General features: G+C 44.0%; 1 long non-coding RNA gene across 1 annotated transcript; it reads right to left on the reverse strand.

Moving 5' to 3' along the window:
* Positions 1–43,675: 43,675 nt before the first annotated feature.
* Positions 43,676–54,473, reverse strand: LOC132398781 (uncharacterized). Its single transcript, XR_009513793.1, has 3 exons — positions 54,363–54,473; positions 53,742–53,920; positions 43,676–43,836 (listed from the first exon to the last, which is right to left on the reverse strand). It is a non-coding gene; the product is annotated as an uncharacterized LOC132398781 (long non-coding RNA).
* Between the last annotated feature and the right edge of the window lie 17,616 nt (positions 54,474–72,089).

Raw genomic sequence — 72,089 nt, forward strand, 5'->3', positions numbered from 1 at the left:
AACATCCAAACCCCAGCGTCTGTTCCATTGATTGAAATCTGTTTTACTTCTGACAGTGTTAAGCTGGGAAGGTTTGAACGTTGGCGCACTCACTTAGCACAAGGCTCGGGTATTGAGACTGGAATGAGTGCTTCTTCTTCCGATGTCTGTAAATCGCTTGAATAATTAGCACCATAGGGAAACTTCCATTCCATTTCTCAGTATCGTCGAAACAGTATGGTTACTTTTTTGGACCCTAAGGAATTCAGGGAATTCTGGAAAATGGATGGAAGAGTGGATGAGGTTCAGTGTGCAAGTAGTAAGATATCTGACAGTGAGACCCTGCAATAGATTGAGAGGACTGTTGAGAGAATCATTGTGGTTTCTCACTCCCCCCCCCCCCAATTCAGGTCATATACCAGAGCCCTCAGCACTGTCAATTACCCCTCCCATCCATGCCCACAATCTCTTTGGCCTCTTTCTATCAGGCAGGAGGTATCACAGTCAGTCTGGGTAATAGTTTCTTCCCCAGACTGTGAGACTTCTGAACACCCTGTTACCACCCAGTACACATTATTTTTCACAGCACCAGTAGCAGTAATCCTGATGTATATTTAATTATGCTGTATATACACTTTATGTCAACTTGTACATTGACAGAATATTATTATTATCTGTTAATATTATTGTGTTAATATTATTTTATGTGCTGTATGATACATGCACTACGTTTTACATCTTTTAGTCCCTGAAGAACGTTGTTTCATGTTTGCTGTATAACTGTGTATGATTAAATGACAAAAAACTTAAACTTGAAGTTGAAAACAGCAGGTCTTTGGACATCCGACACCAAAGCAGAAATTGACTGAGTTGCTCGCCTGTGGAAAGAGAAGGCAAAGGAAAGAGCTCAGGTTGAAGATCCTTCGTACTTTGACTGGAAACATTGGCTCTGTTTCTTCCTCCTTAGATGCTGCCAGAACTGCTCACGTTCTCGAACATCTTCTATTTGGATTAATTCTGACTTTATCAAATTGTGCAGCAGGCTTGAACACCCACATAGTCCACTCTGTTTTCTATATCTGACATTCAGAATCGGGCTTATTATTGAAGTCTCACATAGACCACTCTGATTTCTATATCTGACATTCAGAATCAGGTTTATTATCACTGACATGCAGAATGTCATGAAATATGTTTTGTGGCAGCAGTACAGTGCAAAACATGAAATTTTCTGTGAGTTACAAACTAAATAAATTGAGTAAAAGAGGAATAATGAAGTAGAGTCTGTGGATCGTTCAGAAATCTGATGGCAGAGAAGAAGCTGTTCCTAAAACCTTGGGTCTTCGGGCTCCTGTACCTCTTCCTTGATGGTAGTAATGAGAACCAGAATCAGGTTTAATATCACAGGAATATGTCATGCAATTTGTTGTCTTTGTGCAATGCATAATAATAGAGCAAAACTGAATTACTGAAATATACATACTGTAGTAGTTAAATTAAATAAGTAGTCTAAAGATAGAAATAAAACAATAGTGAGGTCGTGTTCATGAGTTCAATGCCCATTCAGAAATTGGACAGCAGAGGGGAAGAAGCTGTTCCTGAATGACTGAGTGTGTGTGTTTAGGCTCCTGTACCTCCTTCCTGATGGTAACAATGAGAACAAGGCATGACCTGGGTGATGGGGGTCCTTAATGATGGACACCACCTTTTTGGGTTACCGCTCCTTGAAGATGTCCTGGGTACTGTAAATGCCAGTGCTCTTGATGGAGCTGACAGAGTTTACAACTCTCTGCAGCTTACTTCAATCTTGTGCTGTCCCTGGCACCCAGCTGCCTCCTCTGAACCAAGCAGAGATGCAGCCAGTTAGAATGTCCTGTAGAGATTTTTGAGTGCTTTTGGAGACATATAAATCTTCTCAAGCTCCTAATGAAATATAGCTGCTGTCATGCCTTCTTTGCAGATGCATCAATGCGTTAGGCCCAGGTTAGATCCTCAGAGATATTGACACCCTGAAACTTGAAGCTGCTCACTCTTTCCACTTCTGATCCCTCAATGAGGACCTGTGTGTGTTTCCTCGCCTTACCCTTTGTGAAGACCACAATCAGTTCTTTGGTCTTACTGACATTGAGTGCAAGGTTGTTGCTACAACACCACTCAACTAGTTGATATAACTTACCCCTGTACTCCCTCTCGTCACCTTCTGAAATTCTGCCACCAGTGGTTGTGACAGCAAATTTATAGATGGCACTTGAGCTGTGCCTAGCCACACAGTCATAGGTGTAGAGAGAATAGAGCAGTGGGCTAAGCACACACCCCTGAGGTGTGCCAGTGTTAATTATCAGTGAGGTGGAGATGTCGTTTCCGATCTGTACAGAGTGTGGTCCACTAGTTAGAAAGTCAAGTATCCAGTTCCCCTGACTTGGCACGAGACGATGCTTCACAGTTATTTTAAAACCACCCTGGCATTACCTACTTTTAACGTGCACACTGGAATTTGTGCTGGGATTGGGGCTGGTGAAGGCTCTTGGCCTGAAACGTCTACTGTACTCATTTTCATAGATGCTGTCTGGCCTGCTCAGTTCCTCCAGCATTTTGTGGACATTATTTGTGCTGTATGCTGTGTGTGGCTCTATGTACTGTGATTTGCACCTTGGCCACAGAGGAACGATATTTTGTTTAGCTGCATATGACCATGACTACATCTGTTCTCGGTAAATTTTTCTACAGAAGTGGTTTTCCATTGCCTTATTCTGGGGTGACCCCAGCCATTATCAATACTCTTCAGAGATTGTCTGCCGAGCATCAGTGTTTACATAACCAGGACTCATGATATGCACCGGCTGCACATACGACCATCCACCTCCTGCTCCCAGGGGCCAAGCAGGTGCTACACCTTGCCCAAGGGTGACCAGCAGGCTAGTGGAGAGAAGGAGTGCCTTGCTCCTCCTTCGGTAGAAACATATCTCCACCACGTCACTCTAACTTGTACTCCCCTGATTCTGGTCTGACTACTTTGCTAGATCACGACAAACATTCCCTTTCAGTTCGGCTTCAAAAGCCAGCATTGTCATGCTCTCTGCACAAGCTTATTCTGTCGGGAGCATCATGCCTCCCTGCCCAGGTACCTCTCATGTGCCTGACCTCCCCTGCTGGATCCGGCCCAGCAAGACTCCAGTTACCTCCCGCATTGACAAAGAGCCTTTCTGCCACTGGGAGCTCACCAATGACCTACAAAGAGGCATCTCTGAAGAGCAGAATTTTATCTGGTAATTAAAACAAAGCCGAACGAGAGCGAGTGACATTTTCATTGGTGTTGCTGGGTCTGAACAGCTGACAGTTGATTAATGATGAGGATTGTTGGTTAGTGGAGGTTCAGATCTATTAAATATGAAGTGCATCTCCACCCCTGCTGACTACACCGACCACCTGAAGTGATGGTGAAGCTCTTGCTACAAAACGGCAGGCTGACATTTCCAGCTGTTTGTTGTTTAAAGGCCACTTGCCATCCTAATTTGTTACTGCATTCTAAAGAAGCCCTACTTCTCTTCAGCTGACATACACAAAATGCTGGAGGAACTCAGCAGGCCAGACAGCCCCAGCAGGACTGGTGAAGAGTCTCGGCCCGAAACGGCAACTGTACTGTTTTCCATAGATGTTGCCTGACCTGCTGAGTCCCTCCAGCATCTTGTGTGTGTTGCTTGGATTTCCAACATCTGCAGATTTTCTCTTGTTCGTGACTTTTCTCTTCAGCTACACCGTTCACTTACAAAGCACATGAAATACCGGAGGAACTCAGCATATCAGGCTGCATCTATGGAGGGAAATAATCAATTTTTGGTGGGCATACACTGTAAATCCAAGAACCATGATAGAATCAATGAAAGACCACACCCAACAGGAACGACAAGCAACCAGTGTGCAAAAGACATCAAACTGTAGAAATACAAAAGAAAGAATAATAGCAATAAATTAATAATAATTAAGTATTGAGAACATGAGATGCAGAGTCCTTGAAAGTGAGTCAATAGGTTGTTGGTATTTCAGTGATGGGACAAGTGAAATTGAGTAAAGTTATCCCCTTTGGTTCAAAAGCTTGATGGTCGTGGGATGGTAACTGTTCCTGAACCTGGTGGTGTAGGTCCTGAAGCTCCTGATAGCTTGCGTGGTGGGGTCCCTGAGGTTGGATGTTGCTTTCCTGTCCCCTGTATTGATGCTACTGGACCTGTTGAGTTCCTCCAGCATTTTGTGAGTGTTGCTCAAGATTTCCAGCATCTGCAAAATCTCTTGTGTTTATAACAGTGGGATAGAGGATGATTTTTAACATCATCTGTTATAACATCCTCTGGTGGCTTCTAATATTTTCCCCATTGACAGCTGTTAACATAAATGGCCGGCAGTTTCCACCTTCTGATCACTCCCTTTGGAATTAAAAAACTGCAGAAAGAGATCGGGGGGGCACAGAGGTTTAGTAAGGAATTCCAGAGAATGGGCCAAACGTAGCTGAGGACAGGGCTGCCGATAGCACAGAGGTTAAACATAAGCAAAACATGTAGGTCAGAATTGGAGGATGGTAAGGTTGGAATTTGGGTGGTGGGGTGGAGATACGTCTCCACCAAAGGAGGTATAAAGTTCTCCTTCCCTCCGCTAGCCTGCAGGCCACCCTTGGGCAAGATGTAGCACCTGCTTAGCCCCTGATCAGGGTCACATGAAGCCATGGGAGCAGGTGGTGGATGGTCGTATGAGCAGCCGGTGCAGATCACAAGTCCTGGTTATGTAACCATGGATGCCAGGCAGACAATCTCTGAAGAGTATTGATAATGGCTGGGGTCACCCGTCTCATAAAGGCATTGGCCAGAAGAAGGCAATGGCAAACCACTTCTGTAGAATTTGCCAAGAACAATAATGGTGATGGAAAGACTATGATTGCCCACATTATATGACACGGCACATAACGATGATGATGATGGATGGAGGTAATTCCAGATCATGCAGATCAGGAGCTGGTTTAGACAGGGTCCATAGAGAGGAGCTGATTTAGACAGGGACCATAGAGAGGAGCTGGTTTAGACAGGGGCCATAGAGAGGAGCTGGTTACAGTAGACAGGGTCCATAGAGAGGAGCTGGTTACAGTAGACAAGGTCCATAGAGAGGAGCTGGTTACAGTAGACAGAGCCCATAGAGAGGAGCTGGTTACAATAGACAGAGCCCATAGAGGGGAGCTGGTTACAGTAGACAGGGTCCATAGAGAGGAGCTGGTTACAGTAGACAGAGCCCATAGAGAGGAGCTGGTTACAGTAGACAGGGTCCACAGAGAGAAGCTGGTTACAATAGACAGAGCCCATAGAGAGGAGCTGGTTACAGTAGACAGAGCCCATAGAGAGGAGCTGGTTACAGTAGACAGGGTCCACAGAGAGAAGCTGGTTACAATAGACAGAGCCCATAGAGAGGAGCTGGTTACAGTAGACAGAGCCCATAGAGAGGAGCTGGTTACAATAGACAGAGCCCATAGAGGGGAGCTGGTTACAGTAGACAGGGTCCATAGAGAGGAGCTGGTTACAGTAGACAGAGCCCATAGAGAGGAGCTGGTTACAGTAGACAGGGTCCACAGAGAGAAGCTGGTTACAATAGACAGAGCCCATAGAGAGGAGCTGGTTACAGTAGACAGAGCCCATAGAGAGGAGCTGGTTACAGTAGACAGGGTCCACAGAGAGAAGCTGGTTACAATAGACAGAGCCCATAGAGAGGAGCTGGTTACAGTAGACAGAGCCCATAGAGAGGAGCTGGTTACAGTAGACAGAGCCCATAGAGAGGAGCTGGTTACAGTAGACAGAGCCCATAGAGAGGAGCTGGTTACAGTAGACAGAGCCCATAGAGAGGAGCTGGTTACAATAGACAGAGCCCATAGAGAGGAGCTGGTTACAATAGACAGAGCCCATAGAGAGGAGCTGGTTACAGTAGACAGGGTCCATAGAGAGGAGCTGGTTACAGTAGACAGAGCCCATAGAGAGGAGCTGGTTACAGTAGACAGAGCCCATAGAGAGGAGCTGGTTACAGTAGACAGAGCCCATAGAGAGGAGCTGGTTACAGTAGACAGAGCCCATAGAGAGGAGCTGGTTACAATAGACAGAGCCCATAGAGAGGAGCTGGTTACAGTAGACAGAGCCCATAGAGAGGAGCTGGTTACAATAGACAAAGCCCATAGAGAGGAGCTGGTTACAGTAGACAGAGCCCATAGAGAGGAGCTGGTTACAATAGACAGAGCCCATAGAGAGGAGCTGGTTACAATAGACAGAGCCCATAGAGAGGAGCTGGTTACAATAGACAGAGCCCATAGAGAGGAGCTGGTTACAATAGACAGAGCCCATAGAGAGGAGCTGGTTACAATAGGCAGAGCCCATAGAGAGGAGCTGGTTACAGTAGACAGAGCCCATAGAGAGGAGCTGGTTACAATAGACAAAGCCCATAGAGAGGAGCTGGTTACAGTAGACAGAGCCCATAGAGAGGAGCTGGTTACTGTAGACAGGGTCCATAGAGAGGAGCTGGTTACAGTAGACAGGGTCCATAGAGAGGAGCTAGTTTAGACAGGGGCCATAGAGAGGAGCTGGTTACAGTAGACAGAGTCCACAGGGGGAGGCTGGTTTCTGAGAAGTGCTGATAAGAGTCCACAACTCTGCAGGTTCATGCGGAGCAGTTGCTGTACCAGGCCATTATATTTCCAGACAGAATACCTTCCAATGCGCAAAGATAAATATTGACATGGGCTCAAGGGTGACAAAACAAATTTATTCAGCCTCCTGAGGAAGTAGAGGTATTGTGGTGAGCTTTCTTGGCTAAGATGCAGGACTCCAGAAAGAGTCTCATTCTGTTGCCTTATGGCCTTGTACTGAAGGAGACATGGGACTCAAACAGTGGAAATAATTGGAAAAGACTACAGTTGAATGGTTTGGAAGAAGAATTATTATAGACATCCATTCATGAAGTTACAATACTGAGCCTGGTCTAGAAGAATTCATTAAACCTCTCTTCAGACAATAACTGATGAATTGAGTTGCACAATGGCCCTTCAAGTGAATGAGAATATTCAAACTTACTTCATTAATATTTAAAAATCTATGCTTTTATGATAAATAATGAAAGGCAAGATCTTAAAAATGAGACAGGAGAAAATAGACAGATTGAATATTTAGTTTGAAAGAGAAGGTTAAATGTGGGTACAACTTTGATTGAAATGTTCTAACTGGTTGTATCACTGTCCGGTACGGAGGGATCACTGCACAAGATTGTAAAATGCTGCAGAGGGTTGTAAACTCAGCCAGCTCCATCATTGGCACCAGCCTCCCCACCCTCGAGGGTACAAGCCTCTCCAGAATCCTGGATGTCTTCAAGGAGCGATGCCTCAAAAAAGAGGGCATCATTAAGGACCTCCATCACTCAGAACATGCCTTCGTGTCATTGCTACCATCAGGGAGGAGGTACAGGAGCCTGATGACACACACACAACATTTTAGGAACAGCTTCTTCCCCTCCGCCATCAGATTTCTGAATGAACAATGAACCACCTCATGAACACTACCTCACTATTTTGGCTCTCTTTTTGGACCATAAAATATAGGAGCAGAATTGGGCCATTTGGCCCATTGAGTCTGCTCCACCATTTCGTCATGGCTTATCCAATTTTCCTCTCAGCCGCAGTCTCCTGCCTGCTCCCCGTATGCCTCATGCCCAGACCAATCAAGAATCTATGACCTCAGCCTTAAATATACCCAATAACTTGGCCTCCACAGCTACCTGTGGCAAAGAATTCCATAGATCCACCACTCTCTGGTTAAAGAAATTCCTCCTCACCTCCATTCTAAAAAGAAACTCCTCTATTCTGAGACTGTGTCCTCTGGTCTTAGACTCTCCCACCACAGAAAACATCCTCTCCACATCAAGGCCTTTCACCATTCGATAGGTTTCAATGAGGTCACCCCTCATTCTTCTGAATACTAGTGAACATCAGCCCAGGACCATCAAACCCTCTTCATATGACAAGCCGTCAATCCTGGAATCATTTCCATGAACCTCCTTTGAACTCTCTCCAGTGTCAGCACGTCCTTCCTATGTTAAGGGGCCCAAAACTGCTCACAGTTCTCCAAGCGAGGTCTCAACAGTGCTTAATAAAGTCTCAACATTACGTCCTTGTTTTTATATTCTAGTCCTCTTGAAATGAATGCTAACATTGCATTTGCCTTCCTCATCACCAACTCAACCTGTAAATTAACCTTTAGGGAATCCTAGACAAAGACTCGCAAGTCCCTTTGCACCTCAGTTTTTTTTTTGTATTTTCTCTCCATTTAGAAAATAGTCAACCCTTTCATTTCTTTTACCAAAGTACATGACCATACACTTCACAACACTGTATTCTGTCTGCCACTTCCTTGTCCATTCTCCTAATCTGTCTACATCCTTCTGTAGCCTCTCTGCTTCCTCAAATCTATGTGCCCATCCACCTATCCCCATATCCTCTGCAAACTTTGCAACAAAGTCATTAATTCCATCATCCAAATCATTGACATATAATGTAAAAAGAATCATTCCCAACATAGACTCCTATGGAACACCAGGGTCAAATTTGTGCACTACTTATTTAATTTATTTTATAGTATATATAAAATACTTTAATATTATAAATTCCATATACTATGTATTTCTCATTGCAATTTATAGATTTTCTTATGTGTTGCATGCCACAAAAGAACAAATTTTACAAGATATGTCTGATAATAACACTCAAAAGAACGCTGGAGGAACTCAGCAGCTCAGGCAGCATCCGTGGAAAGGAATAAATAGTTCACATTTCGGATCAAGACCATTCTTCAGGCCTGGAAAGGAAGGGGGAAGGATCCATAATAAAAAGGTGGGAGGAAAGGAAAGAGGATAGCTAGAAGGTGATAGATGAAGCCAGAGGGTGGGAAAGGTAAAGGGCTGGAGAAGAAGGAATTTGATAGGAGAGGAGAGTGGACCATAAGAGAAAGGGAAGGAGGAAGGGTCACAGAGAGAGGTGATAGGCAGGTAGGAAGAGGTAAGAGGTCAGAGTGGGGAACAGCAGAAGAGGGGAAGAGGGGAGGGGGAGGAAATTTCTTTAAGCAGAAGGATAAATTGATATTCATACCAACAGGTTGGAGGATACCCAAACTGAATATAATGTGCTCCTCTACCCCTGAGGATGGCCTCATCGTGGCAGTAGAGGAGGCCACGGACTGATGGAATGGAAAACTAAACACATTTTCATTTTCACTTTCTTTGGAGATCAAATGCTGCCCACAGAAACAATGCTTTTTCTGATTTAAGGGACAAAGTTCATTGATGAAAAGTTCGACATATAGATCACTGTGGTGCAAATGGTTAGGAGGCAGGTGTGAAGTAAACAGAAGGAGATGTGAATTGAAACAATGTTAAGCACCAAGAGGTTGGAAAATTTGGAATTAAAAAAAACTGCTGAAATTAAGGATCTTTAATTTTTGATGCATTCTTTCTTTTGATGAGATTTGGTATAGTGTATCACCAAAGTTTCTTGTACATTTCTGCAGATGTACCATGGAGAGCATTCTAACTGGTTTCATCACAGCTGGGACGGAGGAGGCAGAAGATTGTGGACTTAGCCAGATTAGTCACTGGCACAGCACTCCTCACCACTGAAGGCATCTTCAAAAGGTGGTGAGTTAAGAAGCCCACATCCATCCTCACCATCCAGGACGTGCCCTCTTCTGATTACTACCATCACGGAGAAAGTACAGGAGCCTGAAGGCCTACACTCAACGTTATAGGAATACCTTCTTCCCCTCTGCCATCAGATTTCTGAATGGTCCATGAACATGAACCCATGATTCCTTTTTTTTGCTCCATTTATCTATCTATTTGCTTATTAATTGATTAATTAACATGCTTATTTTTATCTGCTTATTTATTTATTATTGTACTGTGGTAAATTTTATGCACCGTGTTGCTGCTACTGACCAACAATTTCACGATATACATCACTGACGATTACAGTGGAGCAGGCGAGGAGTTTCTCTAACCAGAGGGTGGTGGATCTGTGGAATTCGTTGCCACAGATGGTTGTGGAGGCCAAGTCATTGAGTATATTTAAAGTGGAGGTTGATACTTCTTGAAGATTAGTAAGGGTGCCAAAGATTAGGCAAGAGAATAGGGTTGAGAGGGATAATAAATCAGCCATAGTGAAATGATGGAGCAGACTCAATGGGCTGAATGGCCTAATTCTGCTCCTAGGTCTAATGGTCTTATGGTTGTGTAAATGGACTTCAACAAGGATCTGGACATTATCCCTCATGGTAGCATGGCCCAGAAGGTTAAGAATACTTGGGAGTATTCTTGGGAGTGAGCCAACTAACTGGATACAACATTAGTTTGTCGGTAGGAGTTAAGAGGGTAGTGGTGGGGGATTGTCTGTCAGATTGTGGCATTGACTAGAGGTGTGCCACAGAAATCAATGTTGGGTCCTCTATTGTTTGTGAAATGCAGGTGATGTAGTACCTTGCTGCCTCAGTAAAGCAGCCAGCAATATTCAAAGACCCATCCCACCCCGAGAAGGAGAAGGTGGGAGGGAGACAGAGGGTGAAAGGTGGTGGGTAACAAAGGAGCACGAGAGAGAGAGAGACAGACCGACAGACAAAGGCACAGACGGAGGGAACATGAAGAAGTGAGGGATGGGGTGGAGAGCTGGGAAAGAATGACAAGGAGTGGATTCCAAGAAAAGTTAATTTTAAATACTTTCATATACTTGATTCAAGAAGATGCACAGTGAGATTTTGAGGTGCCAGATATGTAATGAATGTCAGTGAGTGTTTCCACTGACATATCTGTAGATACAAACCCTCTGTAGACAAAACAGTTGCAGTTTGTGTCCCCTCAGGAGATAACATCTTGCTCTGCAGAAAACAACTCATTCTGGCCTTTATGAATCACTGGCAATGCTACTTATTAAAAAGTAAGTGATTAATTATTGCATCAGTTTACTAATCAATAAGACTGATGATAGTCTGGCTACATATCCACATGCCTAATGGCACTGGAATTGGTATTGTAAGCTGGACAGGAATCTTGCTAAGGTGGAAATCCTTACAGGAGCCAAATGCCCGCATCTCTTTGTAACTGTGTTTTAAAGCTTAACTAAAGATAGCAATCAGTAAAAGGAAAGGAATTTCATGGCTTGAGATTCTTGAACATTGAGCCTCGATCCCTGAGACACTCTGCATTAAAAACAGCTTGAACTTCAACAGCAACAAACACAAACCACAATACACACAGGGTGGCATGGTAGCAACATGGTTTACTTAATGAGATATTCATTCATTTAATGAGCATCACTTAATGAGATACAGCATGGTACATGCCCTTCCAGCCCCTCAAGCCTCACTGCCCAGCAATCCCCTGATTTAACCCTAGCCTAACCACGGGACGATTTACAATGACCAATTAACCAAGCAATCCGTAGGTCTTTGGAATGTGGGAGGAAACTGGAGCACCTGGAAGAAACCCAGGCAGTCATGGGAAATGTGCAAATTATGTACAAAATTCCTGACAGGCAATGGCAGGAATTGAACCTGGTTTGCTGGTACTGTAAAGCATTGCACTAACCACTATACTACAGTGACTGCCAACCTTTAGCACACTTGCTTTACAGCACCAGTGATCAATAATTGGAGTTTAATATCCACCACTGCTTGTATAAGGAATTTGCATGTTCTCCCCATGATTGTGTGGCTTTCCTCAAGGTGCTCTAGTTTCCTCCCATGTTCCAAAAGTCCTTAAGATAAAGGAGCGGAATTAGGCCATTTGGCCCATCTAATCTTCTCTTCCATTCCATCACTCATTCATTATGTACTGTATCGAATGATGTGGGTGACCATGGTCTTCCCATGACCATGATTGTTCTTGGCAAATTTTTCTACAGAGTTGTTTTGCCATTGCCTTCTTCTGGGCAGTGTCTTTACGAGGCGGGTGACCCCAGTCATTATCAATACTCTTCAGAGATTGTCTGCCTGGTGTCACATAACTAGAACTTGTGATCTGCACCAGCTGCTCATACGACCATCCACCACCTGATCCCATGGCTTCACCTGACCCTGATCGGGGGGCTAAGCAGGTTCTGCACTTTGCCCAAGGGTGACCTGCAGGTTAGCGAAGGGAAGGATCACCTTACATCCACATCCCACCACACAACCATTCCATCATGGTTGATATATTTAGTCCACTTCCCTTTAAACCTTCTCTGTCCATATACCTGTCCAATCATCTTTTAAGCATTGTTATTTTACCTGCCTCAACTACTTCCTCTGGCAGCTCATTCCATATACAGGCCAAACTCTGGATGAAAAATTTCCCCCTCAAGTTTCTATTCAGTCTTTCCCCTCTCACTGTTAACCAATGCCCTCTCGTTCTTGATGCCCAGCCCTGGGAAAAGGGCTGTGCACATTGAGCCTATCAAAATAGGAAGAGACCAGAGCATCTGGTGGACTGTGCACATAGACCCTATCGATAAGGGAGGAGACTGTGCACATAGACTCTATCAATAATGGAGTAGACAGAGCATCTGGTAGACTGTGCACATTGACCCTATGGATATGGGAGGAGACAGGGCATTTGGTGGACTGTGCATTGACCCTGTCAATAAGGGAGGAGACAGGGCATTTGCTGGACTGTGCATTGACCCTATTGATATGGGAGGAGACAGGGCATCTGGTGGACTGTGCACATAGACCCTATCGATATGGGAGGAGACAGGGCATTTGGTGGACTGTGCATTGACCCTATCGATAAGGGAGGAGACAGGGCATTTGGTGAACTGTGCATTGACCCTGTCGATAAGGGAGGAGACAGAGCATTTGGTGAACTGTGCATTGACCCTATCGATATGGGAGGAGACAGGGCATTTGGTGGACTGTGCATTGACCCTGTCGATAAGGGAGGAGACAGGGCATTTGGTGAACTGTGCATTGACCCTGTCGATAAGGGAGGAGACAGAGCATTTGGTGAACTGTGCATTGACCCTATTGATATGGGAGGAGACAGGGCATCTGGTGGACTGTGCACATAGACCCTATCGATAAGGGAGGAGACAGGGCATTTGGTGGACTGTGCATTGACCCTATTGATATGGGAGGAGACAGGGCATCTGGTGGACTGTGCACATAGACCCTATCGATAAGGGAGGAGACAGGGCATTTGGTGGACTGTGCATTGACTCTATCGATAAGGGAGGAGACAAGGCATCTGGTGGACTGTGCATTGACCCTGTCGATAAGGGAGGAGACAGGGCATTTGGTGGACTGTGCATTGACCCTGTCGATAAGGGAGGAGACAGGGCATTTGGTGAACTGTGCATTGACCCTGTCGATAAGGGAGGAGACAGAGCATTTGGTGAACTGTGCATTGACCCTATTGATATGGGAGGAGACAGGGCATCTGGTGGACTGTGCACATAGACCCTATCGATAAGGGAGGAGACAGGGCATTTGGTGGACTGTGCATTGACCCAGTCGATAAGGGAGGAGACAGGGCATTTGGTGAACTGTGCATTGACCCTGTCGATAAGGGAGGAGACAGAGCATTTGGTGGACTGTGCACATAGACCCTATCGATAAGGGAGGAGACAGGGCATTTGGTGGACTGTGCATTGACTCTATCGATAAGGGAGGAGACAAGGCATCTGGTGGACTGTGCATTGACCCTGTCGATAAGGGAGGAGACAGGGCATTTGGTGGACTGTGCATTGACCCTGTCGATAAGGGAGGAGACAGGGCATTTGGTGAACTGTGCATTGACCCTGTCGATAAGGGAGGAGACAGAGCATTTGGTGAACTGTGCATTGACTCTATCGATAAGGGAGGAGACAAGGCATCTGGTGGACTGTGCATTGACCCTGTCGATAAGGGAGGAGACAGGGCATTTGGTGGACTGTGCATTGACCCTGTCGATAAGGGAGGAGACAGGGCATTTGGTGAACTGTGCATTGACCCTGTCGATAAGGGAGGAGACAGAGCATTTGGTGAACTGTGCATTGACCCTATTGATATGGGAGGAGACAGGGCATTTGGTGGACTGTGCATTGACTCTATCGGTATGGGAGGAGACAAGGCATCTGGTGGAAAACCCAAGGAGTCACAGGAGACAACTTGCAGACTTCACACACACAGCACCAAAGAACAGTTTTGAACCTGGGTGTCTGGCACTGTGCATAATGGATCTACCAAATGAACCACTTTGAAACTCTCAGTGAATCACTACAGTATAGGCCTTTCAGCCCACAACGTTGTGCCAACCTTTTAAGCTACTGCAAGGGCCACTGCACAGGATTGGAAAAAGCTGCAGAAAGTTGCTAACTCATCCAGCTCCATCATGGAACTAGCCTCCACAGCATCTAGAACACCATCAAAAGGTGGCATCCATCATTAAGGACCCCCATCACCCAGGACATGCCCTCTTCTCATTGCTGCCATCAAGGAGGAGGTACAAGAGCCTGAAGACACACACTCAGTCTGTTAGGAACAGCTTCTTCCCCGCCATCATCAGCTTTCTGAACAGACAAGGAACCTGTTGTGTATTTAATATTTCACTGATATTGTAAATATATTATTTGATTAAGCAATCTTTGTTTTTTATATAATTCATTATGGCTTATATGTAAAACTACGGGAATGGCATATGTTATTACGCCACCATGTCATATGTGCACATCTTGCAGAAGTAAAACTAACATACACAAATTATCCTGCCTCCACGTTTTTCTCTTGATTACTTTCTGGAATTGCTAAAAATATAACCGTGGCAACGAGGAAGTTTTTAATGAAAGCAATGGACCAGTTACCGCAAGGCTGCCCAGACACTTAGTGTTACGTGGATGATATCATTGTTACCAATGAGGGTGACAAGGAATAGCTCCAGAATCACAAGACAGTGTTAAAAATAGATTATGGGCTCAAGGCAAGACACAACAAGTGTGAATTCTTTAAACTAAATACCACTTAATCTTTGTCACATTATTGACACAGAGGAGTTACACAAGTGTGCTGAGAAAATTCAAGCAGTGGTGGATGCCCCAAGGACAAAGGATGTGTCACAGTTGAAGTCTTTTTTAAGATTTGTTATGGACAGGTTCCTGCCAAACCTAGCCATGGTGCTCCACCCCTTGAATTTGTTGCTGTAGATCAGGAAGAAATGGCAATCTACAAAGCAGTGACTTTCTGAAAGACAAAGGAAATGAACTCACACATTGGTTCCATGCCATCCAGTGAAGTTTGCCGGTGAAGCCTCACCTTTTAATAAAGGTGCAGTCATGTCACATGTTATGAGTGAAAGAACTGAGTAAAACCCATGGTCAGGAACGATGCTATGTCAAAGGAGTACAAAGGAGCAATGAAATCTTTAGGCTTGAGTGGGACAATTTAAAATTTACTATACTGTGGATGACTATGTAGTAATCATATTATATACTATTCCTCTCTCTCTCTCTCTCTATATATATATATATATATATATATATATATAGATAGATAGTTGAGAGCATTCTATTTTGAGTTTTAGTTAAATAGAGAGGATTGTTGTGTATTTAATATTGTAAATATGTTGTTTGGTTAAGAATTCTTTGTTGTTTATATAATTTAATACAAGCTATATGTAAAACTATGTGAATAGCGTATGTCATTATGTTACAAAGTCAAGCGCATGCATCTTGCTAAAGTAAAATTAAGCTAACATACATGAGTTATACTGGCTCCATATTTTTCTCTTGATTAATTTCTGGAGTTACCAAAGCATGACGAACCCATGAACTCAGATTTTCCCCACTCTTTCTGCACTACTTATTTAATTTATTTTTATATATAATTCTTATTACAATATACAGCATAATTACATTGTATTGCAATGTACTGCGATTGCAAGGCAACAGATTTCACAACAATGATAATAAATTAATTCTGATTTTGAATCTGATCAGTCAAATCCTTCCCTCCCAAAACCATCAATTTTTCTATCATCCGTGTGCCTATGCAAGAGTTTTTTAAATGACCCTAATCTATCTATCTCACCTCTGGCAGGGCATTCCATAAAACTAACACTCTGTGTAAAAGCCTACCTCTGACATCCCCTCACCTATACTTTTCTCCAATCACCTTAAAGTTATGCCCTCTCCTATTAGACATTTCTACTCTGGGAAACAAAGCCATTTGCTGTCTATCTACGCCTCTTGCTATCTTATACATCTGCATCAAGTCACAAATCTACCTCTTATCATCTTGTACATCTCTATCGTCACCTCTCGTCCTTCTTCAGTCCAAAGGGAAAATTCCTAGCTGGCTGAATCTGTCCTGTAAGACAAGCAGGACACAACATTCCCACAGCAACCCCCCCACGTTATAACATATATAACCCTACCCCCTCACTCAGAGTTAGAACACATTCCCACAGCAACCCCCCCACGGTATAACATATATAACCCTACCCCCTCACTCAGAGTTAGTCCACAACATTCCCACAGCAACCCCCCCACGGTATAATATATATAACCCTACCCCCTCACTCAGAGTTAGTCCACAAAATTCCCACAGCAACCCCCCCACGGTATAATATATATAACCCTACCCCCTCACTCAGAGTTAGTCCACAAAATTCCCACAGCAACCCCCCCACGGTATAATATATATAACCCTACCCCCTCGCTCAGTTAGAATACATTCCCACAGCAACCCCCCCACGGTATAACATATATAACCCTACCCCCTCACTCAGAGTTAGAACACATTCCCACAGCAACCCCCCCACGTTATAACATATATAACCCTACCCCCTCACTCCGTTAGTCCACAACATTCCCACAGCAACCCCCCCACACTATAACATATATAACCCTACCCCCTCACTCAGAGTTAGAACACATTCCCACAGCAACCCCCCAAAGCTATAACATATATAACCCTACCCCCTCACTCAGAGTTAGAATACATTCCCACAGCTACCCCCCAAAGCTTTAACATATATAACCCTACCCCCTCACTCAGAGTTAGAACACATTCCCACAGCAACCCCCCACACTATAACATATATAACCCTACCCCCTCACTCAGAGTTAGTCCACAACATTCCCACAGCAACCCCCCACACTATAACATATATAACCCTACCCCCTCACTCAGAGTTAGTCCACAACCCCCCTTCCCACAGCAACCCACCCACGGTATAACATATATAACCCTACCCCCTCGCTCAGAGTTAGTCCACAACCCCCCTTCCCACGCTATAGCAGTGCAAAATTCTTTCCAATCTGATTCTCTTGAGGACTGGTTTATTTGAAATGAGGGACAAATAGAGTAAAAGGTTCCATAAATGGCAGAAAATCCTCCTTCACACCGAGACCACAAAAACCTGGCTCACACTCAACATCCTTGAGAGAGCAACAGTCTCTAAATGCTACGATTATGCTCAAGATGTACGCTCAGTGGCTACTTTATTAGTTACCTCCTACACCTAATAAACTGCCCACTGAGTGTACGTTTGTTGTCTTCTGCTGCTCTAGCCCGTTTGTTCAGAGATGCTCCTCACTGCACTACTGTTGTAACGCGTGGTTAGTTGTGTTAGTCACCTTCCTGTCAGCTTGAACCAGTCTGGCCATTCTCCTCTGATCTCTCTCATTAACAAGACATTTTCATCTACAGAACTGCTGCTCACTGGGTGCTCTTTGTTTTTTGCACCATTCTCTGCAGACTCTGTTGTGTGTGAAAATCCCATGAGATCCCCAGTTTCTGAGATACTCAAACTACCCCATCTGGCACCAACAATCACTCCACGGTCAAAGTCAATTAGGTCACATTTATTCCCCATTCTGACATTTGGTTTGAACAACTGATCCTCTTGACCATGTCTGCATGCTTTTATGCATTGAGTTGCTGCCGCATGATTGGCTGATTAGATATCTGCATTAACGAGCAGGAGCACAGGTGTACCTAATAAAGTGGCCACTGGGTGTAGTTTGTATGCAGTGTAATCACACTAGAATGTTAATATTATTTTACAGTACACAGACCGTATCAAAGAAGAAAAGCATTGCTTTAATATTTAATCAAGAGCAAAACAGCGACCGGCTGAAAGTATTTTTTAACTACAGCATCCCTGTCTACCCCATGGCAGATGTTGCCAGAAACTCAGAGCAAAGGAGGGATGGCTGCTGAATATTAATGTTCATTTGCTTCAAGTTCTTCAAATTCAAGATTATTTAATGTCATTTCCAGTCCACAAGTGGAAAGGCAAATAGAATAATTGTCACTCCAGACCCTCAGCAGCACAGAAAAATGCAATCATTTAAATAAAAAACACAATCGATATAAATATGTAAGATAGTTTATATACATACAGTATTTTGATCCATTCATTCGCTGTGTGCCGTGTCATATGAGGTGGGCGATCAGGGTCTTTCCGTGCCCATGATTATTCTTGGCAAATTTTTCTACAGAAGTGGTTTGCCATTGCCTTCTTCTGGGCAGTGCCTTTACAAAATGGGTCACCCAGCCGTTATCAATGCTCTGCCTGGCATCAGTAGTTGTTTAACTAGGGCTGGTGATGTGCACCCGCTGCTCAGATGACCATCTACCTCCTCCTCCCCTGGCTTCCTGTGACGCTGCTGGAGTGAGTGTGGGAGAGGCGGGTAAGGAGGTGCCGAACCCTGTCCAAGGGTGAACGTCCGGCTAATGGTGAGAAGGAGCGCTTTACACCTCCTTTGGTAGAAACCTTTCTCCACTCTTCCACCCATATACAGGGATTGCATGTCCATAAAGTGACTCTGGGCACAGGAGTGTCTTATATAAGGTGACTGACATGAAGTGATAAAGCAGTAGTGGTTAGGAGTTTGGAGTGGTGGAGTTGGTGGGTGGAGATGTTGATCAGCCTTACTGCTTGGGGAAAGTGACTGTTTTTGAGTCCGGTGATCCTGGTGTGGATGCTACGTAGCCTCCTCCCTGATGGGAGTGGGAAATGTGGCCACTAGTAACAAATAATACTCATAGTGATATTACACAGAAATGTTTCCTCCATTCACTCTCATCCCATTTTAGAACCCCTCCCCACACATTCCCATTAACTTCCCCAGATCCTACCCCTCACGTACTGCTGTTGGGGTAAGAACAACGAGGCCTAATAACTAGTAAACCGGGATGTGGATGGTGCTAATGTGGTAACAGGGGACCTTAGACAGAACCTAGAAGTAGAGACATGGAATGTAGCAATGGCGACACGCAAGTTTCAAGAACTTCACTAATTGTATAACATGTTTTCGTTTATTTAGAGATAGTGCAGAACCGGCCTTTCTGGCCCAATGAGCTGCATTGCCCAGCTACACACCTATTTAACCCTAGCCTAATCACAGGACAATTTACAATGACCAATTAACCTACAAACTGGTATGTCTTTGAACTGTCGGAGGAAACCCACCTGTAACAGAAAACTGAATTAAACAGAGATCTGGAATGTAGCGGGGATAATACCCAAGTTTCAGGAACATCACTCTGTTCACAAAACCATCCCTATGAACCTGAAAAGAACCCTTAAAAGCTAAATAAATCTAAGCTGCAACCTCAACGGAGTGCCAACCCAGCTCTTGTGTCACTTGTGACCACTGTTCCCTCTAAGCTATGCGGGTGCGCGGCTGTACGGTGACGGAAATGCCCCCGTGAACATAGCTGGTACTTTCTTTTATGTAATATTTTATCGAAGAGCTGCGCAGTCTTCGGGCGGTGTGAGAATTTCCTGCTCAGAGCAATGGATAGTTTGCACAGCTGTGGAAAAAAAACGGAGGGTACGTTGATTGCGATCCCAGTGAGTGCAAGATGTATCTCACAGGAGCTGGGAAATTAGGTTAGGTTAGATGGTACACTTTCTGTTAGCCTAGGCTCCTTGAGTCTTGTAAAATTCATTAGTTTTATGATCCTTTGCTTTATTTTTTAAAGATAATAACACTTCACCGCACTCACAGTGGGAAGGAAATTTCTAGCCCAGTGTTTTATTTACTGTTTTGTCAATTGTTTAAACACAATCACCTCTCTGCCCAAAAGGTCATGTGGATTTTAGTCAGATGAGGCCTCACTTGACAGAAAGCAAAGTCCTCTGAGCCTCTGGTAGATATAAAAGTAGGGCAGTCGATCTCTCAGGGCTGCATCAGCGTGGCACGCATCCAATACTCTGAGTGAAGTTGCCTCTGGCTACACCCGGCGCGGCCTGTATGCAGTCTGCTCGTCAGAGAGTGAAGACACGGGGAGCGCCCACTGCTCGAGGCTCCTCACGCTGTTTAACCTGCCACTCATGTCGAAAGGGCAATGAACTGACCATCAGCTCAAATGGGGTCGTCTTGCCTCATGAAAGAAAGCATCGGGAATGGGCCACCTGAGTCATTTCAAGATCTGTGCTGTTTCAGTCCCTCCAAAATAAAATGTCGAGTGTGGCTTTTCAGACTCCAGTACCTCCTCCCAGATAGTAGTAATGAGACAAGGGTGTATCCTGGAAGGTGAAGGTCCTTAATGACAGACAGCCAGCACAATCTAGAGGGCAGGTAACACTTGAAAGGTGAACTGTCTCCATTGCTAAGATTGATCACCTCTGATCAATTCTCTCTGATCTAGTTGCCGTTGGCAGCCTGTATGAAATGAATTATAGTCCCCATTCACCTCTGGCTCCAACTAAATGCACTTTTGAGAAAACAAAAATCATTTGCGGCCAAAGATTACCTGCAAATGGATAGAAAGCTAGCTCACTAAATAAAACTGATATTATCTCATAGTTCTTCTATTGATCAAAAGATGATTGCATTTAGCACTAATATGCTGCCTGCTCAGGGTCTGCACACAGCTTATTGATGCATTCAGTTGTCTGCTGCCGTGTTTTTATGGGTTTTGTAGAATGCCGTCTGCTTGCTGGTGCCATGTCAATCCTTCCCAAAGCCCATGGGATGAATCGAGTGGATAGACAAGGCAGCAAACCGCAGGGATTTGCTGATCACGGGTTGACAACGCAGGCTTGGCGGAATGGTGAGTTTTGTGGAGAGTGGGAGATTGGATGTGGGTCAGGCCCTGTCCTGTCTCGTGGGCGGACATTTATGGTCTCTAAATCAAAGGCGCGATGGAGTCATTGATTCATACAGCACCAAAACAGATCCAGGCCTACCATCAAATATGCACTTACACCAACCTCACTCCCTCTGTAAAGCAGTCAGCATAATCATAGACTCACTTGAATCAGGTTTATTATCACTGATGTACGAGGGGTGATTGATAAGTTTGTGGCCTAAGGTCGAAGGGGTCAATTTTAGAAAACCTAGCACATTTATTTTTCAGCATAGCTTCCTCCTACATTTACACACTTAGTCCAGCGGTTGTGGAACATATGGATCCCTTCTTTGTAGTAGTCAACATCTTGGACCTCCAGATGTGTCCACAGCAGGGGTGATTGATAAGTCCGTGGCCTAAGGTCGAAGGAGATGAGTTATTAGCTTCAAGCTTTCTACATAATCACTCAAAGAGTTGCACTGTGCGTGCATGTTACAACAGCTGTATAACTATACAAATGTAGGAAAAATAAATGTGCTAGGTTTTCTAAAATTGACTCCTTCTACTGTAGGCCACAAACTTATCAATCACTCCCTGTACATCGTGAAATGTGTTGTTTTGTGCAACAGTACTGTGCAATGAGTAAAAAATAACTGCAGCTGCAGTGGTGAACTGGCTTCATGGTAGTGGACTAAGTTCATCATGAACTTCGGTTCTGAGTGTTGCTTGTTTATATTTTATTGTTTGCAGAGTTAGTTTTCATATTTGGCACATCGTCTGTTTTTTTAATGGGTTCTATTGGGTTTCTTTTTTTTTTTGTGGCTGCCTGCTAGAAGACAAATTTCAAGGTTGCACATAATATAAATACTTGGATAATAAATGCACTGTGAACTTTGAACTTTGATCTGAGCATGAACAGTACCACAGTACACGTGACCTTAGTAAACCTAAACCAAAATTTCATTTTATTCTTTCCACATTCCTATCAATTTTCCTGGGATTCTACTACCAACACCACCATAGTGGGGCGGATCTCAAACAATAACGAGACAGAGAATTTAGTGTCAGGGCATCACGACAACATCCTCTCCCTCAAAATCCACGAAAACATTGACTTCAGGAAGTGGGGCAGAGTACACACCCCTTTATGTATCAGTGGAGATGGTGGGAGGTCCTCTCATTGTTGCCTTCAGGAAGAAGGTACAGGAGCCAAAGGACTCACGCCACCAAGTTCAGGAACAGCTACTACCCCTGAACCATCAAGCTCCTGAGCCAAAGGGGGTAACTTCATTTAACTTCACTTGAAATGTTCCCACAATCCATAGACTCACTTTCAAGGACTCTTCATCTCATGTTCACGATATTTATTGATTATACATTTATCATTATTATAATTTCTTCTTTTGTATTTGCACAGTTTGTTGCCTTTTGCACATTGGTTGAACCTCCAAGTTGTTGTGGTCTTTCATTGGTTCTGTTAAGGTAACTATTCTATAGACATACTGAGTATGTCCACAAAAAAATAATCTTATGGTTGTGTATGATGATATATACGTACTTCCGATAATAAAATTTATTTTGAACTTTGAGCTTCAAGTTCCAAGTTGTAAAAATCATCAACAATTCACCCAGGTGCAGTCATGTGGGCGTCGCAGCCAAGAAAGCACGCCAACAGCTCTACCTCCTCAGAAGACTTGGTCATTGTGAATTGTCCCGTGATTAGGTTAGGGTTAGTCAGGGTTGTCGGGGTTGCAGGGGCGATGTGGCTTGAAAAATCAGAAGGGTCCACTCTGCACTGTATCGCTAAAGAAAATAAATCTGGCAGGTCCCCGATGACCTTCACCTATTTTCATACAGAGTCTAAGCCAAAGTGCTAAGTATGTAAACTATAAACAACCTTGAGATTCGTCTCATTACAGATAGCCACAGTACAAAGAAACCCAATAGAACCCCCAAAAAAAGACTCAATCATCCAATGTGTCAAAAACAAACCATGCAAACATCAAAAGCAAGCAGGCAGCTAAGCTACACGAAAGTGAGTCCACAGCCACAAAGCCGGTCATCGCTCCAGCTGATGTAGTAGCTCATTACATGCAGGCCACAGCATCAGCTCAGCACAGAGACGAGTAAACCTCGTAGAGCAACGAGCTGAATCAGTCTCTACTTCTCCAGTTTCGACACCCCTTTCAATCTAGCCCGGTGCTTAAATTGTTCAAACCTCAGATCGCTCCTTGGTCTTGGGGAGGCCCTCCTGCTTTGATACACTCTCAGGCTTGGATCCTGCCCTCAACTTGGCCCACCCTCGACCTTTCCAATTAGGCCCGTTTAAATCAATCAAACCTTGGGTCTGCATAGGAAGGCATTCTATCCAGATACATCATAGCTTGATACGGCAATTGCTCTGCCAAGACCATAAGACTCCGCAGAGAGTATAGAACACAACCCAGTCCACCATGCAAACCAACCTCTACTCCACTGAGTCCGTCTGCATTTCCCACTGCCTTGGGAAAGGAGCCAACATGATCACGGACCCCTCCCACCCCAGTCATTCCCTCTTTCCCCTCCCCACCCTTCCAGTGCCTCAATGCACTGTGTCATGATCAGAGCCTGCAACGTGCTGCCAGGGAAAGCTGTGGAGTTATTGAGTAAGACTGCACAGAAACAGGCCCTTCTGCCCAATGGTCCTACCATGATAGACCATTTGCCTACCTTTTCCCCACATCCCTCTAACCCTTTCCTATCCATGTAATTAACCAAATGTGTTTATAACGTTGTTACTGGACCCACCTCAACAACTTCCGCTGCAATTTATATGACAAACAAGAGAAAATCTCAGAAAATCCAGAGCAACACACACAAAATGCTGGAGGAACTCAGCAGGCCAGGCAGCATCTATGGGAAAAAGTACAGTCGACGTTTCGGGCCGAAACCCTTTGTCAGGAATGTGTTTCTGGTTTCTGGTTGTTCCCGGTTTTATTGTATTTTGTGTGATTTTTGATCGGGCGGACTGGCTCTGCGGCCTGTAGTCAATGAGCAACTGAGTGCTAAATTGAACTCTGAAATAAACTCACCATTCCTAGACTGTTTTGAGGACTGTGCAGTTTGATGTTCAATTGGCTCGTTTTTTTTTTGCTGTTTACATGACTTGCTCTTTTTTTAGTGCATCGGGTGTTGGATGCTTTCTTTGAACAGTTCAGTTCTATGCTGTTTCTTTGTTTTGTGGCTGTCTGTGGGAAGACAAATCTCAGGGTTGTATACTGCACACATACTTCGATGAGAAACGTACTTTGAATCTTTGGTAGCTCACCCATATGTGACCTGAGGGGCAACTTCTTTGCAAAGATGCTTCTCCTCAATTCCCTTTGAAATTTTACACCTCTCACCTTAAACTGATACCTTCTGCTTTTGGATCCCTTTCCCTGGGGAGAACAGTGTACATTCACCCTATCTTGGCTCTAATGTGGTGGTGGTGGAAGCAGATACCATATTGATGTTAGAGGCCTTTAGACAGACAATGGACATGTAGGGAAAGGAGGGATATGGACTATGGGCTGAGAGAAGGGATGAGTTTAATTTGGCTTTCTGGTTGGCACAGACATTGTGGTTTGAAGCGCCTGTTCCTGTGCTGTACTATCCTATGCCCGACCTACTGTATGTGTCAGGATTGAGTTGCATGGCCTCAGTTGTAGTGAGGATTAGGTCTCAAGTCTTGGCATTGCCTGCTTACAGAGAAAGGCATCAGAGATGGTGCACACCACCAGAGGCAGTGTGGCGGGTGTCCAAGTGCCCCGGTGTTTGCTCAGCAAAAGACGAGCTACATTGTGTTGGTCTGCAGACTGCTGCAACATTCACGGCCTCAGGCATTGAACTACATTTTTGTGTGTGACTGTATCTTACTGCTTCCTTATATGTTCTATGTGTGCCTTGTGTTCTGTATGACTGTTGGTACTGTGTTTTGCACCTTAGCCCCGGAGTAACGCTGTTTCATTTGGCTGCATCCATGGCTATTCATGTATGGTTGAATGACAATTAAACTTGAGCTTGGAGTTGAACTTGAGCAAGCTGCAGGAACTGAACTACAGGTCTGACTGGCTCCCTAGCCCTGCAGCTCACACGCGTCAACACAATTACTATTTAAATGTGATGGGGGTTTCTGTTTTCTCCAGACACCCCTGAACCATAGATAGAACATAAACTTCATTGAAAGATGTCTCACAGTCCACTTGTGGCTCCCAAACAGAACAACTCATTAGTTCTATGAAGATACAAGAGACTGCAGGTGCTGGAATCTAGAGCAAAAATATCGATGGTCCATTTCACTCCACAGATACTACCGGACCCACTGAGTTAGAGTCATAGAATCATAGATAGCTACAACACTGAAACAGGCCCTTTGGCCCATCCAGTCCATGCTGAGCCATTTAAACTGCCTTGTTCCATCGACCTGCACCCAGACAAGGTTATGGAGTCCATCCAGCACTTTTTTTTCTTGCAACTCACTAGTTCCATTCCTGCTCCTCCTCTGTAACCTTGGAAACCTTTCTCCAGAGCATACTTATCCAACTCCTTTCTGGTGCCCTCCCATTGGGCAGAAGATACAGAAGCTTGAATGCACTTGCCACCAGTCTCAAGGACTGCTTCTACCCCACTGCTATCAGATTATTGTACAGACTTCTTGAACGATGAAGGTGGGCTCTTGATCTCTTGAACTCTCAATCAACCTCACCGTGGTTGCCTAGTATGATAAGCTAGGACTCTCGACCTCACAATCTACCTCATTACGACTTTGCATGTTATTTGTCTACCTGCACCGCTTTCTCTGTAACTGTATAATCTACAATCTGCTATTGTCTTCCTTTTTACCACTTTGATGTACTTGTGTATATCATGATCTGTCTGGACAGCCACATTTCGCTGTACCTTGGTACATTTACAATAATAAGCCAATAGCCAGTTATACGAGCTGCTATGAATGGGACAGTCTGAATTAATCCACTAGCAACTGGAGCAACTTCAATTTTGTGTGAAACCGATTTCATTCTGTCTAAGCCAGAACTAATGCCGGTGTTGCAGTATGCACCCGACTGCACTGGCCTCCCAGGGCTAGCACTCCGATTCTCTGGAGTACAGATAGCTGGAGCGGTCCCTTTAAAGAGTCTGGCCCACTCTGCAAATTGACACCAAGATTTTGATATTTAAAGAGCACCTGAGTTTAGGCTCTGTGCTCAATTGTCAGTTCAACTTTGGTTCAGTCTGCGATTCCCGTCTCATTTGGATTCTCGTCTAGCTTTGTCAGGTTCTCGTCTAGCACCTAGTCGAGAACCCTGTTCTTGTCTCAGTCTCAAAATCGTGCCTTGATTCGAGTCTCAGAATTTCCATTTCTTGGGCTCTTACCATCCTCGCCTAGGCCCCTCATCACATGCCAGTTGCACTAAAGTAGAACAATCCCGCACTGCCTGTCCCTACCTCCTACCTAAGATCCACAAGCCCAAATGCCCCAGTAGATCCATTGTCTCCCCTTTCTCCTGCTCCAGTAAACTCATGTTCTAATACCTCAACCCCACTTCGTTCTTCCTTTTTTTAAAGATTTCTTTCCAGTCCTGATGAAGGGTCTCGGCCTAAAACATTGAGTTTTCATTCCCTCCATAGAAGCTGCCTGACCTGCTGAATTCCTCCAGCATCTTGTGTGTGTGTGTGTGTTGATCAAAATGATTGCGTAAATTTCAGTAAGGTCCCTCACAGTTTGCAACACAGTTCACAACTCCTCCCTCGGAGTGTCAGACACCCTGAGCCAATAGGCTGGTCCTGGACTTATTTCCACTTGGCATAATTTACTTATTATTATTTAATTATTTATGGTTTTACATTGCTATATTTCTACACTATTCTTGGTTGGTGCAACTGTAACGAAACCCATTTTTTTCTTCAAGATCAATTAAGTATGTCTGTCTGTCAGTTTCCTTAGCTCTAGAGAACATGTGGGGTTCAAACTGTCCCATCCCAAGGGTCTGCAGAACTAAGCTCCCTCGGGTCCACTGAAACTACCCCAGTCCACTAGATCTTTCCTCAGAGCCAAAAGCTGTCAGTCAAAAGTGTGACTTTTTTCCCTTTATTCTGGGCACCAAGGAGATGCCTATACAGTGTGGCACAGTAGAGGGGGCACCATAGCAGCTGGTGTCACGCTTTACAGAGCCAGCAATCACTGATCGGGGTTCAACTCATACTGCAATCTATCAGGAATTTCTACATTCTCCCCACGATCACGCAGTTTCCTCTGGGCACTCCGGTTCCCTCCCGCATTCCAAAAGACGTAGGTACGTTGTGGGTATACTATGGTGGTACCAGAAGCATGGCGACTTGTTCCCAGCACGTCCTTGGACTGTGTTGTTCATTGACACAGACTACGCACTTCTCTGTACATTTTGATGCACGTGACAAATAAAGCTAATCTTTAGTCTTAAGTCTTGTTCTTTTCTGCTCTCCTTCATTATTATTCCGTTCACGTTCACTCAGCTGGTGACTGTGGAAGATCAGATCCCGTACAAGACAGCAAGAAATTGGCCAAAAATATTTGAAGTAGTAAAGGCACTAACAGCCAGAAACCGGTGCCAAATATGTCCTGTATTGTAACAAGGGGACTTTGTTCATTAGAACACTTGCTGCTAGTTTACTGGCTACCAGGAGAAATTCACTTCCCACAGCTAAAGTGTCTAATTGGGTGGTGAGGTGGAGATACGTCTCTACCAAAGGAGGTGTAAGGTGCTCTTTCCCTCTGCTGTCCTGCAGGTCACCCTGTATCACCTACTTAGCACCCTGATTAGGGTCACATGAAGCCATGGGAACAGGTGGTGGATGGTCGTATCAGCAGCCGGTGCAGATCACAAGTCCCAGTTATGCGACCACTGACCCAGGTAGACAATCTCTGAAGAGTATTGATAATGGCTGGGGTCACCAGTCTTGTAAAGACACCGCCCAGGAGAAGGCAATGGCAAACTGCTTCTGTAGAAAAACTTGCCAAGAACAGTCATGGTCAAAGACCATGTACGCCCATGTCATACAACATGGCATGTGATGACACTTACAGGCTGTCCTTAGCACATCCTTGGACACATTTCACTGTATGTTTCGATATTTCCCCGGATATGTCACAAATAAAGCTGATCTTTAATCTGCAACACACCTCACCAAGGCAGGATATTCAAGGTCCAGAGAGTGTGCTGTACAGTATTTCTCATGATCTGGTTGATAAGCACTAATACTTTCAAAATTTTTTCCTAAGAGGTGACCTCTGAGCCAGATAACATGGCAGGTGTAAGATGATCAGATTGATTGTGTCCGTATTCTGCAGAGAAGTCCTTTATAAAGAAGGTTTCGACGTACCGATAAAATAAACAGATGGTTTCACCTGATGCAACTTGTTATATCCTTAGCAAGGCACACAAAAATGCAGCAAGTCATGGAACATCCATGGAAATGAATAAAGAGTGGGCATTTTGGATGAAGTTTCTTCTTCCGGAAGAGAAGGGAAAGATGCCAGAAGATAAAAGGTGGGGGAGGGGAAGGAGGAAAGCTAGAAGGAGAGAGGTGAAGCCAGGTGGGTGGGAAAGATAAAGGGCTGGAGAGGAAGAAGCCTGATGGGAGAGGATCCATTCCTCCTCAGACTTTGAGGAGTGTAAGATGGATCTGGATCTGTACTCGCTGAGGTTTCAACGAATGAGAGGGGATCTTATTGGGTGGAGTTCATCTCGAAAAAATATCGAAAGGTCTAGATAGGTTGGATATGGAGACGATGTTTCCTGTAGTGGAGGAGTCTAGGACTAAAGGACACAGCCTTAGAACAGAAGGATGTCCCTTTAGAACAGAGATGAGGAGGAATTTCTTTAGCCAGAGAGTGGTGAATCTATGGAATTCATTGCCAAGAACAGGTGGGAAGCCAAGTCATTAGGCATATTTAAAGATGGGTCCTTGATTAGTAGGAGTGTCAGAAGTTATGGGGCAAAGGCAGGAAATGAGATTGAGAGGGAAAATAAATCAGCCATGAGGGAATGGTAGTGCAGACTTGATGGGCTGAATGGCCTAATTCTGCTCCTATGCCTTATGATCTTATGGACTTGATTTGATTTCAGACAAGGAGCTTTGAAGTGTCTGGTTCTGTCTTTGATATTATGTCACATTGTATACATCAGATTTAAATTTCGGGGGCCAGCAACTTGTGACATGCAGTTGGAGAGTACACTGAAGAGATGAGCTGTCAAAAACTTTAAAGATGACTGACGATTTCTCCTTCAGCTAGCGTTACTAAAAACAAGTTGGCTAAACCATTATCTCTGAAGTGTTACTGTAAGTCGGCTGCAGTGCTGAAGTGGCTGCATGGTTATGGACTTATGGTTATGGTTATGGAATTCTACGGTCCATGTTCTATGGATTGTTTATTTGCTTTTTAAAAATTGTTGGCCCAATATTTTTCTTTCTTTTTTGCACATTACACGTATGACTGTCTTTGTGGTGTAACTTCTGTAAAGAAAATGGTTAATAAATCAAACCTAAACTGAAACTCTGTTTGTGCACCACTCTCTGTAAACTGTATAGACTGTTGTGTGTGGAAATCCCAGGAGATCAGCAGTTTCTGAGATACTCAAACCACCCCATCTGGCACCAACAGTCATTCTATAGTCAAAGTCACTTAGATCACATTTCTTCCCCATTCTGATGTTTGGTCTGAACAATAACTAAACCACTTGAATTTTGGATCTGTATTCCCAAATCCCTTTGTTCTGCCACACCCTTTGGTGCCCTGCCAAACACTGTGTAAATCCTACCTGATTTGTCCTCCCAAAGTGCAACACCTCACACTTGTCTGCATTAAATTCCATCTGCCATTTTTCTGCCAATTTTTCCAGCTGGTCCAGACCACTCTCATTATCAAGGCATTTTCACCCACAGAATTGTCACTCACTGGATGCTTTTTTTTCTCGCACCATTCTCTGTAAACTCTAGAGATGGTTGTGCATGAAAATCCCAGGAGATCAGTAGTTTCTGAGATACTCAAACCTCCCTGTATGGCACCAACAATCATTCCAAGGTCAAAGTCACTAAGATTATGCATTTAATTTGAAAGGGGGACAGTTTAACTGGGATTTGATAGTCTACTTATTTTTTTACAGAGAAATTGGAAATCATCTTAAAATTAGCCATTTCTGCCCTGGAAAAAATCGGTGGGTGTTCTCTCGATCTATGCACCTTCACCTTGTACCCCTCTAGCAAGTCACCTCTCGTTTCCATTCACTCGACAGACAAAAGCCCCAACTCAATCAACCTATCCTCATAGGACATGCTCTCTAATCCAGGGGCATGCTGGTGGGCTGAATGGCGTGTTCTTGTGTTATATTATGTTCTATAATCTCTAATACAAGAGATCGAGAATTTGAATGAAAACAGGAAAGGCATGCAGGGAAGACTGAGGGTCAACAAACACCCTGCAAAATTCCCCTGTCCTTTGGAGAAAGACATCAGTAATGGAAGCTCTCAAGTTCAAGTCAAGTTGAAGTTTATTGTTGTAGATACTCATACCCAGGGTATAAAAGCCATGAAAATTAATCTTTGCAGGAGCAGCAGTCTACATTACATGGTGTGGACAGATACATGTTAACATCAAAGGTCGAGGTTCAAAGTAATGTATTATCAAAGTACATACGTATATGTTGTCATATACAATAACTTGCAAAAGTTATTTTGCAAAAGTGTTGCACACACACACACACACACACACACACACACACATGCACACACACACACACGCACGCACCGCACACGCACGCACCGCACACACACGCACGCACACACACGCACACACACACACACACACACACACACACACACACACACACACACACACACACACACACACACATGCACACACACACACACACGCACGCACACACACGCACGCACCGCACACACACGCACGCACGCACACACACACACACACACTGTCTAAGACTTTTACACAGTACTGGAGTCATTTTATGCATTGCACTGTACTGCTGCCACACAAAAAAAACATGTCATATGTGAGTGATGATAAACCTGATTCTGATATGGGTCTCTGTTGTGGACTGAGAGTGGGAAGGGGGCAGAGGGAGGGGAATCATGGTTGGGAAAAGGGGGAGGAAGATGGGAGGGAGCAGGAAGCACCAGAGAGACATTCTGCAATGATCAATAAACTGATTGTTTGGAATCAAACAACCTTGCCTGTTGTCTCAGGGCTGGGTGTGTCTGCACCTGCATCATCCTGACCCCTGGCACTCTGTCTCTGCGCCCCCCCCCCCTCCCCCCGCCCCGTGGTGCTCCACCTTCACCATTTCCAACATTCTTCGTTCCTGGCAGATTTACAAATTCGCTCTCCTCTCCATGTTGATAAATACAGTACTGTGCAACAACTCTTGGGCACTAGTTATATATATATATATAAGAAATAATAATGATAATTAAGCAATAAATATCGAGAACATGAGATGAAAAGTCCTTGAAAGTGAGTCCATAGGCAGACTATTATCTGAATGAGGAGAAGGTTCAAACATCAGAGGTGCAGAGGGACTTGGGAGTCCTCATGCAAGACTCCCAGAAGGTTAATTCACAGACTGAGTCTGTGGTAAAGAAGGCAAATGCAATGTTGGCATTTATTTCAAGGGGAATAGAATATAAAAGCAAGGAGATAATGCTAAACCTTTATAAGACAACAGTAAGGCTGCTTTTGGAGTACTATCAACAGATTGGGCCCCATATCTCAGAAAAGATATGTTGTCATTGGGCGGAATCCAGAGGAGGTTCACGAGGATGATTCCGGGAATGAAAGGGTTAACACTTGAGGAGTATTTGGCAGCTTTGGGCCTGTACTCACTGAAATGCATGGGGATGTGGAGAGGATGTTTCCTATGATGGGGGTATCCACCATAGGCAGAGCTATTTTGAGTCTCAAAATATATATTTTTTTTGAGGCAGAGCCTCAAAATAGAGGGGGGACCTTTTAGAACAGAGGTAAGGAGGATGTTTTTTAGCCAGAGAGTAGTGAATCTGTGGAATGCTCTGTCACAGACCACGGTGCAGGCCAAGTCTGTGGGTGTATTTAAAGCGGAACTTGATTGTTTCCTGATTGGTCAGGACATCAAAGGATATGGTGAGAAGGCAGGCCTATAGGGTTGAGTGGGATCCAGGGTCAGCCATGATGGAATGGCGAAGCAGACTTGATGGGCTGAATGGCCTAATTCTGCTCCTATGTCTCATGGTCTAATGCAGAATAAAGCTGGTAAATGATAAAGTACAAGATCATAGCAAGGCAGACAGCGAGGTCAAGATTCCATCTTTTTATACCAGGGACCTGTCAATTGTTCTAAATCGGGGGCAAAAGCTGTCTTTGTGCCTGGTGGTATGTGTTTTGGATCTTTGTCTGGTTGGAAAGAGTACAAGGAAAAACTTTGGGATGGGTGGGGTCAGGTTTCGAAATCATTAACAAGGTTATGTAAGGGCCTGGTAGAGAATTCTGAGAGTTCATAAATTGTGGATGGGTGCTTGGTGACCTAGTTGTCTCACATCTCCCCTTACTTGGGCTTGACTCCCACCTTTCCTGGGTATGATTGACTGGTGGGTGGTAATCAGGGTGGTGTCGATGGGCATGAGTGAGTTACAGGGAAATGTGTTGGGGGTGGTTTTGCCTCGAAAACCGGCATAGGTCAAATGGCTTCCTTCCACATCATGTGAGAATGTGGGATGGGGGTGGGGTGGGCAGCATATGGAACACAGTTTACCACAGAGGCTTTCGCAGGCAGTCTGGATGCTTTGCATCAAACAGTTGGAGCAGATTCAGATTCAGTTTTGTATTTATTAAATGTACATCGAAACAGTAAAATTCGCCGTTTGCATTGACAACCAACACACCTGAGGGTGTGCAGAGGGCCGTCCGCAGGTAATGCCACACATTCTGGTGTCAACAGAGCGTGCTCACACCATCCAGCAAAACATCACAGAAAACAACAGAACAGACTACAAAATAGATAGATCAATAGATTGATAGACAGATAGAAAGATAGATAGATAGATAGATGGACAGATAGTAAAGATAGATAAATAGATAGTTAATAGATAAGTAATGAGATAGACAGATAGATATATAGATAGACAGAGAGATAGATGGACACAGATAGACAGATAGATTGATACTAGGTACTGTAGATGGATAGATAGGTAGATAGACAGAGACACAGAGAGAAAGAGAGAGAGAGGCAGAGACAGAGATAGAGAGAGATAGAGACAGAGAGAGGGTTTGATGCAGCCCCTTGGAGTGGATTCAATTAGTAAGATTTTGTAAGTCTTACGTAGATCACGATTCATGGTTGGCGGAAGCAGTGTGTGGACATGATACATGCACTAATGGACTTGCAGCTCCTAACATTTATTTGGGCTTATAGACTGACATTTCATTGAATTTTAAGAAGCAAAATGAATGGATTTTGGCAAACAGTCAAAAGATACCAAAACAAACCAAAAGTTCCAGTCTGCAGTAAAGAGCCAAAGAGATTACTGTCCAGATTCCAAGCAAATGGTTAAATTCACAGGAGTCAAAGCAAACTGATGGGTCAACTCTCAGTGTCATCACAATGCTGTTCCAGTGAGTACCCAGGGTAAATATCAAAAACTCGTAACTGTGCCAAGAACACGTTTTATTTCTGTACATTGTTGAAGTTCAAGTTGCCCATTGCCAATGCAGTGTCAGAAAGTGCAAGGAAGTGAGTCTTACACTGAAATATTTAAAGACCAACTCATTGCTTCAAACAGACAGGGGTTGAAAACAAGGTCTTGGGTTAAACCAGCCTCCCTGTCCCACTCCCATCAGGGAGGAGGCTACATGGCATCCATGCCAGGACCACCAGACTCAGAACAGTTACTTCCCCTGAGCAGCAAGGCCGATTAACACCTCCACCACTGATGGTCATGGAGACCATGATTGCCCACATCATACGACACGACGCATAATGATGATGATGGATAGGAAACCTCGAGATATATGAACCTCTGGACTCAAAGACAGTTACACCCCTCAAGTTGTCAGGGTGATCAACACCTCTGCCCAATAACCCACCCCGCTTTCCCACATCCACCACTATGTTCACATCACCTAGCGTCACTTTACAATCGTCCTCTGAATATAATAGTTACTTGTACATTGTCTATTATGTGATTGTTTTATTTATTTATTGTGTTTTTTGCATTTTATTGTGTTCTTTATGCATATTCATTTATTAAATGTTGCATCGGATCCGGAGTAACAATTATTTCATTCTCCTGAACAACAACAATAAGCAATATTGAACTTTGAAATGTGCCCAATGGGACGAGCTTGGATAGGTATCTTGCTGTGCATGGAATAGATGGGCAGAAGGGCGCATTTCCACATTGCATAACTCTATGAATGTACGTGTCCTTCCTGTTTAAGGGGTGCCATGGTAGCGTAGCAGTTCACACAACACTATTTTAACATTTGGGGTGTTCCAGAGTTCAAAGTTCAATTCCAGCGCCATCCGTAATGTTTCCTCTGGGTGCTCTGGTTTCTTTCCACAGTTCTGGTTAGTAGGTTAATTGCTCATTGTAAACTGCCCCGTGATTAGGCTGGAGTTAAATCGGTGGGTTACTAGGCAGTGCATAGGGCTAGAAGGGTCTGTTCCACATTATATCTCTAAAATAGATATTCTGGGAAAAGGCTCCGAAGCATTCGGGCTCTCACGACCAGACTATGTAACAGTTTCTTCCCCCAAGCTATCAGACTTCTCAATACCCGAAGCCTGGACTGACACCTTGCCCTACTGTCCTGTTTATTATTTATTGTAATGCCTGCACTGTTTTTATGCACTCTATGCAGACCAGTGTAGGTCTGTAGTCTAGTGTAGCTTTCTCTGTGTTTATTTTTTATTACGTAGTTCAGTCTAGTTTTTTGTACTGTGTCATGTAACACCATGGTCCTGAAAAACGTTGTCTCATTTTTATTATGTACTGTACCAGCAGTTATGGTCGAAATGACAATAAAAGTGACTTGACTTGACTTGAAAATAAATCATTTAAATCTTCAATTTATACAGCACCAGTAGCAGCTGTGGTCTGACATTTAATTAAAATACAGTGTATGTACATAGATTTTCATTCATTCTCCACATGGTTGAATATTGGATTCAGAACATTTTTTAAAATATAATTTTCACTCAGTTTCCACTTTATTAGGCATACCTATACACTTGTTCGTTAATGCAAATATCTAATCAGCCAATCCTGAGGCAGCAACCCAGTGCATAAAAGCACGCAGACGTGGCCAAGAGGTTCAGTTGTTGTTCAGTCCAAGCATCAGAACGGGGAAAGAAATGTGATCTAAGTGACTAACTGTGGAGTGATTATTGGTGGATAATGGGGTGGCTTCAGTGTCTCAGAAACTGCTGATCTCCTGGGATTTTCACGCACAACGGTCTCTCGAGTTTACAGAGAATGGTGAAAGAAGCAGAAAGCACCTAGTGAGTGGCATAACTGTAACTCTGTAGGCCACCATGCCTTGTTATTGAGAGAGGTCTGCACCAGCTAGAAAAATGGCAGATGGAATTTAATGCAGACAAGTGTGAGGTGTTGCACTTTGGGAGGACAAAACTGGGTAGGAATTAGGTGAGTGGCAGGGCACTGAGGGGTGCAGTAGAACAGAAGGATCTGGGAATACAGATCCAAAATTCCCTGAAAGGGCTTCAGGTAGATTGTGTCATAAAGAAAGCTTTTGGCACATTGGCCATCATAAATCACCGTATTGAGTACAGTAGTCAGGACATTATGTTGAAGGTGTTGGTGGGGCCTGATTTGAAGTTTTATGTACAGGTTTAGTCACTCGCCTACAGGAAAGATATCATTCAGATTGAAATAGTGCAGAGAAAATTTACAAGAATGTTCCCAGGACTTGAGGATCTGAGTTATAGGGAAAGGTTGAATAGGTTAGGACTTTATTGCCTGGAGTGTAGAAGATTGAGAGAAGAATTGATAGAGGTACAGTATACAAAATTATAAGGGGTATAGATAGGGTAAATGAAAGCAGGCTTTTACCACTGAGATTGGATGAGACTAGAACATGGGTTAAGGGAGGAAGGTGAAATGTTTAAGGTGAACATGTGGGGGAATGTCTTCACTCAGAGGCTGGTGAGAGTGTGGATCGAACTGCCAGAGGAAGTGGTGGATGCCGGTTTGATTGCAAAACTTAAGAGAAGTTTGTATAAGTTCATAAATGGGAGGGATATGGAGAGTTATGGTCCAGGTGCAAGTCAATGGGACTAGGCAGACTAGTTTCTGCACTCTAATGTTGTCGGACTCTATAAGAACATTTAACAATTATAAATAATAAAAAATTATACAGAAAATAGTGAGATGTTAAAGGGTGGATTGAGAATATAAAGTCCATAAATACAAAAATACCAGCATGTATTCACAATGTAAACGGCATTATAAAAAGCGGTTTAAAGTGCTTAGAGTGTAGTGTTGAAGCAATCAGAGAAGAAACTTGAGATTCTTAACTGGTCTGGTCCCCTGTAGCTCCAAAGCCAGACAAAGTGGTGACTTTGAAATGGACAAGGGCAAGTAGAAAAGGACAGTGAATGCCGGCCTTTCCAGCGAGTTCCAGATCCCAGATAAATGAAACAAAAAGAAATGGTGCTGATAGCCACAGTGCACGGTCAATGGTTAGCCCAGTCCTAGAGACTGGAAATGAACTCTTAACTCCAATGCCCCAAACTGTAATAACATTGCACCAACTGCTTTGCTCCTGTGGTGTCTAACTCTTTTAACCAACTATAAGATAAATCTAAGTTTTCCCTTCCATAGCTCTCCATTTTTAATTAATCCATGTGCCTATCTAACAATCTCTTAAATTCCGTAATGTATTTGCCTCTGCCACCACCCCTGGCAGTGCATTCCTACCACTCCAGAGGCTTTCCTCTGACATCACCTCCCCCCACTCCACTCCATACATTCCTCTTATCATCTCAAATTGATGCCCTCTCATATTCATCAGTTCAGCCGTGGCGCTGGCTGTCCACCCCAAATATGCCTCTTATCATCTTGTACATCTCTATCAAGTCACCTCTCATTATCCTCCTTCACTCCAAAGAGAAAACCCCTAGCTCACCCAGTGTCCTCTAATTCAGGCATTAGGCAATAGACAATAGACAGTAGGTGCAGGAGTAGGCCATTCAGCCCTTCTAGCCAGCACCACCATTCACTGTGATCATGGCTGATCATACACAATCAGTACCCCGTTCCTGCCCTCTCCCCATATCCCTTGACCCCGCTATCTATAAGAGCTCTATCTAACTCAGGTCTAAGTCGACCAGAACTGAACACAATATTCCAAATGTGTTCTAACCACAGAGCTGCAACATTGCCTCATGGCTCTTGAACTCAATCTCTCACTAATCAAGATCAACACCTTCATAACCACCCTACCAACTTGCATGGCAACTTCGAAGGAGCTGTGGACATGGACCCAACGTCTTGCTTCTTCTTCTTCTTCGTCTTCTTGGAAAGCTTATGGCAGTTGGCAAACCAACATAAGGTGCATTACCACCACCTATTGAGGTGGAATGTATATCAACGAGACAGGGAGTATACCAACTAAATTCCCCCCCCCATAAAAAAACTCTAATAACATCAAACAGTCTAATAGTTTTCAGAAAGTCATTTTATGCACTTATATACATTAAGATGGCAGTAATATCCTAACAAAATTTCCATGTTAAACTGTGTCTCTCCTAAAGATCTGAATCTAGCAATTAGATCTTCCCTTTGCTTCTTCTTTCTGCCCGTAATGCCACTGGTGTTTCGGGCAGCAATGAAGGTCCTCCATTTCTGGTGGTGCTCGGGCTTCCTTCATCGTGCCAGTAGCAGTTTCACTGCTATCAGCCATGCAAATCCCAGGTGGAGACCCAGGAATAAATTCAGACGTAGAAGGATTCTTCATTGCTGTTTCCATAACAGTTTTGTTTTACCAGTCAGGATTGTAACCCTGAGCTGACCCCCTAAACCTGGAGGACCAGTGGACCATTCTTAATATGGCCTGTACCCTTTGACCTGTTTAGCATGGGTGACCCTAAAAAGCCACGCAAGCCTCCAAACCACACAACGAGGTTGTGGGTTGTGGCCCTGTTGGAGGAAGTTTCCTTCGTACCTCATAGGAACTTCATTCAAACAATGTATGCTGCACTGTTTCTTGTCAGGTGATCTCCCTTCAAATGCCTGTGTCATGCATATTAATACTGAGAAAGGAATTATTCAACCTTAGTATATCCAATATCAAGTCAAGTCAAGTCAACTTTTATTGTCAATTCGACCATAACTGCTGCTACAGTACATAGTAAAAATGAGACCATGTTTTTCAGGACCATGGTTTACATGACACAGTACAAAAACTAGACTGAACTACGTAAAAAAAAACACAGAGAAAGCTACACTAGACTACAGACCTACACAGGACTACATAAAGTGCACAAAAGCAGTGCAGGCATTACAATAATTAATAAACAGGACAGTAGGGCAAGGTGTCAGTCCAGGCTTCAGGTATTGAGAAGTCTGATAGCTTGGGGGAAGAAACTGTTACATAGTCTGGTCGTGAGAGCCCGAATGCTTGGGAGCCTTTTCCCAGATGGCAGGACAGGAGGGAGAAGAGATTGTATGAGGTGTGCATGGGGTCCTTCATAATGCTGTTTGCTTTGCGGATGCAGCGTGTAGCGTAAATGTCTGTGATGGCAGGAAGAGAAACTCTGATGATCTTCTCAGCTGACCTCACTATCCGCCGCAGGGTCTTGCGATCCGAGATGGTGTGATTTCTGAACCAGGCAGTGATGCAGTTGCTCAGGATGCTCTCAATACAACCCCTGTAGAATGTGATGAGGATGGGGGGTGGGAGATGGACTGTCCTCAGCCTTCGCAAAAAGTAAAGACACTGCTGGGCTTTCTTTGCTATGGAGCTGGTGTTGAGGGACCAGGTGAGATTCTCCGTCAGATGAACACCAAAAAATTTGGTGCTGTTTACGATCTCTACTGAGGAGCCGTCGATGTTCAGCGGGGAGTGGTCACTCCGTGCCCTCCTGAAGTTAACGACCATCTCTTTTGTTTTGTTCACATTAAGAGACAGGTTGTTGACTCTGCACCAGTCTGTTAGCCGCTGCACCTCCTCTCTGTAAGCTGACTAGTCGTTCTTGCTGATGAGACCCACCACGGTCATGTCATCGGCGAACTTGATGATGTGGTTCGAGCTGTGTGTTGCAGCACAGTCGTGGGTCAGCAGAGTGAACAGCAGTGGACTGAGCAATATGTTAACATACTAGTATATCTTCTCTCCTCCTTTCACACCCTCTCCTAGTCCAAGATTTTGGTGTTTCTTCATACTGCTAAAAATCCTGCCATTATGTTTGAGCTTTGCTTTCAATTAAAGGTTAATCTTCTGTACACTATCTTAAGCAATCCTGGTAAGAAATCTTCATTATCCTCTTCCTCTTCCCCTTTCTCTTCCACTTCCACTTTCTCTTCTTCATTCTCTTTCTGCTCCTACAAAGAAAAAGCTCTTCATTTTCTATACATTTCTTTACTATTGACGTGGAAATGATTTTTGACCGAATCCGGCATTAAGTGCTGTATTTCCAATCTGTCACAGGAAGTTAGAACAACATAAGGATGGACAGGTCAGCCAATCAATGGTAACAGAGCAGATGAAAGCAGGAAGTGATGTAATTAAACCCCCTCCAAATTGATTTGTTCTGGGTAACTCTTGCCTTTTAGGTCTTAAGCTTTCAAACATTTTCCCCAATAAAATATAAAGAGTTACTTTAAAATGCTGTGCTGTTCAGTGCCTAGCTCGAGTATTGCGTAACGATAAAGAACTAATTTATAATCTTATGGTTAAAGGCCCTTAAGGAAAAATAAGCATCATATAATAGAATTTTATATTAAGATTGATACCTATTTAGTTCAATATAAAACCAGGCTCTTAAATCTAAACAAAATATATTGGAAAAGGATGAGTCATGAGTTACTGTGGTAGGAAGGGAAATGATATTATAAGGAATGACAGACCACTGGCAGTGGCTAGCATTTAAAGATATTCATAGTTTAAGACAATTACAGGTCTTCTTAAGGCATAAAAATCCCTCAGGAAGTGTGGTTGAGCTGTGGACAGGAAGACAATTTAAATAGTCTTGGGTGAGAAGAATGGGCATCATAATGCTGTCAAAAAGATAAATCAGATTTTAGTGACTCAAACAAAATGCTGGAGGAACTCAGCAGGCCAGGCAGTATCTATGGAGAGGAATAAGGAACTGATGTTTTGGGCCATGACCCTTCATCAGGACATCAGTCTCCAATAATTCTGAAGACTGGGAATATATTGATTGTGGACTTCAGGAAGGGGAAGTCAAGGGAACACATACCAGTCCTCATTGAGGGATCAGCTGTGGAAAAGGAGGGCAGTTTCAAATCCCTGGGTGTCAATATTTCTGAAGATCTATCCTGGGCCAAACGTATTGAAGTAGTTACGATAAAGGTACAACAGTGCCTATATTTCATCACTGATGGGTATGTCACCAAAGAACTCAAGCAAATTTCTACAGATGTACTGGTTGCAACACCATCGTGTATGTGGTGTTGTGGGGTTGGGGGTTGATAACTGCACAGGTTTAGAAAAGGCTGCAGAAATTGCAAACTCAGCTTCATCATGGCTACTACCCTCCCCAGCATCCAGGACACCTTCAAAAGGCCATGCTCAAAAAGGTGGCAACAATCATTAAGGACTCCCATCAGCCCAGATTTGCCTCTTCTCATTACTTCCTTCAGGAGGAGGTACAGGAGCCTGAAGGTACACATTCAATGTTCTAGGAGCAAGTTCTTCTTCTCCGCCATCAGATTCCTGAATGGACAATGAACCTATAAACACTAACTCTTTTCCTTTCACACTCTTTTTGCACTACGTATTTAATTTTTTATAGTGATCGTGTAGATGGTCAGAGGCTTTTCCCCAGGGCTGAAATGGCTAACACAAGTGGGCATGGTTTTAAGGTACAGAAGAGATGACAGGGGTATGTTTTTTATGCAGAGAGTGGTGAGTGAGTGGAATAGGCCGCCAGCAACGATGGTGGGCACGGAGCTTAGAAAAATAGAATGTAATGGGTAACCCTAGGTAATGTCTCAAGTAAGTTAATGTTCGGCACAGCATTGTGGGCTGAAGGGCCCGTATTGTGCTGTCGTTTTTCTATGTTCCTATATATTTATGTGGTTATATATATTTCTTATTGTAATTATTATTTTTATTACGTATTGCATTGTACTGCTGCCACTAAACAGTCCATTTCATGCCAGTGATATTAAACCTGATTCAGATGTCAGAACTCAGCAAAGGAGAACTCAACGCCTTGAGAATAGAAAGCAAATTGAATTACCCCCAACACCATCGCACCACAGAAACATGGGAGTCTGTGGGTTAATTGGCCACTATAAGTTGCCCTTTTACATTGGTGAGTGGCAGCTTCTGGGGGTGTTGATTGGAGTGTGGAGGAGGGGGAATAAAGATCATAAGATATAGGGGCAGAATTAGGCCATTTGGCCCATCAAGTCTACTCCACCATTTCATCATGGCTGATCCATTTTCCCTCTCAGCCCCAATCTCCTGTCTTCTCCCCGTATCCCTTCATGCCCTGACCATATACCTAGCAACTTGGTCCCCACAGTTGCCTGTGGCAACAAATTCCACAGATCAGCCACTCTTTGGCTAAAAAATTCCTCCTCATCTCCTTTCTAGAAGGACACCCCTCTATTCTGAGGCTGTGTCCTCTGAGACTCTCCCACCATAGGAAACGGAACAAGTGTGGATGGTTAGTGGGGCTTGGTGTTCTGAGGGTTGCATTCCATGCGGTGTATCTCTGTGACTCAAACCCAGTGTTGATTCACCTTAGCTTAGCTTACTGCCGACTACACCACCAGCATTTAGGACAGCAGTGAAAGTCCTCAACTCAGTTTGTCCTTTTCAACTTGGTCTTAGTGGTGCTCAGGTCTCCCTTCATTGTGCCAGGAACTTCCTCTCAGTTTTCACGACTGTCTGCCATGCATGTCCCGGGTGGAGACTCAGGGATACCGCCGCACTCAGATGTGGAAGGATTCTTCATTGCTGTTTCCATAACAGTTTTGTTTTACCAGTCGGAGTTGTTAACTCTGAGCCGAAGCCCTGAACCAGGAGGTCCACTCTTAGTCTGGCCTCTACCTTCTGCTCTGTTTTGCATGGGTGACCCTACCAAGAGCCAAAGCAAAAAGCCCCGACTCTGGTCTGGTAGCTCTCTGGGTTATTGAGGCACACAAGCCTCCAAATCACGACAAGATGGTGGTCCTCTTAGGAGAGTGTTGATCCAGTGAGCAATAATCTCCTCTCCAGAAACTGAGAAAGAGAAAACCCTCCCGCAGCCAGAGGGAGTGGTTGAGATAGGTACAACAGCGCTATTTAAGAAGAACTTGGATAGCTTCATGGATGGGTAGGACTTAAAGGGATAAGGGCAAAACACAGGAAATCAGGACACGCTGGGAGAACAACATGGTCTGGTTGGGTCAGAGGACCTGTATCTGTGCTGTGTTTCTCTGTAACTCGATTACCTGACTGGCAGACCTCAGTATGTGCGCTTGCAACACTGTGTGTCAGACAGAGTGGTCAGCAGCACTGGGACTCCACTGGGGACTGTCCTGTCCCCCTTTCTCTTCACCATCTACACCTCGGACTTCAACTACTGCACAGAGTCTTGCCATCTTCAGAAGTTTTCTGATGACTCTGCCATAGTTGGATGCATCAGCAAGGGAGATGAGGCTGAGTACAGGGCGACGGTGGGAAACTTTGTCACATGGTGTCAGTAGAAGCATCTGCAGCTTAATGTGAAAAAGACTAAGGAGCTGGTGGTGGACCTGAGGAGGTCTAAGGCACCGGTGACCCCTGTTTCCATCAAAGGGGTCAGTGTGGACATGGTGGAGGATTGCAAATACCTGGGGATAAGAATTGATAATAAAAAGGACTGGTCAAAGAACACTGAGGCTGTCTACAAGAAGGGTCAGAGCCGTCTCTATTTCCTGAGGAGACTGAGGTTCTTTAACATCTTCCGGACGATGCTAAGGATGTTCTACGAGTTTGTGGTGGCCAGTGCTATCATGTTTGCTGCTGTGTGCTGGGGCAGCAGGCTGAGGGTAGCAGACACCTACAGAGTCAGCAAGCTCATTCGTAAGGCCAGTGATGTTGTGGGGGTGAACTGGACTCTCTGATGGTGGTGTCTGAAAAGAGGATGCTGTCCAAGTTGCATGCCATCTTGGACAATGACTCCCATCCACTCCATAATGTACTGGTTAGGCACAGGAGTGCTTTCAGCCAGAGACTCATTCCACCGAGATGCAACACTGAGCGTCATAAGAAGTCATTCCTACCTGTGGCCATCAAACTTTACAACTCCTCCCTCGGAGAGTCAGACACCCTGAGCCAATAGGCTGGTCCTGGACTTATTTCTACTTGGCTTAATTTACATTATTATTTAATTACTTATGGTTTTATATTGCTATATTTCTACACTATTCTTGGTTGGTGTGGCTGTAACAAAACCCAGTTTCCCTCGGGATCAATAAAGTCTGTCTGTCTGTCTGTTCTTCTCTCTCTGATGGATGCTGAAGATCTCCTCACGCTGCTCTGCAGAAGAAAAAAGGCAATGCATTTCACTTGATGTTTTGATGCACTTGTGACAAATAAAGGTAATCTTTAAAATTGACGGTTAGAAACTTCTTATAATATCTACCTCTTGGTCAACATTACTGGATTATTCAATCATAAGTTACTTAATCAATCTGTTTGTTTGTTTGCTTATTTATTGAGATATTCCAGCCCTTCAAGCTGTGCCACCTAATAGCCCCCTAATTTAACCAGGGCAGGAATGGATTCTCAATATTCCTGGATTTCTGTGCTTTAAAAGGGATAGAGAGGGAGGAAAAAGGGGAGTAGGGGTGGCATTACTAGTCAGGGATACTATTACAGCTGCAGAAAGGGTGGATAATGTAGTAGGATCCTCTTTTGAATCAGTATGGGTAGAAGTCAGGAACAGGAAAGGAGCAGTTACTCTACTGGGTATATTCTGAAGGCCCCCTGGTAGCAGCAGAGATACCAAGGAGTAGATTGGGAGGCAGATTTTGGAAAGGTGCTGATGCACCATCAATAACTCTCGGAGATGGGAGGTGAATGATAGGCTTTTATTAGCAGCAAAAAGGACCACGACATCTTGGAGACAGGGGTCTGTGGGAGGAGCCACAGGAGCAGTCAGCAGAGGGGCGTGTCCAGACAGGTAAATGTATTTCACCATAGGTGCCAAAATAACAGGGTTGTTATCAAGAGTGACTTTAACTTCCCTAATATTGATTGGCACTTGTTTAGTTCCAAGGGTTTAGATGGGGCAGAGTTTGTTAAGTGTGTCCAGGATGGATTCCTGTCACAGTATGTTGACAGGCCAACTAGGGGGAATGCCATACTAGATCTAGTATTAGGTAATGAACTGGGTCAGGTCACAGATCTGTCAGTGGGTGAGCATCTGGGGGACAGTGATCACCGCTCCCTGACCTTTAGCATTATCATGGAAAAGGATAGAATCAGAGACGACAGGAAAATTTTTAATTGGGGAAGGGCAAATTATGAGGCTATAAGGCTGGAACTTGCGGGTGTGAATTGGGATGATGTTTTCGCAGGGAAACGTACTATGGACATGTGGCTGATGTTTAAGGATCTTTTGCAGGATGTTAGGGATAAATTTTTCCTGGTGAGGAAGATAAAGAATGGTAGGGTGAAGGAACCATGGGTGACAAGTGAGGTGGAAAATCTAGTCAGGTGGAAGAAGGCAGCATACATGAGGTTTAGGAAGCAAGGATCAGATGGGTCTATTGAGGAATATAGGGTAGCAAGAAAGGAGCTTAAGAAGGGGCTGAGAAGAGCAAGAAGGGGGCATGAGAAGGCCTTGGCAAGTGGGGTAAAGGAAAACCCCAAGGCATTCTTCAATGATGTGAAGAACAAAAGGATGACAGGAGTAAAGGTAGGACCGATTTGAGATAAAAGTGGGAAGATGTGCCTGGAGGCTGTGGAAGTGAACAAGGTCCTCGATGAATACTTCTCTTCGGTATTCACCAATGAGAGTGGACTTGATGACAGTGAGGACAATATGAGTGAGGTTGATGTTCTGGAGCACGTTGATATTAAGGGAGAGGAGGTGTTGGAGTTGTTAAAATACATTAGGATGGATAAGTCCCCGGGGCCGGATGGAATATTCCCCAGGCTGCTCCACAAGGCAAGGGAAGAGATTTCTGAGCCTCTGGCTAGGATCTTTATGTCCTCAGTGTCCCCCGGAATGGTACCGGAGGATTGGAGGGAGGTGAATGTTGTCCCCTTGTTCAAAAAAGGTAGTAGGGATAGTCCGGGTAATTATAGACCAGTAAGCCTCACGTCTGTGGTGGGAAAGCTGTTGGAAAAGATTCTTAGAGATAGGATCTATGGGCATTTAGAGAATCACGGTCTGATCAGGGATAGTCAGCACGGCTTTGTGAAGGGCAGATCGTGCCTAACAAGCCTGATAGAGTTCTTTGAGGAGGTGACCAGGCATATAGATGAGGATAGTGCAGTGGATGTGATCGACACGGATTTTAGTAAGGCATTTGACAAGGTTCCACATGGTAGGCTTATTCAGAAAGTCAGAAGGCATGGGATCCAGGGAAGTTTGGCCAGGTGGATTCAGAATTGGCTTGCCTGCAGAAGGCAGTGGTGTTGTAGATAGTGTAGAGGATTGTCAAAGATTGCAGAGAGATATTGATAGGATGCAGAAATGGGCTGAGAAGTGGCAGATGGAGTTCAACCTGGAGAGGTGTGAGGTAGTGCACTTTGGAAGGACAAAGTAAATGGCAGGATACCAGGTAGTGTGGAGGAGCAGAGGGATCTGGGGGTACATGTCCACAGATCCCTGAAAGTTGCCTCACAGGTAGATAGGGTAGTTAAGAAAGCTTATGGGGTATTAGCTTTCATAAGTCGAGGGATAGAGTTTAAGAGACACAAGGTAATGATGCAGCTCTATAAAACTCTAGTTAGGCCACATTTGGAGTACTGTGTTCAGTTCTAGTCACCTCTCAATAGGAAGGATGTGGAAGCATTGGAAATGGTACAGAGGAGATTTACCAGGATGCTGCCTGGTTTAGAGAGTGTGGACTATGATCAGAGATTATGGGAGCTAGGGCTTTACTCTTTGGAGCGAAGGAGGATGAGAGGAGACATGATAGAGGTGTACAAGATATTAAGAGGAATAGACAGAGTGGACAGCCAGCGCCTCTTCCCCAGGGCACCACTGCTCAGTACAAGAGGACATGGCTTTAACGTAAGGGGAGGGAAGTTCAAAGGGGATATTAGAGGAAGGTTTTTCACTCAGAGAGTGGTTGGTGCATGGAATGCACTGCCTGAGTCAGTGGCGGAGGCAGACACACTAGTGAAGTTTAAGAGACTACTAGACAGGTATATGGAGGAATTTAAGGTGGGGGGTTATATGGGAGGCAGGGTTTGAGGGTCAGCACAACATTGTGGGCCGAAGGGCCTGTAATGTGCTGTACTATACTATGTTCTATTCTATGTTAACCTTAGCCTAATCACAGGACAATTTACAATGACCAATTAACCTACCTACTGGTATATCTTCGTACTGTGGGAGGAAACCTGAGCACCCAGAGGAAACACACACAGTCACTGAGAGAATGTACAGACAGTGTTACCGATGTGGGATCTTGCTGTGCATGGATTGACCACAAGCAGAAACACCTTGTTGTCATAGACTTTTAGGAGCCATAGGTTATAGCGTGTAAAGCATGGAACTGGGCCATTCAGCCCACTATGTTCATGCTGAACAGTGGATACCCACCTTGGTCATTGGTATTGGTTTATTGCTGCCAAGTGAATGGCTGGTTATAAATTTGGATTAATTGGCAGATGTACAGGTCTGCTTAAAAAAGTAGCCACTGAGTGTATATTTATATTTCTCTTTAATTTCTTGGGATGTAGAGAGTGCTGGCAAAGTCAACTCTTATTGCCCATGCTTAATTACTTACGATTCACCCTTTTAATTTAAATGTCTGTGTTGGTTGAAAATGTATTTTTCCACAGCTAATTTTATCACAAGGGCCCTGTAACTATAAATGCTTCCCAAGAAATGGAACAATTTCAGATCACTCAAGCCTGAAGGATCACAGCTGTGTTGTATCTCTGAAGTTGTAATTGGATAAAATGACGTATACGGTGTTAGTGTATGAAAAAAAATTCCCCATTTAATTGTTCATCTAAAGCTCTTAACTCCCATACAAACAATTTTGCTTTGTTCCAAAGGCAGTCAGTGTTTGGTAACCTGTTTCATAATTGTCACTACAATGAAATACAATAGAAGAAATTGTTTCCAAGGAGGAAAATATCATTAAATTATTCAGCCCTTCTAGTCTCCTCTAACTTCAGTTGATTTCTCCCCTCCCCCTTCTTTCTTTTCAATTCTTCACTCTGGCTTTCCTCTTCCGCCTTCTCTTCTCCTCACTTGCCTATTATCTTCTTCTGGTACCCTTCCTCCTCCCCTTTCTTCCACAGTCCAGTCTCCTCTCCTATCAGATTCCTTCTGCAGTATTTCATCTCCTCCACCTGTCCCCTCCCAGCTTCTCACTTCTTCCCCCTTGCCCCACCTTCCTCCTCTCCTGGTTTCACCTGCTGGCTTGTACCTCTGTCCCACCTTCTTATTCTGGCTTCTTCCACCTTGCTTCCCAGTCCTGATGAAGGGTCTCAGCCCAAAACATTAACTGTTTGTTCTTCTGCTTAGACACTGCCTGACTTGCTGAGTTCCTCCAGCACTCTTCGTTCATTGCTCTGGATTTCCAGCACCTGCAGAATCTCTAGTATTTATTTCCTTTGAAAACTCTCTATTTAGAAACTCTGGTTGAAGATGGCACTGGTGAAGCCCAACAACTACTTACTGGTGGGAAGCAAAACAAGGAGTACAACTAAATACTTTATTAAGAAACAAGCAAGAGAAAACCTGCAGCTGCTGGAAATCTGAGCAACAGACACAAAATGCTGGAGGAACTCAGCAAGCCAGGTAGCATCAACGGAAAAAAGTGCAGTCGACATTTTGGGCTGAGAATCTTCAGCAGGACACTTTATCGAAAACATGTTTCCGTGGAAAATTTTTGGTAGACGGTCATCGCAATCGGTGGAGAGGCGGGCGAAGGCGAGGCTGTTGAGGGTTGAAGCACGCGAGTGTGAGGTGAAATCTGGGTAAGGTCGAGGCAAAGGTGGAGCTGAAGAGATGCAGATTCAAGGCCCTCCACCTAAATGGGGAGTGAGGTTTGATCCATCTAAATGCCAGGCCAATTTGGAAAGGTCAGGTATGGTCTGAAACATGGTGGCAGGGTCCAGGCCCAGAGCATATAGATGCAACAGGGACTGGGTCCTAGTGCGACAAACAACCCAATATTTGGATGATCTAAACGCCGGGCCAGGTGGATCAAAAAGGCAGGGTGTCAGGACAAGAGGCGAGGGTTGAGCCAGTTCTGCTCTCTGCCCCGCAGCATTGGCTCAGTTTTGTGCTGAACTGAGGCTGAGGCTGTGGGCCTGCTCCAGCTGCTCTAGGCTCCATATCTGAGGACTCAGCAGTGAACTTAGGCTGGGGCTGTGGGCCTGCTCCAGCTACTCTAGGCCTCTAGACTGCATGTCTGAGGACTCAGCAGTGAACTGAGGCTGGGGCTGTGGGCCTGCTCCAGATGCTATAGGCTCCATGTCTGAGGGCTCAGCAGTGAACTGAGGCTGAGGCTGTGGGCCTGCTCCAGCTGCTCTAGGCCTCTAGGCTCCATATCTGAGGACTCAGCAGTGAACTTAGGCTGGGGCTGTGGGCCTGCTCCAGCTGCTATAGGCCTCTAGGCTGCATGTCTGAGGACTCAGCAGTGAACTGAGGTTGGGGCTGTGGGCCTGCTCCAGCTGCTATAGGCCTCTAGGCTGCATGTCTGAGGGCTCAGCAGTGAACTGAGGCTGAGGCTGTGGGCCTGCTCCAGCTACTCGCCTCTAGGCTGCATGTCTGAGGGCTCAGCAGTGAACTGAGGCTGGGGCTGTGGGCCTGCTCCGGTTGCTCTGGGCTTCACGTCTATGGATTCACTTTTGTTCTAAATGCTCTTTGCTTACTTTTATTGTTTGCACAATTGTTTTCCTCTCTGTACATTGAATGTTTGACGGTCTATGAGCTCTTTTGGGTTTCTTTGTTTTGTGGCTGTCTGTAAGGAGACAAATCTCAAAATTGTATAATGTGTACATACTTTGATAATAAATGCATTTTGAACTTTGAGTTATACACCAGGAAAACAAGCCCTTCAACCCAAATCATCCATGACAACCAAGGTGCTTCCTTGAGCTTGTCCCTTTTGCCTGGTTTTGGCTCATATTTGGAATTGATTGTGGACTTCAGGAAGGAGAAGCTGGGAGAACACCCACCAGTCACACAAAACAAAATGCTTGCAAGAAAATAAATCTCAGGGTTGTATATGGTGATATATACTGTAATACATTGATAACGAAGTTATTTTGAACATTGAACTTTGATGAATGCAAGTTCCAAGGTACAGAAGTGGTAATCTTCTCTCCCATTGCTGCTCCAAAACTCATAGGACCAAGTGGATCAAATGTAAGATAATTTTCTTTTGCAAATTGGAACATAATTTTGTTTGGATGTTGTATCCCAAAACAATCGCCTATGAGAGCAAGAGTTCAGGATCTCAAACAACTGAAATTAATTCATTGAGAGTGGTGTCACAGGTAGATAGGGTTGTAAAGAAAGCTTTTGGAACATTGGCCTTCATAAATCAAAGTACTGAGTGTCGAAGATGGGATGTTGTATTGAAGTTATATAAGATGTTGGTGAGACCTATCTGCAGTTTTGGTCACCTATCCATAGGAAAGATGTCAATAAGGTTCAAAGATTACAGAGAAAATTTACAAGGATGTTGCCAGGTCTGGAAGGACCTGAGTTTTATGGAAAGATTGAAGAGGTTAGAACTTTATTCCTTGGAATTTAGAAGATTGAGAGCTGATTTGATAAAAGAGTACAAAATTATGACAGGTATAGATAGGGCAAATGCAAGCGGGCTTTTGCCACTGAGGTTGGGTGGGACTACAACCAGAGGTCATGAGCTAAGGGGTGAGAGGTGAAAAGTTTAAGGGGAACATGATGGGAAACTTCTTCACTCAAAGGGTGGTGAGAGTGTGGAATGAGCTGCCAGCACAAGTGATGCATGCAAGTTTGATTTCAATGTTTAAGAGAAGTTTGGATAGGTACATGGATGGGAGGGGTATGGAGGCCATGGTTCTGGTGCAGGTCGATGGGACTAGGCAGATAAATGGTTTGGCATGGACTAGGTGGGCAGAAGAGCCTGTTTCTATGCTGTAGTTTTCTATGACTATGACTCTAAGTAATTCATTGTGGTGTTAATAAGCCTAACCTACATTTGTAAAAGGGTGTCACCTCAAGGAACACAAGTGTCCCCAGTAACCACTGCCAGATTTGTTTAAGTTTTGGCAAGATCTGATTGGCATAGTCTTGGCCCAAAACGTCGACGGTTTATTCATTTCCATGGATGCTGCCGGGCCTGCTGAGTTCCTCCAGCATTTAGTGCTTGTTGCTCTGGATTTCCAGCATCTGCAGAATCTCTCAGGCAGATTTGTTGCTCCACTGCGAAGACTCTTCAAGGGATGCCTGCCCTGAAGAAGTATAAATCTTCTCTTCAAGAACTCAGTGAGTCCATCTGTCACTGATTCCCCTCTGTGATCTCTGCTGCACTCTGATTTTTCGACCATGTACTCACCCAGACTCACTACCACAGCGACATATCCTCCACGGGAATGTCAGCTAGCTATCCTCCTTCCCCTCCCACTCTCTTAATTCTGGCATCTTCCCCCTTCCTTCCCAACTCTGTCGAAGGATCTCAGTCCAAAATGATGACTATTTATTCATTTCCATAGTTGCTGTCTGACCAGCTGAGTTCCTCCAGCATTTTGCGTGTGTTACATGAGGTAATGTTGCAAATCTGTAGAATCCTGATTAGACCATGCTTGGAATATGGTGTTCACTTCTGGTTGGCTCATTATAGGAAGGATGTGGAAGCTTCAGCGAGGGTACAGAGGAGATTTACAGGTGTTCTGTCTGGATTAGGATTAGGTCTTATAAGGATAGATTGAGCAAGCTCGGGCTTTTCTCTTTGGAGTGAAGGAGGGCAGAGACATACAAGATGATGAGAAGCATAGACAGAGCAGACAACTAGTGACTTTTTCCCAGGATGGAAGCAATTCATAATGTGAGTCATATACAGACCCCCAACCCCGAGAAGGCCATTTGGATTTTGTAGGGGCCACAAGTAAAATACAAGGAACTCGGGGCAGCGGGAGTTTGAAAGGGCCATGAAGCCATGATAACTTTACTGTTTCAATGAACTATTACTAAAATATAGAAATAAAAAAGAAATGAGTATTTGTAATTCAATTGGAACCCTGAATGAAATGAATGGGAAAATAAGTTAGATGATGCAGCAAATCAGCTTAGCCTGTGTGAGTGTGGGGGATGGGGGGAGTGCGGTACGTCATTTGTTATCTCTGATCCTGCACAAACCACCGTTCACACCCCACAGGACAGCCCACTGAGCCCCACTCTGCATCCACTACTAAATCACAAACTGCAGATTGGGGAAGGCTATCTGCAGCAAGGCCAATCAGCAAGAATATAACAGGAGGCTGGCTCTGTCTGCTTTGCACTGACCGGCGCATGGTATACCAAACGTGACATGAAGGCTGCAGCTACTTGCAGAGGGTTCATCTGCCAGAGGCGAGAACACTTGAAGTCTGCCATTGCATCACTATCTTCTATTAAATCCCTGGTACTTATCATATTTTGAAAGGAAGTTCAATTCACTTTTCTTGATAGTATTGCAGCATTTCTAAGCGATAAACAGCTTGGAGAACAAATTGCTGCTGCTAAGTCTGACAGATTTTGCCTGTCAGATATGATTGATAAACTGAATTTATTAAACAGTTACAAAGAAAAGAACTGCAATCTCAATATCATGCAAAGAGGCAATCACCGCTTTCCTTGGAAAACTCAAACTTTTCAGCAGCGACTTTGGATGTCGCGAATTCATGCAATTTCCTTCACTGGCCACTCTTAAAATAGAATTGCATGATGATGGTCTGATTATATATCTTGATCTTTTGAAACAACTGCACACTGATATGGAATTTCGTGTCAGAGACCTGCTGGAGATGCTTATTCCAGATTGGGTGGTGGATCCGTTTGGGGTGAATGTGAATGGTGTTGATACCACATTGCAAGAATGTCTTATTGAGCTGCAGAAAGATAGAACACCTCAAGCAAAATTCAAATGCAGCAGCAAGCAAAATTTCTGACAAACTAGTGATATTTAAAATAAGCTTCCATTGTTGTGGGAGGAAGCAAAGTTGTTTTTAATTGATGTTATCTAGTGAATGAGGTTTTAGTCACGTTCTTCACCTGCTATCAAAAGCTCATAACTGACTTGATATTGTGAAAGGAGGTGATCTTCGATTATCTTCAATGAAGTTGCAACCGGATATTCAAAAACTCACTAGTTTGCATCAGCCACAAGGATCTCACTAAGTACCCGAAGTAAAAATGTTCAGCACTTTTTCATTGCTGGCTGGAAGACTATTATATAGATTCTAAATAAAGTCTCTTGTTCAGAGCTTTGAAATAGTTTTATTTTTCATATAAGCCTGTTGTGGCCCTTCATTGGTTAGAGTCAGCCGTGTATGTTGCGTCCCAGCTGTCCACGTGATAGGCAAGCCAGGACAGTACGATATGGAGAGCAAGCTGTTGCCCATGTGGGGGGCTCCCCTCTCCACACAGATGATGAATTCAAAGGAACGGCAGAGACCGATACAGTTTGGCACTAGCAGCATATCAGGAGTATCCAGTTGGCATTGAACTCAATATAGGACTGCCTCCGGAACTCCAACTCCTAATTTTTTTCCCCTTGGGATTTACTCCCAAAGCCTTCTCCATGAGTGGGAATGGCCATAAGGCAGCGGAGGTTTGAGATCAGAGTTTTCCTTCTCCAAGGTGAGCTTCCAACCACGGCTGACGAGCCGCATCTGCCCAAAGCAACTGGTTTTAAGGTGCTAGTGACCTGCCTTTGCCCCTTCTCCTATCAGTAGAAACGGTTCTGTCAGGCTTCGTAGCTCTACTGCACAGGAGGTCCAGGAGCTGGATGGGATTGTCAGAGGTTATAGGAGGTACATGTCTTTGGGAGCATTCACTAGGTAGTGGGAGCTAATAGGTGGGGGACCATGATTTGATGGAGCCAGGTGCTGCGGTTGGCTGAGGATCGGTGAATGTTACCTTTGGAAGAGCTGAGCTCCAACTTGTGCACATTTAACTGTTTAATTATAATGGGCCCTTTTCGTTCTTTTCTTCACTAACCCTTTAGTTAAGCTAAGATTCATAAATATAATGTTTGCAGTGTGCTGTCTGTTACCTCTTGGCACTGAGTTGATTACACAGGTTCCACACAAGCCGGGGTTTGGGGTGAGAGAACCGTCTCTATCTCCCGGGATTGGCGGGACCGGAGAGTGTATATCCTTGTGCAGCCAGGGAAACCAGCGGGGTTTCATTTGTGATATTATATTTGACATATTTAGTGATACCTGTAGCCTGCTGAAACATAAACATATTAGAATAATTCATACAGGTGACCAAAGAGAGTATGAGGGGTGGGGAAGTGGCCACAGAGATAAGTGGATGCAAGTGGACAGGAGCAGGAAGAGCAAACACGAGGAACACGAGGAAGAGCAGCAAGCTGATTCAAGGGAGCATAATTTTAAAGTGATTGGAAGGAAGTATGGGGCGGGAGGGGGGATGTCAGAGGCAGCTTTATTTTGCACAGAGCAGAGTGGGAGCATGGAATGTGCTGCCAGGACTGCTGGTACAGGCAGATAATTTAAGGGACATTTAAGAAGTAGCTTAAATAGGCACATTGTTGATAGAAAAATGGAGGTCTATGTGGGTGGGAAGGGTTAGATTGATCTCAGAGTAGATTAAAAGATCAGCACAGCATTGGGGGCTGAAGTTCCTGTATTGAGCTATACCATGTTCTTACCTGCCAACTCTTATGCCACTAGACTAAGTGGGAAGAGCATCCTGGGAAAGGTGAAAGATAGAATGAGTGGCCCATTTCTGTGCCGTGGACTCAATGTAGTCAGCTTCTCTTTCAAAGTAAAGTCAGCATCAGCAAGTGCAAGCTGTTCTTTCCATCACTGCGATGAGCCAGAGTGTGGGAGTGTGCAGGGGGTTTCCAATCCATGTCAGGCCATCCGGGGCGGTGGGGGTGGAACATGTTATTCAGAAGTTAGACTGAACAAATATTCAATTAAAGCTTACTTTGGCAGATTCCAGCTGGGAGTTCTGAAAGGGTAAGTCTGATGTGAAATTTATAACCGATAAAAAAAACAAACTTTTAGAAAACGTCTCTTGGAAGATAATAATTAACAGCAGCATGAGTGAAATCTGCTTCCTATTTGCAATTGGATAAGAGTTGTGTTCATTTGCAATGTACATCTGAAAGATGGCCCATCACCTTTGGAGAGTTACAAATCCTTCTGCAGGCAGCAAGCTGCTTTGAAAGGGCAAATACTACATCAGTTATTTTTAATTAATAAAGGATTTACTGATTTTTTTTAAAGTTTAGCAGCATACAGTACTGTGCAAAAGTCTTAGGTGCATAAATACAGCTAGGGTGTCTAAAACTTTTGCACAGTACAGTATCCGTCAAAGTTGAGAGGAGAGTGAGTTTGTAAATCAGTTATGTATATTGAAGAGATTATTCAAAAATGTGCCAAAACAGAAATACTGTATATTAAAAAAGTGAGGTAGAGTCCAAAGCTTCAATGTCCATTTAGGAATTGGATGGCAGAGGGGAAGAAGCTGGTCCTGAATCGCTGAGTGTGTGCCTTCAGGCTTCTGTACCTCCTACCTGATGGTAACAGTGAGAAAAGGGCATGCCCTGGGTGCTGGAGGTCCTTAATAATGGACGCTGCCTTTCTGAGACACCGCTTCCTGAAGATGTCCTGGGTGCTTGTAGTCTAGTATCCAAGATGGAGCTGACTAGATTTACAACCCTCTGCAGCTTCTTTCGGTCCTGTGCAGTAGCCCCTCCATACCAGACGGTGATGCAGCCTGTCACAATGCTCTCTATGGTACATCTATAGATGTTGGGAATGGTGAAGGTGGAGCACCATGGGAGGGGTGTGTGGACAGGTGGCAGAGAAGGAGTGCCAGGGGTGGGGGAATGGCATGGGTGCAGACACACCCAGCCCTGAGACACCAGTCAAGGTCATTTACTTACAAACAGTTGGTTTATTGATCATTACAAAATGTCTTTCTGGTGCTTCCCGTTCCCTCCACTCTCCCCTCCCCTTTTCCCAAACATGATTCCCTTCCCACTCACAGTCCACAACAGAAACCCATATCAGAATCAGGTTTATCATCACTCACATTTGTCATGAAATTTGTTTTTTTTTGCGACAGCAGTACAGTACAATACATAAAATTACTACAGTACTGTGCAAAAGTCTTAGACACCCTGGCTGTGTCTGTGTCTGCGTCTGCGTGTGGTGTGTGCCTAAGACTTTTGTACGTTACTGTATGTCTGACGAAAATAGATTGGGCGAGCTTTTCTCTTTGGAGCAGAGGAGAATGAGAAGCAACTTGATAGAGGTGTACAAGATGATAAGAGGCATAGATCAAGTCGACAGCCAGAGACATTTTTGCAGGGCAGAAATAACAAATACAAGGGAGCATGACTTTAATGTGATTGGAGTGATGTCAGGTTTTTTTTGCACAGAGAGTGGGTGCGTGGAATGCCCTGCCAGAGGTGTTTGCAGAAGCAGGAACGTTAGTGCTATGTATAAAACCCTTAGTTAGGCATGTTGATGATAGGAAAATGGAGAGCTCTGTGGGAGGAAAGGATTAGATTAATCTTAGAGTAGGTTAAAATGTCAGCAATACATGCTGGGCTGAAGGGCCTGTAAATTAAAGCATCATCTGGAAGGATAGATGCACTAATGCCAGGGTACTGGAGGAAGCCAACATAAACAGCATCTCGACCACAATAAAGCAACACCAACTCCAATGGATAGGTCACCTCAGCAGATACCTAACTCATATCTCCCTAAACAGATCCTTCACTCCCAGTTAAAGGAAGGTCAGTGAGCCAAAGGTGGGCAAAGGAGAGGCTTCAAAATCAGCCTGATGAACTTCAAAATGACGTCTAAAAACTGGGACGACTCTGCTCTCAGGAGATACAACTGGAGGAAATCTGTTCAAGACGGAGCTGCTCTACAGGAGAGTGACTCCGCTGTGCCCCAGAGAACAAGTGACGGCTGTGAAAGGACAGACTGAACAACCAAACGACCCGACCATAACCACAGTCACCACCCACTCTTGCCCACACTGCGCCAGAACGTGTGGATTCCAAATCAGCCTCTACTAACCATGGGAGAGTAGTGGTTAATGCCATGACATTAAAGCTCTAGGAGTTCAATTCTGATGTCATCAGTAAGGAGTCTGTACATCCTCCTAGTGGAATACGTGGGTTTTCTCCAGTGCTCCAGTTTCCTCCCACGGTCCAAAGTCATAGCAGATGGTAGGTTAATTGATCATTGTAAATTGTCCCGTGATTAGGCCAGGGTTAAATCAGGGAGTGCTGGGCAGAGCAGCTCAAAGGACCCAAAGGCCTATTCCACACTGTAGCTCAGTAAACAAACAAATAAATAAACTTGAGCATAATTAGAACATAGAACATAGAATAGTACAGCACATTTGAGGCCCTTCAGCCCACAATGTTGTGCCGACCCTCAAACTCTGCCTCCCATATAACCCCCCACCTTAAATTCCTCCATATACCTGTCCAGTAGTCTCTTAAACTTCACTAGTGTGTCTGCCTCCGCCACTGACTCAGGCAGTGCATTCCATGCACCAACCACTCTGAGTGAAAAACCTTCCTCTAATATCCCCTTTGAACTTCCCTCCCCTTACGTTAAAGCCATGTCCTCTTGTACTGAGCAGTGTTGCCCTGGGGAAGAGGCGCTGGCTGTCCACTCTGTCTATTCCTCTTAATATCTTGTACACCTCTATCATGTCTCCTCTCATCCTCCTTCTCTCCAAAGAGTAAAGCCCTAGCTCCCTTAATCTCTGATCATAATCCATACTCTCTAAACCAGGCAGCATCCTGGTAAATCTCCTCTGTACCCTTTCCAATACTTCCACATCCTTCCTATTGTGAGGTGACTAGAAATGGACACAGTGCTCCAAGTGTGGCCTAACTAGAGTTTAATAGAGCTACATCATTACATCGCGTCTCTTAAACTCTATCCCTCGACTTATGAAAGCTAATACCCCATAAGCTTTCTTAACTACCCTATCTACCTGTGAGGCAACTTTCAGGGATCTGTGGACATGTACCCCAAGATCCCTCTGCTCCTCCACACTACCTGGTATCCTGCCATTTACTTTGTCCTTCCAAAGTGCACTACCTCACACCTCTCCAGGTTGAACTCCATCTGCCACTTCTCAGCCCATTTCTGCATTCTATCAATGTCTCTCTGCAATCTTCGACACTATCTACAACACCACTGCCTTCTGCAGGCAAGCCAATTCTGAATCCACGTTGCCAAACTTCCCTGGATCCCATGCCTTCTGACTTTCTGAATAAGCCTACCATGTGGAACCTTGTCAAATGCCTTACTAAAATCCGTGTCGATCACATCCACTGCACTATCCTCATCTATATGCCTGGTCACCTCCTCAAAGAACTCTATCAGGCTTGTTAGGCATGATCTGCCCTTCAGAAAGCCATGCTGACTGTCCCTGATCAGACCATGACTCTCTAAATGCCCATAGATCCTATCTCTAAGAATCTTTTCCAACAGCTTTGCCACCACAGACATGAGGCTCACTGATCTATAATTACCCGGACTATCCCTACTACCTTTTTTGAACTATTATATAATATAAATTATATAAATTTGAATTATATCATTCTTTTGAATGTGGGAGGAAACACAAGTGGTCATGAGGAGAATGTACAAATTGCACACAGGCAGCAGTGGGAATCAAACCGTGATTATGATTGCTGCCACTGCAAAGTGATTGCACTAACTGCTATGCTGCCATACTAGACCTTTAAATACACCCTGCAAGGCCACAAGACCGGGTGAGCTCAACACTACGGGACTGTTTTGGGAAGGGCGTGTCACAACATTTCAAAGCTAGACCATTATAGTTCTGAGGAAACGCTTGGTTTGCTTTCTTTAGATTCGAAGACACTCAGAGGGGATTTAATTGAGGTGTACAAAATTATGAGGAGCAAAGGCTTGTTTAGGAGAGGACCTTGTTAACTTTGTAAGGAGGTCAATAACTACAGGGCAGAGAAATATATGCAACATATAAATCTATGAGGCTATTAAAACAAAACTTCACACAATTTTAAAAGTTTCTTCCCCCCAGGCTGTTAATCTGATCAACCATTCTAGTTCATACCCTCCCCACCCCCCTCTATCTATTACCACCCCTTCCACCCCCACCCCCCCCCCCATCACCCTATCACTGCACAGTACTGTAAACACTTTAAACCACTGCTTATAAATCTGTTTGCATTGTAAATACATGCTGGTGTTTTATATATTTATGCACATTTTATTCCATATCTGTTCTTAAACCTCAAACTTTATATAATTCTTTATTTGTTATAATTACTGAACGTTGTTGTTTTCTTTTGTTGCATTTCACACCTTGACCAACACACCACAGCAAATTCCTAATACAGGTAATGCATATGGTGAATAAAGTTGATCCTTGATCAGGTTCAAAGTTCAAAGCAAATGTATATCACCATGTACTACCTTGAGATTCATTTTCTTGCAGGCATTTGTGGGAAATAAAGAAATGCAATAGAATTTATGAAAAACTATGCATGAACAAAGACCGACAAACAAACAAGGTGCAAGTCAGATTGTGCAAACAAAAAAGGTAAGTAAATATATTGAAAAAATTAGTTAAAGTGTCCTTGAAAGTGAGCTAAGGTTGTGGAATCAGTTCAGTGCTGAGGTGAGTGAAGTTATCTATGCTGGTTCAGGGGCCTGATGGTTGTAGGGTAATAACTATTCCTGAACCTGGTGGTGTGGGATCTCAGGCTCCTGTACCTCCTTCCTGATGGTAGTAGTGAGAGGTGAGCATGGTGAAGGTCCTTTATGATGGGTGTGCCAGTGCTCCTTGTGAGCCTGCTCAGTGGTGTGGAGAGCCTTGCTTCGATGTACTTGTGCACATGACAATAAACTACCTGGCTGTAGACACAGGGGTGGAACGGTATCACCTGAAAATGATTAATCTTCCAGAGCGAGAATTTACCTGGGAATGGGAGGAATGGGTCGATATGGAACCAGGAATGGAGAAGGCTACAGAAAATTGTTGTCACAGACTAGCCCATCCCAGGCAAAGCCTTCCCCATCATTAAGCACATTCACGTGCAATGCTACCAGAAGAAAGCAGCCTCTCTCATCAAAACTTCCACCATCGAGACCATGCTGTCTTCTGTCCACCACTATCAGGAAGGAGCCTCAGCTCCCAGAGCTGCAATTGCCCCACAACATTCCAGTTCCTGAACTTGCCTGGATATCTTAATTGAGCACTACTCTACAAGCTAGACTCACTTTCAAGGACTCTTTACAGCACATTTTCTCAGTTTTATTTTTTATTTGCAGTTTGTCTTCTGTTGCATGTTGGTTGTTTGCTAGTCTTTGGTTAAGTATATTTTTCATAAATTATTCTCTATTTCTTTTTCCCTGTAAATTCCTGTAAGGAAATGAACCTTGGGGTAGACATGGTAAAATATATGTACTTTGAAAATAATTTTATTTGAACTTTAAAGCCTTGGAGTGAGGAATACCCACAGGAATGAGGTATTACCTGGAGTGACAAATTACCTGGGAATGACAGGAATTACCCGGAGGATGCAATCTTCTGGAGTGAGCTAACTCCTAGGAATCAGGAATCTCCTGGGAATGAGAAATGCATAGAATGTGGATCATAGAACAGTACAGCTCAGGACAGGCCCTTCAGCCCACAATGCCAATGCCAGACACAATGCCAAATTAAGTTAAACCTCCAAATATAGTAAAAGGTAAATAGGATTTTAACATTTACTTAGCAGGTGAAGACAGAGAGTGACTGGAGGCTTCTGACTGGAGGCCTGAAACTTGTGGTGTGCCACAGGGATTCATGCTGGATCAATTGTTTATCATCTATATTAATGATTTAATGTGGTAAACTAGATCAGCAAATTTTTAGATGATACCAAGACTGGGTAATAGTTGGCTGTGAGAAGACTAACAAAATTTACTGTGTGATCTGGACCAACTGGAAAAGTGGCTAAAAAATGGCAGATAGATTTTAAGACCCAAGACCATAACGTAAAGGAGCAGAATTTGTCCATTTGGCCCATCGAGTCTGCTTCACCATTTCATTATGGCTGATTCATTTCCCTCTCAACCCCAGTCTCCTGCCTGCTCCCTGTAACCCTTCATGACCTGAATGATCAAGAATCTTAAAAAATCTGTCTTAAATATACCCAATGTCTAGGCCTCCACAACCACCTGTGTGAATGAATTCCACAGATTCACCACTTTCTGGGTCAAGAAATTCCTCCTCAACTCCATTCTAAATAGATGTCCCTCTATTCTGAGGTTGGGCCCTCTGCTATTAGACGTCCCCTCCAGAGGAAACACTGAAGACAAGCATAAGGTGTTTCACTTTGGCAGGTAAACCAGGGCAGGACATTGTAAGGGCACTGAGACACAGATCAATAATTCATTGAAAGTGATATCACAGGTAAATAGGGTTGTAAAGAGAGCTTTTGGCACTTTGGCCTTCATAAATCAGAGCACTGAATGCAGGGGTTGGGGGTGTTACATTGAAGCTGTGGAAGATGTTAGTGAGGCCATAGTTGAAGTATTGTATGCATTCTGGTTACCTAGCTACAGGAAAGCTATCAATAAACTTGAAAGCATATAGGAAAGGGTTACAACGATTTTGCCAGGACATGAGGGGTTCTCAGTTACAGGGACAGGTTGAATAGGTTCAGACTTTATTCCCTGGAGTGTAGGAGAATGAGGGAAGATTTGATAGAGGTGTACAAAATTATGAGGGGTATAGATCGGGTCAATGCAAGCAAACTTTTTCCACTGAGGTTGGATGAGGTTAGAATTAAAGGTCTTAGGTTCAAGGAAAAAGGAGGAATGTTTAGAGAAAGCTGAGGGGGATCTTCACCGAGACGGTGTTGAAAGTGTGAACAGACTGCCAGTGGCAATGGTAGATACGAGTTCAATTGTAACACTTGAGAGAAGTTTGGATAGGCACATAGATGAGGGAGTTATGGAGGGATATAGTCTGGGTGCAAATAGATGGCACTAGACAGAAGAGTAGGTCAGCATGGACTAGATGGGCCAAATGGCCTGTCTCTCTGCTCTAGTACTTAATGACACCATGACTCTTCTGCCTACACATGATCCATATCCCTCCATTCCTTGTGTCTGTCTAAAACCTCACTACAAAATCCACCACCACCCTTCAGGCTCCCATCTCTCTCTGTGCAAAAGGCTTGTCCCCAGCATCTCCTCTGAACTTTCTCACCTCTCTCACCTTAAATGCATATCCTCTACTTTCACCTGTGGGCTGCCCCTGGCACATCTTCAGTGTGTCTTTTGATAACGACACCATTCACTGTATGTTTCGATACACATGTGCTAAATCTGAATCTGAAAAGAATTTTTTTTTACTGTCTATCTTATCTATGCCTTTCATAATTTTATAAACTTCTTTGTAATTAGAGATACTGTGTGGTAACGGGACCTTTTGGCCCAATGAGCTTGCGCTACCCAATTATACCCATGTGACCAATTAACCCACTAACCCATCTGTCTTTGGACTGTGGGAGGAAACCAAAGCACCTGGAGGAAACCCAGGTGGTCACAAGGAGAACGTACAAACTCCGGCACTATAGCAGTAGTACACTAACCACTATGCTACCACACCATTTCTATCAGTCCATCAGGTCTCCTGTCCAACAGCGATGGTAAAGAACTCTGTTACCCTGCGTATTCCTGGCACTCGTCAGAAATGCATGGCGTATGGAAGGTAGAGCTGCTGGATGGCAGTGTAGGGGAGAGTGCAGACTGGGGACTTTCCCCGTGACAACCGGCTCCTGTAGGTCTGCACACGAACCTTTTAGAGAAACCAGAGCAATGTTGAAAACATACAGGAGAGACGTGCCGGCCTCCAGGAAACAAAACCTCGCTTTTTGCAATACTCCAAGGTTGCGCATATATTAAGTCTGAAAGGGAAGACCAACCCTTCCTGGTCCCAGTCTAGGGTGTAATGATCACTGTTTTTCTCAGGGTAGGAAAGTTGAAAAGTAAAGGCACAAAATGAGAGAGCACCTTCCACACCCTGTGTAAAAAAAATCTAGCCTTGTAAATCTCCTTTAAACAACAGGGTGCCTAAGAATTTTGCACAGTACAGTATTTGTCAGTGTGGAGTGGAGAACGAGTTTGTAAATCTGGTGGGAGCAAAGGATGTTGGGAATAGTGAAGGCGATGTGCCATGGGAAGGTGTGGGACAGGTGGCAGAGAAGGAGTGCCAGTGGTGGGTATGTTGGGGGGGGCAGGGGTTAGCGCAGGTGCAGACTCACCCAGCCCTGAGACATCAGGGAAGGTTACTTGATTCCAAACCATTGGTTTATTGATCATTACAGAATGTCTCTCTGGTACTCCCCGTTCCCTCCCCTCTCCCTTCCCCTTTTCCCAACCATGATTCCCCTCTCCCGGCCCCCTTCCCACTCTCAGTCCGCAAGAGAGACCCATATCAGAATCAGGTTTATCATCACTCACATACGTCATGAAATTTGTTTATTTTGCGGCAGCAGTACAGTGCAATACATAAAATTACTGCAGTATTGTGTAAAAAGTCTTAGACACCCTAACTATACATGTGTGCTAAGACTTTTGCACAGTACTGTATAAAATAATTTAATATATAAATCTAAAATATAAAAACAATATTTGTATAGATATATAAAAATGGAAATATCCTAGTGCTTTACTTTTCCACTTTGTAAGGAAGACCCTTTCTGTCTACGTTTATAAACCTTTATCAGATCTCCTCTCGGCTTCTGGTGTTCCAGAAAAAACAACCCAGTTTCTCTCCTTTAGCTCCTGCCTCTGATCCAGGCAGCATCCTGGTAAACCTCTTCCATACCCTCTCCAAAGCCTCCATGTCCTTCTTGTAATTGGGTGACTGAAAATGTGCATGGTACTCCAAGTACTGCAACATGGTTTCATTTATAAAAATGCCCCCAATGAAGGCAAGTATTTTGGGCTTGAAGGATCTCCTGCGAATGAGGAATCACCTGTCAATGAGGAAGCTCCTGGAAACATTGTCATCTCTACATCCTAAGGAAAGGCTGATTTGGTGGCTGGCTGGGAACCTGCACAATATCGTTCTCAATAATTTTCAACGTCAATCAGTCATTCAGGTGCAATTTCATTGTTTGTTCATGTTTACATCAATTGTGCCGTCAAGAGGGATGAGAACTTCATTTCAAATACCTAGGAGTAAACATCACTGACAGGCAGTCCTGCTCCAACCACACTGACACCACAGCCATGAAAAGCATCAATATCTCTACTTCTACAGGAGTCTGAAGAAATTGGGCACAGCACTGTCGGCCTTTACCAGAAAGCACTCTATCCAGACACAGCACGGCTTGGTAAGACAACTGTTCTGCCTGTGACTGCAGAGAGCTGTGGGCATAGCTCAGCACAGCATGGGAACCAGTATCCCCACTGTGGACTCCTACTAACCCTAACCCATATACCTTTGGAACGTGGGAGAAACCGGAACATCCAGGGCAAACCCATCCGGTCACAAGAGAACGTACAAACTCCTTACAGACAGCGGCAGGAATTGTACCCCAGTCGCTGATAGCTGGTGCTGGAAAATTATACACTAACTGTTATGCTACCGTGCTGCCCACTGTAAAAGGCTTTTGTCTTTATTCTTCCCCATCTTCTTAACCATGTAACCACATAACAATTACAGCACAGAAACAGGCCATCTTGGCCCTCCTAGTCTGTACCGAACGCTTACTCCCACCTAGTCCCACTGACCCGCACTCAGCCCATAACCCTCCATTCCTTTCCTGTCCATATACCTATCCAATTTTACTTTAAATGACAATACTGAACCTGCCTCTACAACTTCTACCGGAAGCTCGTTCCACACAGCTACCACTCTCTGTAAAGAAATTCCCCCTCGTGTTACCCTTAAACTTTTGCCCCCTAGCTCTCAACTCATGTCCTCTTGTTTGAATCTCCCCTACTCTCAATGGAAAAAGCCTATCCACGTCAACTCTATCTACCTCCCTCATAATTTTAAATACCTCTATCAAGTCCCCCCTCAACCTTCTACGCTCCAAAGAATAAAGACCTATCTTGTTCAACCTTTTTCTGTAACTTGGGTGCTGAAACCCAGGTAACATTCCAGCATTCTTGCACCATTCCCTGGGAAGGAGCAAAATTCCTCAGCACGCAGCTGGCTTTCTTCCCAGTTCTTGCCTTGTGCCTTTGCTCACATTTGGCCAGAGGCTTTTCTGGGAGGGTGGAAAAAGTATACTTTGATCTGGATGTGTAAAATCCATCTTCTCTGGTGTGCTGCCCACTCCAGAATTAATTCACATAACTGAGAAGTAGAAGATGGAGCTCAACTTAAAAAAGTGGGAAATTATTCTTTCGGAAGGCAGAGCACAGAGTTAGCGGCAGGGTTTTAGCGGTGCAGAGGGCAGAGGGATCCCAGGACCCACGTCCGTACAGCTCCCTCAAAGCTGCTGTGTAAGTTGATCGGGTGGTTAAGAGTGGTGGTCTTCAGCTGCAAGGAAAGGTTCCAACTCTATAAAACCCTGGTTACACCACACTTGGAGTACTGTAAAACAAGAGATCCTGCAGATGCTGAAAGTCAACAAAATGCTGGAGAAACTCAGCAGATCAGGCAGCATGCATGGAGAGGAATAAACAGTCGACATTTTGGACCAAAATCCTTCAGTTCTACTCATCTTGTTATAGGAAGGATGTGGAAGCTTTAGAAAGGGTGCAGAGGAGATTTACCAGGATGCTGCCTAGATTAGAGAGTGTGTTCTTATAAGGGTAGATTGAGCCAGCTAGGTCTTTTCTCTTTGAAGCAAAGGAAGGTGAGAGGTAATTTGATGGAAATACTTAAGATGATAAGAGGCATTGATAGAGTGGACAGCCAAAGCCTTTCTTCCAGGGGGAGCATCATTTTAAGATGATTGGAGGAAATTATAGGGGGGAATTTCAGAGGAAGGTTGCTTACAGAGTGAGCTGTGGGTGCACGAGACATGCTGGCAGGAGCTTTGGTGCAGGCAGGTTCATTTGGGACATTTTAGAGATATGGATGAAAGAAGAATGGAGGGCTATGCAGGAGAGAAGAGTTAGATTAACGGTGTACAACATTGTGGGCTGAAGGATGTTCTAACAACATTTTAGACAGAACAAGTGTAAAAAGCCAGTTCACTGTTAAGGGCAAGACCCTCAACAGTGTTGATGAGCAGAGGGACCTTGGGGTCCAAGTTCACAGCTCCCTGAAAGTGGCTACACAGGTTGATAGGGTGGTTAAGAAGGCATGTGGCATGCTTGCCCTTATTAGTCAAGTCATTGAGTTCAAGAGTCAGGAAATTGTGCTGTAGCTTTATAAAACTCCAGTTAGGCTGCTTCTGGAGTGTAACATACAGTTTTGGTCATCCCATTGTAGGAAGGGTGTTGAGGCTATGGAGAGGGTGCAGAAGAGGTTTACCAGCACGCTGCCTGGATTAACGGGCACGTGCTACAAAGAGAGGCTGGACAAACTTGGGTTGGTTTCTCTGGAGTGGCAGATGCTGAGGGGAGATCTGATACAGGCTTATAAGATTATGGGAAGCATAGATAGAGTAGACAGACAATATCTTTGTCCCAGAGTTGAAATGTTTAATACCAAAGGGAATGCATTTAAGGTGAGAGGGGGTAATTTCAAAGGAGATGTGGGGGGCATACTTTTTACACAGAGAGTGGTGGTGCCTGGAGAGGTGGTAGAGGCAGATACATTAGTTACTTCTAAGAGATGTTTAGATAGGTACATGAATGTGAGGAAAATAGAGGGATATGGGCATTGTGTAGACAAAAGGGATTAGTTTAGTTGGCTATTTGATTATTAACTTATTTGGACAACATTGTAGGCTAAAGGGCCTATTCCTGGGCTGTACTGTTCCATGTCTATGAGATGAGACAACATTAGCAACTAATATTGGCATTTCAGAAGCTGAGTATTCAGGGCATGGAGAGATATGGATCGTGTGCAGACAGAACAGATTTAATTTAATTTGATATTGTGTTCAGCACAGACATTATGGGCCAAAGGGCCTGTTACTGCGCTGTACGGTTTTACATTCTTGGAACATTTAACTAATAATGCTGAAGGTGGAGGATGATGACCTGGATTTACTTACTTGGAGATCTGCCATCATATTGCAGAACTCTGCGTCCGAGGACTGGCTGTGCCTTGGGGGAGATTCTGAAAGCAAGTAGTTTCCTTATTTTGTTCACTGACATGGGTCTGGGGTGGGAAGGGGGAGGTGGGAGGTCTTACAAAGTCGGCTCAGAGCTCCATTGTCTGTCAGACCGAAAGGAAATGTTTCCTGTAATGTTGTCAGAACATATATTTTTATTTCCTTCCTTCCAATCTCAGTTTGCAGTTGTGATAGATGTGCCAAGTATTACTTAGATCCTAAGACCACAGGACTCAGGAGCAGAATTAGGCCATTCAGCCCAACGAGACTGCTCTGCCATTCCACCATGGCTGATTAATTTTACCTCTCAACTTCAAAGGTGTACCTTTGACACCCTTAATTATCAGGAACCTAACAACCACCACTGTAAATATACCCAATTACTTGGCCTTCACAGAGTCTGCGGCAATGAATTCTGCAAATCCACCAGCCACTGGTTAAAGAAGTTCCTCCTCATTTTTGTTCTAAAGGGATATCTTTCTAATCTGAGACTGTGCACTCTGGTCTTCAATTCTGTCACTGCAGGAAACACCTCAGAACTCCTCATATTATTCCAAATGTGGTCTGGTCAATGCTTTATAAAACCTCAGTATCACACCCTTGCTTTCATATTCTTGTCCTCACAAAATGAATGCAAACATTGCATTTGGCTTCCTCACCACCAACCCAACCAACAGGTTAACCTTTAGGGAATCCTGCACAAGGACTCCCAACTCCCTTGGCACCCCTGATTTCTGAATTTTCTCCCTGTTTAGAAAATAGTCTACACCTTTATTCTTTCTACCAAAGTGCATGACCATACATTTCCCTACAATATATTCAATGTGCCACTTCTTTGCCCATTCTTTTGATCTGTCTAAATCATTCTACAGTCTCTCTGCTTCCTCAACATTACCTGCCCCTCCACCTATCTTTGTATGGTCTACAAAGCCATCAATTCCACCATCCAGATCGTTGGCATTGAGGAGAGCATGAAAAGATGCAGTCCCAGTTACCAGCCCCTGCGAAACAACTCTAGTCACAGGAAGCCAATCAGAAAAATCCCCTTTATTCATGCTCTTTGCCTCCAGCCAGCTAGCCAAACTTCTATCCACGCTAGTATCTTTCCTGTAATACCATGGGTTCTTACCTTTCTAAGTAGCCTCATGAGTGGCACCTTGTCAAAGCCCTTCTGAAGACTGAGTAAACAACATCCTCTAACTCTCCTTTATCTATCTTATTTAGCAGCTTCACATATGGCACCTTGTGAAGGGCCTTCTGAAAATCCAAGCATCATTCATTTTCAAAGATGACCACCACCTGCTCACAACTGCCATCTTGCAGGAGGTACAGAAACTTGAAGTCCCACTCGACCTGGTTCAAGAGCAGCGACTTCCCTTCAACCTATTGGTTAGAGTCATAGAGTCACAGGAATGTAGCCTTTTTGGCCCATCTGATCTATGCCAAACCATTTAAACTGCCTACTCCCATCGACTTGCACCGGGACCACAGCCTTCATACCGCTAACCGTCAATGTACCTACCCAAACTTTTCTGAAACATTGAAATTGAGTTCGCATACAGCACCTGTGCTGGCAGCTCATTCCACACTCTCACAACCCTCTGAGTGAAGAAGTCCCCCTCATGGTTCCCTTTAAACTTTTCACCTTTCACCCTGAACCCATGATCTCTGGTTGTAGTCCCATGTAACCTCAGTGGTAAAAATTTGTTTGCATTTACCTTATCTATACCCCTCATAATTCTGTATACCTCTATCAAATATCCTCTCAATCTTCTACCTTCCTAGGAATAAACTCCTACCCTATTCAGTCTTCCCTTCTAACTTCGGTCCTTCAGATCCTAAAATGCTTGTAAATTTTCTCTGTACTCTTTCAACCTTATTTACATCTTTCCTGTAGGTAGGTGGCCAAAACTGCACACAACACTCAAAATTAGGCTCCACCGATGTCTTATGCGACTTCAACATAACAGGCCAGCTTCTCGAACCAACCTTAAAACAACAAGAGTGAGACCACACCCATCAATTTCCCCACGTCCAAGCTGATCCTACATTTTGAGCATAACTCTCCAAGCCTTTCCTAGTGTCTCTTAAACAATGTAAATGTACCTGCCTCTGCAGCTTTCCATTTACTCACTATCCTCTTTGTGATAAAGCTGCCCTCAGCTCTCTAATAATTTTTCTCCTCTCACCATAAGTGTACACTTCCCTAGCCTATGGTCATTCAGCCCATCTACTCTCCTATTACATTTGGAGAGCTATCAAATTCAGCCCAATGAGTTTCATATCACATCCAGTCAGTTGGTCTTCCTTCATCTTCAGCCAAACTGCTCTCTTCAGTAGGTCTTGATACTTTCAGATTCGGCTCACTCCTGTGCTGTGTCGGTACAGAGATGCATTGTCTGGGATGTTACATTTAGTTTCAATGGGACTCTTGCCAGATGGCTGATATTCTTTTCCTAATCATCTTAAACCTTGGGAATGTGTCTAGTTGTTTTCAGAAGCCTATGAGGATCTATAAGATGTCTATTATAATTAGCCTGTGGGCAGTTACGTAACTCCGTTCTCATGAATCTCCCACACACACACACACAGAGTTTCATTGTCACAGACTACTTGTGGACAGTTGGTCCCACACCCATCAGGGAGGGGGTTACATAGCACCCACACCAGGATCACCAGCCTCAAAATCAGTTATTTCCCCAAGCAGGAAGTCTGATCAACACCTCCACCCACTAACCCACCACTCAACATCCCCAATCACAATGACCTTATCATTTCCTTTTCACTCATCTGAGATACATGCTGTCCTGTGCACAGTGTTGTTTTGTGGACATAATCTACCATATGTATTTATATTTGTTGTGATTTTGTTTTGTGCTGTATCAGATCTTCAGTAACAATGAGTTTGTTCTCCTTTACACTTGTGTACTGGAAATGACATTAATCAATTTGAATCTTGTCCATTCAAATAGCTTATAGCTGGGAGTGTTCAATAACAGTGGGAGGAGGAAAGAGAACTGATGGTTCTTTGTACTATAAGATAAAGATTAGCTTTATTTGTCACATGTACATTGAAACACGCAGTGTAATACTTCTTCTCCTTTCCTTTCTGGTTCTGAAGAAGAGTGTTGGCCATAAACTTCCATTGTCACTCCCCTCCATTGATGCTGTGTTCCTCCAGCATTCTGTATGTGTGGTCTGGATCTCTAGCATCTGCAGAATCTCCTGTGTTTATTATTATGTGGCGAAATGTATTGGTTTGTGTCAATGATCAGCAGAGTCTGAGGATTATGCTGGTGGCAGCCCACAAGTATTGCCACTCTTCTGGTACCACCTAGCATGCCCACATCTCCCTAACTCAATCCTGCATATCTTTGGAATACGGGAGGAAACTGGAGCATTTGGAAGAAACCCATACAGTCATGGGGAAAATGTAGAAACTAATTACAAACAGCAGGGGGACTTGAACTCTGATCTGTGGACATTGGGACTGTAAAGTTATATGCTAACTGCCGAAGTCATATGAACATATACAGTGCCTCTAAAAAGTATTCACTCCCCTTGGAAGTTTTCATATTTTATTGTTTTACAACATTGAATCGCAATGGATTTAATTTGGCTTTTTTGATACTGATCAACAGATAAAGAGTCTTTTGTGTCAAAGTGATATATATTGATTACAAATATAATACACAAAATAATTGATTGTACAAGTATTCACCCCTTTTATATGACACACCAAATCATCACTGGTGCAGCCATTTGGTTTTGGAAGTCACATAATTAATTAAATGAAGATCACCGTGTATCCTGGCAAAAACTTCACCATGAAGGCAAAACAACACTCCAAGCAACTCCACAAAAAGGTTATTGAAAAGCACAAGTCAGGAGATGGATACAAGAAAATGTCCAAGTCACTGAATATCCCTTGGAGCACAGTTAATTTCAATCATCAAGAAATGGAAAGAATATGATACAGCTGTAAATCTGCCTAGAACAGGCCCTCCTCAAAAACTGAGAGATCCTGCAAGAAGGGAACAGGTGAGGAAGGCTTCCAAGAGACCTACGACAACTCTGGCAGCGTTACAAACTACAATGGCTGAGATGGGAGAGACAGCACGTACAATTACTGTTGCCTGTGTGCTTCACCAGTCACAGCTTTATTGGAAGGTAGCAAAGAAAATGGCATTGTTGAAAAAAACGCATGAAATTTCAGCTAGAGTTTGCCAAAAGGCATGTGGGGGACTCTGAAGTCAACCGGGAGAAGGTTCTGTGGTCTGATGAATCCAAAATTGAGCTTTTTGGCCATCAACTAAATGCTATGTCAGCATAAGCCAAACACCTCACATCAACAAAAACGCACCATCCCTACTGTAAAGCATGGTGGTGGCTGCATCGTGCTGTGGGGATGCTTCACTGCAGCAGACCCTGGAAGGCTTGTGAAGGTAGAGGGCAAAATGAATGCAGCAAAATACAGGGAAATCCTAGAGGAAAACCTGATGCAGTCTGCAAGAGAACTGCGACTTGGGAGATTTGTTTTCCAGCACAACAATGATCCCAAGCGGAAAGCTAAAGCTACACAGGAATGGCTTAAGAACAACAAAGTTAATGTCCCGGAGTGGCCAAGTCAGAGTCCAGACCTCAATCCAATTGAGAATTTGTGGCTGGACTTGAAAAGGGCTGTTCACTCAAGATCCTCATGCAATCTGACAGAGCTTGAGCAGTTTTGTAAAGAAGAATTGGGGAAAATTGCAGTGTCCAGATGTGCAAAGCTGATAGAGACCTATCCACACAGACTCAAGGCTGCAATGGCTGCCAAAGGTTCATCTACTGAATACTGACTTCAATCAATTATTTTGTGTTTTCTGTTTGTAATTAATTTATATCATTTTGTAAAGATCTGTTTTCACTTTGACATGAAAGAATCTTTTTCTGTTGGTCAGTGTCAAAAAAATCCAAATTAAATCCATTGCGATTCAATGTTGTAAAACAATAAAATATGAAATCTTCCAAGGGGGTTGAATACTTTTTATAGGCACTGTATATCCCAGAGGCACTCAAAGTTTTTTCCCCTATAAAAACTTTTTATGTCCTGTAATAATGTATCCAGTTCAACACTGCTTTTTTGCCATCAGCAAGGAGGAGGGACAAATTTTATTC

This window comes from Hypanus sabinus, chromosome 9, assembly GCF_030144855.1.
Source record: "Hypanus sabinus isolate sHypSab1 chromosome 9, sHypSab1.hap1, whole genome shotgun sequence".
In the NCBI taxonomy this organism is placed as follows: domain Eukaryota; kingdom Metazoa; phylum Chordata; class Chondrichthyes; order Myliobatiformes; family Dasyatidae; genus Hypanus; species Hypanus sabinus.